The 72,089-nt window shown below is 40.9% G+C and overlaps 2 long non-coding RNA genes across 2 annotated transcripts; one reads left to right on the top strand and one right to left on the bottom strand.

Moving 5' to 3' along the window:
* Positions 1-22,231: 22,231 nt before the first annotated feature.
* On the bottom strand, positions 22,232-36,338 carry LOC145530920 (uncharacterized). The gene is made up of 4 exons (XR_014072102.1): positions 33,198-36,338; positions 30,530-30,602; positions 30,053-30,187; positions 22,232-23,755 (listed from the first exon to the last, which is right to left on the bottom strand). It is a non-coding gene; the product is annotated as an uncharacterized LOC145530920 (long non-coding RNA).
* A 758-nt stretch (positions 36,339-37,096) lies between these two features.
* On the top strand, positions 37,097-49,830 carry LOC145530890 (uncharacterized). The gene is made up of 2 exons (XR_014072082.1): positions 37,097-37,378; positions 46,061-49,830. It is a non-coding gene; the product is annotated as an uncharacterized LOC145530890 (long non-coding RNA).
* The last annotated feature ends 22,259 nt before the right edge of the window (positions 49,831-72,089 follow it).

Raw genomic sequence — 72,089 nt, 5'->3', positions numbered from 1 at the left:
TTACTAAGATATGAAAGCTTCCCTAGGGACTCACGATTGGTTTGGTCTTTGTCTTTTCTAGGTCATTCTAGAGGTCCTAGCTGTCTAGAGGTGGTGGTGAGGGAGGGGATAAGGTTACCCTGGAGATGATATTGTTCCACTTTGACTGATGACTCGTAAAACCAGACAGAAACTCTGTGAATGTGGTAGATTCCAAAATATAGTTAATTCAGAGGAAACAATGTAAACATGCTTTTACATTGACTCATATTCACATATTTCATGTTAGGTCTTCAGAGTCCCCCAAAAGTTATAAATGCTAATACTTATCTAGTGCTTAATAAGTGCTAGAGTTCTGCTGTGCTTTAAATATTATCTCCATATAATTTTCACAAGAGCTCTGTTATATAACTACAACTAGTATGTCTAATTTTTTATGAGGAAGCTGAAGAACAGAGAAGTTGGGTAGCTTGCCTGTGATCACACAGCTAGTAAGTGGTAAACCCTGGGATAGAAACCAAGATATCCGGTGTTGTATTCATGCCCCCAACCATGGGGTCACACTGGTAGTAATTCATAAGCTAGTCCTGATCAGCCCGGTTATTAACACCTGCACCTCAACGGGTGTATGTATGTATGCACTTAATGGCTGGCTATTGGTTTTTCACATAATATACTACAAAGGATCTTAAAAAAATTTTGTCATTAAATTCATAACTGATTTTAGGTTAGGAAAGAAAATTTCTTTAGAACAAATGCAGATTAAAGCAAAAGAAATGTACATCTCCTGTGAGGACACTCTTTGTCTCGAAGGCCAAATTTCTCCTGGTGTTGGTTGTTATGAGGAAACACAAGTGGCTCTAGGGAGGGCCTGCTTGTTCTAAACAACCATTTGAGGAGAGATTATCCAAAAATCTTCTCTTTCTGTGAAGATGGTCCTGAACTGTGTCACATATATTTGACTGTGCCTATACTAATCGGCGTATTTGATTGGTATAATCCCTGGAGAGTTAACGTTTCCATGAAGAGCTTTAAAATGAGTAAATTGTGCCATCTCAAATGGAATTTTGATGGCTTGATTTCTACTGGGACTCTCATAAGAGAACAAGCAGACATTTCTCAGGAAATAAATGTACTGTTAATTCAATAGAGAACAGAAATTTATGTCTTTGGTTTGCTATAAAACAGTAAAACTATTTTTTCACATTTGCATAAGCAACACTATAATTAGTACAGTAAGTAGAAACCAAAGACAGGAAGCAAAGTCATGTTACAATTCTGTTTTTACAAGCAAAAGTTTGTATTATTTCTCTAAACAAACGGGCAGTGAGCTAACCTGAAAGTAAGTGTGAATAATATGCAACATTAACTTTGTACCTTTCTCTTAAGAATCTGAAATGAAGAACAGAAAATGTGTCCAAAGGTAGTATGCATTTATATCAACAATTTTCTGGGAGAAAGTGGTGCTTAGAACACTTGTGAGGAATTCTGTAGTCCTTTCACCATGAACACCCTGTGCCCCACTAGAACATGTTCTGCTCTGTCAGAGTGGTTAATACGGGCTGCGCAGGAGGGCACAGGCTAATCACTGCCTGAAAATGTTTACACAAGAAAAGATGCGCTCGAAGTGTAGCTACATTACTCTAGATGAAGCCATTACCATTCTCTCAAAGTTATCTCATGGTCTTTGAAGTATGTGCTGTTTTTCATTTCTGACCCCCACATTAGGATATCAAGAAGGTCACAGGGAACTAAATTACTTAATGATCCTTCATTAGTTGGTAAGCTGGCTGATTTTCTGCCTATGCTGTTTGTCACTTGTCAGATGCAGCATTTTCGCCCACTATTTCTTATTCCTAATTACGCATCAGAGGTTCTTGCGACATCTACCCAACTCAACACTTGTTTTATAACATTCCCTGCCTCTGTTTTATGTCATTCCATTCAAGATTTCCATGATCTTAAGCCTGGGCTACTTCAGTAACATGAAGGTCATCAGTGGACAGTGCTGGAGGAGAAAGGAAACCCTGACGGGTAGCAACCACTTAGGGAGATGGGCAGGGATACCAGAGAGCTGATGTCCTAGCACCCAGAACCGCACGACAGGGGGCGACACACAGGCATCCACACAGGCATCCACACTAACAGACAGCCCAACAGCTGGAAGCTGCCTCCCGGCCTGGAGCTTCAGGGAAGCACCTCCATCTCTGCAGAAGATGGGTTCACCTCTGACCCCTGAGGGTCAACAAAGCAATGGCTTGGGGAGGAATAGACTCTTCAGGGCCACAGCCACGGGGTCGGTCCAGGCTCAAGGCCGAGGAGTCCTTTCGTGGTTCAGGTCGGCTCAAGGACCACTGCACACAGGTTCCTGCTCACTTCTCCCTGAGGCTCTCTGCCTGGATCATCAGTCCATTTTTCTACTTTGCTGCATTTACAAGAAGTTGTGATTCTATTATTTTCATTTTCTCCCCACGGCCTGAACCCTCCATGAGGGGTGATTACTTCCGTCATGCCCACTGCTGTATCTTCAGCCTCAAGCACAGCACTCAGTAAACATCTGTCAAATTGTGCCCAGAAAAATAAAACAGGAAAGGTTACTGAACCTTGAACAAATCCCTCGTGATTCTCCTGACGTGCCCCCAAATCCCAAGCGACTGGAGTTGAAAGATGATGTATTCAAAGTTCTAACTCCCCTGGAAACCAAGGTCTTTTCGAGCTTAAAAAATACAGCACTCAAGGAAAATCAAAAGACGAAATCCGTAGGTTATTTGACAGCCTTCTGTCCTAGAGAAAGTAACTATTAATATACTCTATTGGAGAATCAAATCTTCACCTCTGAATGTGAGTTAGAAGGAAGAACCATGAGCCAGCTTATCCAACTCATGTAATAAGACTTTTTCTTAAAAAGTTGGGTTCAAAATGTCTGAAAGTGGGGCTTATACATACTATTTGGAAGTAACTGAAGTGCGCGCGCGCACACACACACACACACACACACACACACACACACACACATGTTCCACACAGAAATTACCAAAATGTTTATCAAGTGCCTATCATAGGACAGGCATCATAAAAATCCTTGTCCTTGGGGAGCTCAGATTTGGCATGGGAGAAAATAAACAAGATGAGTAAAACGTAGAGCATATGAAGGAGTGATAAATGGAGAATGATAAAATTAAAAAAAAAATGTCAATTTTAAATAGTGTGACTTGGGGGAGTCTTCACTGGGAAAGCTGGGTTTTAGGGGAGTCCTTCAAGTGGTGAGGAAGGGAGTGAGGCAAATACCCGGTTACTGTAGTTTTCCAGTAGTGGGAAGCACAGGTGCAAAGTCCCTGAGACAGAGGGCGTCTGGTGAGCGGGAGGGAGAGGGAGGAATCATGAGGAGGCAAGCAGACATGATGGGAGGCGCGTCTCATCTTCAGGGCTCCATGGGTCACGCGTACAGGTTCTTAACTGCCTGTCTGGAACTGAGGGGTCCCGTTGTGCTGCAGAACTCAGACTCCCACAGATGTGTGTGAAGTTCATGTTTATGAAGGAGGTGCTCTAGTTAGAGGACTGGTTTAGCAGTAGGTCAGGAAGACCATGTTCCGTGTCTTCTGTTATTCCACAATCCTCCGAGGGCTCTATATCGACATTTGCCAGTTCCTCACACCACAGAACTGCAGTGAGGAGATGAACCATCCTCACTAGTCTAAGGTCACACTTCAGTATACCTGGCTTGGAGCACTGGAGTTTTGAGGGGCCCAGAGCTATGGAAATGGGTCAGGACCCATCCTGCAGCTGTGACTCAGAGTGACACATGGTACAATGAATGTCTGAGCAGAAGGGACCAGAGCCAAGCGTGACCATGTCTGGCAGCCGTGACAAGGTGATGGATGAAGCAGTCCTGGGGGGCTTTGTTTCACACCCCAGTTCCATGGAGTCCACTGAATGTCCCATTTCTCTGTGTAACTCTCTGTGTTCTCTCTCACAGGGTGAGACTGCATTATGGATAATTTACTCAGTGACCGCTCTCTACATTTTTAAAGTTTGCACATTTAATTAGCTATTTTCCCTAAAATCTTTCTTGTGTTGTGTTCCCTCACAGTAGACCTATAAACTCTGTGGGTGAAGTATTTTATGTTTTGACTTTCTTCTTCCTCTGGTATTTCTTGAAAATTCCTTGTATTGTTTATATTGCACACGGCATGTTGATATTACATTATCTGTGGACTGTTAAATAAATATCTATTTTGAGCACAGATAACAGTTGTTGCCACAGCTGATCTAAAAGTGATGTCCCAAGCGATCAGAATGATATCTGTACTTGGCAAACTTCTAAACACTGATTTCATTTTAACATGTTCTTTCTACTGAGAGGCAGAATTCTGCTTCCTGTCTTTAGTGTCTTCATTAGAAATTAAATGGCTAGAGTCATGTTTTGTATTGTTTTCATCTTCCTTATTGCAGAGTTGATAATTTCAACATTTTCCCTAGATTGCCAACATGGGGGACCAGATCCCATTTCTTGCCCAGGAAAAAAAATGCCCCAACAAATTGCTTCAGGGGCCAAGCGAGGTACCCAGTGTGTGGTAAGAAGGCCCGCTGCCCATCTCACTCTGCTGTGCTGGGCTGCAGCCTGCCTGCAGGGCTCTCTGACAGGGCTGGTCATGTGTTCACTGGTGATCAGAAGTGATACTGATGGAACTGATGCCTCTTTTTATTACTTATTAACAAAAACAAATATATCCATTTCTGTGTGAATTCACTCTTAGACGGAAAAGAGGCTGGCCAGAAGGAGAGGGGAGGGGCCCTCCTTTTTCCAGCCCTGAATGGAGGCTGACAGGTGTGCCCCTGCTGTGTGGCCTGGGTGGCTCGTCTGTCTGCCCTCAACAGGAGGGTTCTGTACGAGCTGAAGGCCATCGTGAGGATGCTGGGCGACCGCCCACCATGGGTCCTGACTGCCTGCTCCACCTCACGGCAGGTGCCACTGGCATCCCAGCTGCTTCCCTCCTATCTCTCCTACAAGGATCTCACGTCCAAGGGAGAAGGCTCAAATCCTGCTGGTGTTCTAAGCCCAAGTATTCCATGTCTGCTACACTTGAAGTGCTTCAAAGGGGTTAATACTCAACAATGTGGCTAAGATTACTGTGTCTTCTTAAAATGCCAATATCTCACTTCATTCTGGGACCATCATTGAAGAATAACTTTGGAATCGATCCTAGATCTGCTCAGCTCAGTCTGGTCCTGTCCAACAACTCACTCTGAAAATACCCTTGGAGCCCCTTCACAGCCTTCACCAAGAGGTCACAATGATTTTATTTTAATTTTTTCCCCACTTTTCATTGTGAAATCCACCCCCACACACACACCAATAATCAGTATTTCAACCATGCTGGTAGTGTATTAACTAGATACATGACACAGTAGAATTATTTATCTTGAAAATATAAATATTCAAACAATAACAGAACAGAGGGCACACAGCCATGTTTCAGATTCCTCTAGATCTTTCTCAATCATTTACCTAAAATATATGATATTCAGATGTTTTGAAATAATGTATAAAGGTATTTTTAATGCCATATAGGCTTGTTTTTGTAATTAACAATTTTTCACTTTTAAGAATGAAAACCAGGACTTCCCAGGTCATCCAGTGGCTAAGACTTTGTGCTCCCAATGCAGGGGGCCCGGGCTCAATCCCTTGTTGGGGAACTAGATCCCACATGCCAAAACTAAAGATCCCAACTGCTGCAACTAAGATCTGACTCAGCCAAATAAAAAAAAAAAATTAAAAATTTTTTTTTCAAAAAGAATAAAGACCAACAACTAAACACTGTTCCTTCTGGACATCCAGCCTTGTTGTGAAGTCTGAGATGCACACCCCTCTCTTCTGCTGGAATGCACACCAGGTTAGGAAGCAGGAATCTCTCCTAAGAGCTCTGTGTTATTAAACAAACTCACCAGATTTTCTTAATCTCTACTTTCCCACATATAAAATAAAAAGTAAACGATATTACCTACAGTGCCTCTTTCAGCTGGAAGATTTTATATATTTTCCATCTATCTCTTTAAGGCCCTCTGTGCTGTTGTGACTCACATCCCAGCAAATAAAACACAAACTGCTGAGACTTTTTCAACAGTGTTAACCTCTGATATTGTGTTGAGGTGGCTGTGATAGCTTTGAGGGAGAAAAAAATGTAAAGACACAATTTGTACCTTCTAGGGATTGTTTTTGAGAAGTAACAAAAAAAAATGAAAGTCAAATGACAGCAAGTTGACGGTATAGTACTGAATGTCACGGGAGAGGTGAAGAGAAGAGGGGTTCTGGGTGAAGGCCCAGGTGGGACGGCACTGTGCCTGGAAGACCAGGGAGCTTCTGGAGGTGGGGGCACCCCAACTCAGCCCACCCCGTGCACCCAGAAGCTGGATGGCCATCTGCAAATGTTAATTGTGTGGCACAGAAACAGACCTATGGTGATGGGCCAAGAGCACAGAAACAACTCTGAGTCTGTAATGCAGAGAGTTTAGCAGGAAACTGGTTAAACAGGTGATGGAACAGGATGTGGAGGTAAGTGGGACCTCCTCACAAGGCAGAGGGAGGCTTCCACATCCGGGTTGGAAGCAGCTCCCAGAGGCTGTGGGCCGAAGACCCTGCAGAGGCCGAGCCCGTCCACCTCTGTCCACGCCTCCCTCTCCTGAGAGTCTGCTGTCGGGGGTTTGCAGGGGAGGAGACTTTGATGGACACAAAGGGAAACGGGGCAGGGTAGGCTCACAGAGGTGCTGGGCTCTATGCAACACCCAAGGGGGACATCATGCTTCCAGTTGCTTCACACAAACTGCAAGCGTTTATCTTGCCCCACAGTCTGTGACATACACTTTAAAATTCAGAAAATGAACGCATAGAGAGATTAAGTAACTCTAACAGGGTTGCAAAACTACTAACAAGAAGAACATAATTCGAGTTTTCTCTGATTCTGAGGCTTGGCTTTCCTACTGCAGGCACGAGAGACGCCAAAGGAGCAGGCTCTGGTATGATGCAGTGATCACTGCCAAATCGCGCTCTCCTGGATTGGAACATCTGGTGGAGCGTGGGACATTCTAGAACACAGGGGGCACTGTGGAAAAAACTCTGGGCTGAAATATAAAGTTCGAGTAGCTCCTAAAACCACTGTGGATGTTTCAGCTACACTTCTTCCAGGAGCCAGATTGCTGCTGTGTGAGGGACAGCTTCAGAGGGCATGGGAGGGTGTATTTAAAAGTTCAGATGGAATATTTCAGATGAAAAAAATAATGGGGAAATCAGGTTTTATCATGTGGTTGCTATGCAATGATCTTGTAGCAACTTCTATACATTGTTTGGAATTATCACCAAGTTTGCAATGAAAAAGATCAATCTCGGTTACCTTTTATAGAGCAGTCCTGCTTGGTGAGGTACCTGCTGTTTCTGAAGCAAGACTTAGCTGACCTCTGACCCATACTGTCAACCCATGTGGGTCGACTCCTCCCACACCTCTCTTATTCCCACTCTTCTGAGGATCCTGTCTACAGTGTATGTTGAAAGACATGCTTGTTACAGCACTTTTCTGGTGATTCTGTTGCACAGGCATATCAAGTACAAGAAACATTTTAAGTGTGTACGATGTGTGTTTGCCCCAGTGTTTCACACAAACTGCAAGAGTTTATCTTGCCCCACATTCTGTGACATACATTTTAAAGTTCAGAAAACGAAAGTGTAGCAAGATTAAGTAGCTCTAATAGGGTTGACAGGTCTCATGACGTCAGTCCCCAGGCTGGGTTCAGGGACCAAGGTCCTAACTGGAGGGGAGATTAGAGAAGGGCCATTTCGCTCAGCTCCCTGAGGGGTAGTGAATGCTGATGATGCACAGTTTGTCTTTAAAGCTGGTCCTAATTCAAAGCCCTCACTAGGGAGCACTAGACAAGAGCACTTGGTAGATATGAGCAGAAAAAACTAAGAATAAAAGAAGGGCAACGGGACACTCAGAAATAAGCAGACAGCTGCTCCCCAGCCCTGCTTCCCTCCCTAGGAGCCTTGCACAAACATGCCTTTGCTTACACACCCTTAAAGATTTTTGTAGAGATGTGAGCTTTGCAGTTAGATGCCATCTATTAGATCCCAAGGATGCTTTTTGTACATTTCTCCTCAACTGCTTTTCAGAATCAGTAATTACCATTTCAAAGACAGGGGTTAGATATTAGCCAGATGGAGGTGATTTATGTATACCACATATAGTATTACATTTATGGACTTATTTTTAGCTTCTTTAAAATGCTCTCATTAAAAATAAGATCATGACACGAATTGACTCATCACAAACACAGCACACACCTCTCACTGGGAGTCTGTTTATTCCTGTCGTCCTCTTCATATGGGGGACAAGCTATGACAGGCTTATTAGCTGAAGAGTGAGGCAGGGAAGTTTATTTATTAGGCTACAGAATGTTATCTGGTTATTAAAGAGCTCCCAAGTTCAAATGAGGGCCATAGATCTGTCAAAAGTTTTAAAATCTCTAACCGGAACCCACAGTTGAACTGATTTTTTCACTACTGACTATTTTACAAGAGAAATGAAATGATAAAAAAACAGCTTCATTTCACTTGGGTGTCCAAGATTATGAAATGTCAAGGGGTGCATCCTATTCAATTAGTGAAGAACTCCATACTTCAACATGTGCCACTATCAGGTGCCTATCTGGGGGCAGTCAAGGTCATGTATGATTGCCAGTCACCAAATACATTTTAAACTCTTTCCATGGGGGTCAGAACATTTAGAAATACTTTCATCAAGGACACACACATTTTTCCTAGAGCATGGAGAACTCCAGATTCTAATCTTAGCTGTGCAACCAATGGTCAACATGAACCCAGGACATGGCCCTTAAATATCTGTGCATGGTATCAGCAACTGCAAAATGAAAAGTGAACAGCAGAGTTTCTTTTTTTTTAAAGTCCAGCAGTCTCTCCTTGGGGGAAATGCATCCTGCCTTTGCTTTGGCACAGAGTTTAAGAAGGAGTGACCAGCGCCTGGGCACCCATCCGTCACCACCCCTGAGCTAGTATGAGGGTGGGCACTGGACCCAGGGCTCATCTAGGTTGATTTCTTTTAAGCTGGAGCTTTGAAAGATCTTTTTTTTTTTTTTTAATGCTTATGAGATCTTAAGATTAGGAGCCCAGAATTTTAAGGGCCAACTCCCCATCTCATATGAAGGCTTGGCTAAGAGGGAGAAGCTTGCCACCAAAAGAAGCAGAAACCATAGGCCTAGTCCCAGATTCCAGACCTCCTGAGGGAAAGCCCATCTTGACTTTCCCACATTTCGTCGTGGAAGACCTATTGCACTCCAGACAAAGTCAAGCTGGGTCTCTGACACTGCAGCTCAAAGGCTTGTAAGGGTACCAACCAGAATGGGATTTGAAATTTCTCCCACTTCTAGGATTCCATGAGTAAATGAAAGTTAAGGAAACATTTCTAGGTAAACCTCAGATAGTCAGAAAATTATATTAGCCAAAAGATTCAGTTTCATAAACATTTTAAGGATCTAGAACAGAATGCTGCTGCTGCTGCTAAGTCGCTTCAGTTGTATCCGACTCTGTGTGACCCCATAGACGGCAGCCCACCAGGCTCCCCCGTCCCTGGGATTCTCCAGGCAAGAGTACTGGAGTGGGTTGCCATTTCCTTCTCCAGTGCATGAACAGGAAAAGTGAAAGTGAAGTCGCTCAGTTGTGTCCGACTCTTAGCGACCCCATGGACTGTGGCCTACCAGCCTCCTCCATCCATGGGATTTTCCAGGCAAGAGTGCTGGAGTGGGGTGCCATAGCCTTCTCCGCTAGAAAAGAATAGTGCCCAACATACATAAGGACCTGTATAAAGAGCTGTTAACTGGCAGAGTGATTCTAAATAATTCAGATGTATTTATTGGTGGGAAAGCACATATAAGGATACTTGGTTGTCAGTCACAGTGACTGACTCCTTCAGGTCTAGGGTGGACACAGTGGTCATTTGGAGGAGTGTGGCCTGCATGATATTCACTGAGTGTAAAATGATAAATACTAAACCCTCTACATCCATGAGATGTTCAACACTTTATGTACAGGCAGCTTTCATGAAGACTAAATGTCTACCCAAATGGAGACTCAGGTTCAGCTGAGGGGGAGAAGTCCTGCTGAAGAGAACAACTCTGGTCTTCCACAGGAGGACAGAAATAAAACAAAGTGGGGGAGAGGTAGCAGGAAGGATCGGATCACCATCTAGCAGAAAAATCACCTTCTAGAGTAGTAACAGAAATGTAAGGCACTGTATAAGCAAATCTCTATAGAGACCCTGATAAGTGTGTACTTAATATAAACTTTCAGAAAATTTATAAACCAAGGTTGAGGGTAAGATCCTGGAAACCAAGTAAGTGACAGCCTAACGTAGATCCAACAGGACGACATAGTGTGGAACAGTAGAACGCTAGGACATCCCACAGATGGAAAGAAGAAATACACAAAGAACCCTAAGAATTTCCACCAGTCCATTAGTGAAGGAGAAATGAAACTAGAGTTCTATTTTACATCATTTATTCTCTGTTCCATGAAATGCACATGAGCTGGCTGGAGAACAAAGAGCATTTCACACTCAAGCATAAAACTTTCATCTCATGGCAAAGGCATAACCATTCTCCAATGATTCATGTTATGTATTGATTGGTCTGTGTGTAGAGAGAGTCTTGAAACTAGAATCCAGTTAATTTGACAGAGATTTCTGAGCTGCCTAAAGCCTGAGAGTTCCGGTCAATATTCTGATTCCAACAGGGAACAAAATCGAGAAGACTCCGACATTCACGCTGCTGCATTTATAATGTCTTATTTTTCATAAAAAATATCATGATCGTCATCACTGCCCCTGAGCTGAGCCCCAGCAGCTGCTTTGAGTCTCTATGCGAGAACACCAGCTCCAGCCCCTGGCTTCCGGCTTCCTGAGCTGGTCCTACTTACTCAGACTCTCCAACTTTGACACTTTTATTTGTAAGGTAAGAAATGCACTGCAGTTGTGTCAGAGTTATTGAAGGGAATAAACCACTTAATGATAATTCAGCTGAGAATGGGGCGCTGGGTGCCCGGTAAGTCCTCAGTAAAGCCAGCTGCTAGCCTCGTCTCCGTTGCTAGGGTCACCTGAACTGCCACCACCACCGAGAAGCAGAGCTTCTGTGTTTTCAGTGTGAAATGACAGACACTCAGAGGTCTCCCCCAAAGTGCTCATCTATGTGGCAGGATGTGAGGGGGTGGATGCTTTGAGAATGCAGATGGGAGACACTCCTAGGAGTGAGGGGCCTGGAAAACTCAATTGAACTTACATATGTGTGTATATAATAAACAGGTTACAAATAAATACATTATAATACAGTATATATACATATATATATTTCCTTGTTCGGGTGATCTGAAATACATTCTTCAAATTTAGGGAATAATAGTCTAACATTATGCTTTTCAGAATACCTGGAGTTAAATGCTTATGACAATTGTGACAATAGATGATAACAGCAACAACAGTAGCTAATATTTACTGAAGTCTCTGGTATGATTCAATACATCTCTATGTCTTCATCATCATTATGATCTCTCTCTTTGTACTGTCACCTAATATCTATCTATCTATCTTTAAATATTCAAACTATGCATGTAGCTTCTATTGATGCCCTGGATATTACATATATTTGAGGCACAGTGAGAAAGTGAATTCTCTGGGTGCACAGAGCACTAGTGGTGGGAGTCTTATTTGAATCCAGTCAATCTAACTGTAGAGACAGGATGTTTCATGTGAATGGAAAATGAAACAAAGCAAAATCTTGAAGTTAGTGAATTCTTTACCAGGATTATAAAGCAAGTATACTGTATATACATCAGTAACCGATAGTTATAAATGGTTGTTGTTGTTGAGTCACTAAGTCATGTCTCTTTGCAACCCTGTGGACAGCAGCATACCAGGCTTCCCTGTCCGTCACCATCTCCCAGAGCTTGCTTAAACTCATGTCCACTGAGTCGGTGATGCCATCCAACCATCTCATCTTCTGTTGCCCTTTCTCCTCCTGCCCTCAATCTTTCCCAGCATCAGTGTCTTTTCCAATGAGTTGGCTCTTCGCATCAGGTGGCCAAAGTATTGGAGCTTCAGCTTCAGCATCAGTCCTTCCAGTGAACATTCAGGGTTGTATTCTATACTAAATCATGATTGGTTGAACTACTAAATCAAGTGAAGAAATATACTTGGTTACCAGGTTCCTGGAGGCACTGTGACCTTCAACAATGTGGCTATCAGGGACTGGGAGCAGAAAGTGCAGTCCCAGTATCTCCAGAGGACAGAGTTGAGCTGGGAAGGAACTGGGAATCTGCTGGGAAAGTGGGGAGGAGTAAACTCACTGATGGAACCAGAGATGGAGAGGGGATGGCAGGAGGTGATCGTTCAAAATATGAATCCAAATTTCAGATCAGAAATCTACAGTAGGGTTTCTTTCTCTCTGTGTGTGTCTCTGTGTGTGTGTGTATATATATATATATATATACATATATATATGTATATATATATTTCTGAGATTATTTAAATCTTTCTTTCGCAGATATAATTTGAATAAACACATTGTCCACATCATATTAAAATAATCTAATTGTCACAGCTTTCACCTCTCCAAACAGCTTTGAAAACACACAAACTTGACAACTTATACAAAGCTTCTTGAGAAGACTTTAACAGACTTTTTATAAGCGAATGAACTAAATATGCTGGAGCTTTCAAAATCGCACTTCAGAAGCAATATGAAAATCTATAAACAAAAAAAACTGTATCACATTTCATACACTGACTAACAATTAGTGTGGGTCTGAATAGTTTAATCCACAGAAAAATTTACAAAGCTTTGTAGAATTACTTTAAAAAAGTGTCTTAACCCTATACTGAATGACCTTTGTGATTCATTTTGGGGGTCATTTCTTTTCTGGTGAATGCTTTGTGGATTATAAGTATAAAAAATGAGCAGAAAATTTTGTATTATTCATTTTGAAGGCTCTTTTTATTAAGAGAAGAAATGAAATTCAATGAAAATCACTTTGCTGATAATTACAGTGAAATATGAAGTGCTCTGAATATATTCTATTGCAGGCAATATAGAAGAAATGGCTCTATCTGATCGATGCTGATTTAATGGATTGGGTCCATGAAGCTTGGTCTTGGCTCATTTCTACATGCAGTCATCAGAGTGATAGTTGGTGAGCTTCCTTTCAAAGGGGGATTTGGTTCAAAAGATCAGGAGAATCACAGACAACCTTATTTTAATTCCCAGAGGCTTAACGCTTTTGAGTTGTTATTGGACAGAGTCAGTCAGCAGTGGTGGCTGACCTGTAATGAAGGTCTACCATCTTGGTAGCCATGGGGAGCAGAGGAATCAGGACTCTGTGTCAGCCTGAGGCCAGGGCTATAGCCACAGGTCATGGTTTTCAGAGAAGAAGCAAGTAGGGTAGAGTCACAGGTAGTTGCATTCAAATAGTCCTCATGAAATTAGTTCCAAATGTCAGTCCCTCATTTTTTCTAACCTGCCTACCACAATCCTGCTATTTCTTGTCTTTTTTAAAGAGACTAATGATGATGCCAAACTAGGTATAAGTAAACGAAAGCAGTAGGGGATAAGCAAAGATGTTTTAAAACACTTTGGGATGTAGTTCCCAGACACACGCTGAAGCTAAAATTAGGAACTGCCTCAGAGGGCTCCCACGGGCCGCAGCTTCCTGCGTCTGACCCAGCTGCTGACCACTGCCTCGGGGTGCGGCTCTCACCACGATGGGGTGAAGTGGAGACAAGACAAGGACTTCAAAGTACATAGTTGGATGCCAGGTACTGTGCTTTGGAATTCAACTAGTAGCTTTAATTAGGAATAATGGAATTGAGAATCTTTTGATAAGGTACGTTAAAACCAAGAATATACACTTTTAAAGCCAGCATAACTTTCAGGAGATTTACAGAGATATAGACCATATACAAGCCAATCTGTGAAACATTTTTAATCTAATTATTTAAAGGTGAGATATAAAATTCAGAATGATAATCTAAAGGCCCCAAAGGACTTTTTTTAAAAAAATGGATTTTATTGTTTTCATTAGATTCACTTTAAGATTTTTCAGTTGGGACACATTTTAGTAGTTAAAAAGCCGAACTTTCACACTGCTATATGAGAAACTATATATACCAGAAGTCAGTCCCAGAAACCTAAGTAACGGTAGTGCCTGGACTTAACATCCAGTGATCCCGAGTATAACTCTAGCTGTTTTTGGTTATGCCACTGAGATACGTGGGTTTCAATCTTGTTTCCTAGATCATCAACCAGTCATTTATTAGATGTGAATACTGCAAGTGACTTGCATTTTCTCATCTGTAGAGTGGGGATAATCATATTACCTATACTGCAGAGCTGTGCTGCAGATTATATGAGCAGGGTACACACAAGCCAGGCACACCTGTGAGCACTCACACAGCCACTGTTATGAGAAACAATGGCAGTGAGAAATCTCAGTGACGTAAGTGAAACACTAACATACAGAGTATGAGTGTGTGCTTCCACAAGGAAGTCAACTGAGCCTCACTTATGTCTACTGATAGACTATTAGGAGATGTCAAATCAGTCTGTGGAGGTGGGCTGTTGCTGAATTCCACTACATAGGAAATGCTTTCATCAGAGGGAAACATGGAGTTCATGAAATCCTAAAGGTAAGGTTATGGGACTCCAAGGTCAAAGATTTTTAAGGAAATTTATAAATCAAGAAAAACAGTAAGATAGAACCTCCTTGTTAGCTTGCAGGAACGAATTGCCTTATATATTCTCATAAGGGCAGTTTGGGTTTTGTGGCAATGCCTCAAACAAGTTGAACTTTATTGGATTTGTTTCATGTATTAGGGAGACTCTGTCACCCTAACCCTTTCTGATGTACTTTAATGAAAGAAAAAAATGTTAGAACTATCTGGGATGAAAAAGCTGTGTTGGATTTACAACAGGGAAAAACAACCTTTTCAGCTTACAATGCTTGACACAATTTAAAATACACAAATGCTGGAGCACTTCAGTTTGGTTTGGAAAACCTCAAAAGAAAACCAAGATCATCACTCCTGTCTGTGTACAAATAATATTAAAATTTATCAGATAGATGCTTCCTGAATTAACTTACTATTAGGACATGAAGAAACTCCCAAGAATGTGAATTTACTAATAACCATCTTGTACATTCAATATCTGGTCAAGATTTTAGAGGTTCAAGATTTTGGAGGTGACCACCACAAAATTCTCTTCACTTGGAAGCAATCAGTACTTAAAAACAACATCCTTTTTCTTATTTATACATGAAGCCACTTTTATGCAGTGCAAAATGTCAGTACCAGAGAAAGTGCTCAGAAAAATTAGGCAGCCATAGTCAAAATTTCTCAGTATGAATCCAGTCAAATTTGATGGTTTTATCTACCACAGCCTTAAATTCTTCCCCATCCTTTAAACTCCCTTGTGAAATTGAGAAAAAAAAATGGAAAAGAAAATACCATTAACTTTGTATAACAACTTGAACTGTGTTTTATTGTCATTACTGTGAACATGTTTCACCGGATTGCTGCTGGACTCCTCTGGCCTATTTCTACATAACTCATCATTGAGGCAGGCGTTGGGAGTTGATCAAGGTAGGAAATGATTAAGATCTGTTCTCTTCTTGCATTTTAACTGTAAAACAGGATTTCATGCATTTCAAATCCTATTAGTTTATTTGCTATAAGTGACCTTCCCAGTAACCTTGCTCAGGAGTGCAGGATGCTGGGCTGTGTTTATCATTAGCAGAGACCTATGCCAAATGCGACTTTTAAACCTATTTTCTGATTCAAATTTAGTAGATCTAATGAAAAAAAAAATACCTTAGGCTTTGCAGCTGCATCCATTTGTACATGCAAATTCGGTAATTGCTTATATAAATTGAGTAAACTGTACATGAAAACAAGCTTTTAAATGTTCAATTAATCAGTCTGCACAAATCTCCCAGTATTCTTGCTACCAGCAAACTCTTCCACAGATCCTTCCTAGAAGCTGAACGAAGATCTACTGTTCCACTGTAAATGCAGGAAGCCTTACTTTCTGTTCCTTGGGTCCAGTTCATTCATCCAACACTGCTTCTTACACACAGTGTCAGGCACAGAGATCCTCTGGTGAAGAAGAGGGATGACATCTCCATGCACCTCAATTTAGTATTTAGTGCTGAGTAGACACCGGGGATTTAAACTAAAGTTACTTATCCTCTGGTTTTGTTTCTTCAATCCTCTTTCTTCCATGTGGCCCTCAGCAGAATTATCATTCTACAAAAATCATGTAGAATTGGGATGCAGTTTCCAAGGATTCATATCTGTGCAAAGCAATTTTTTTTGAGAGTTCCCTTATGTATAAAGTGAGGGGTTCCACCAGTTCTCACTTTGGTTGCTCCGGGAGCCCACACATCGCCTTGTTCTGTCATCCTCTTCATCACATACAGGGTGGTGTCCAGACCACACGCGCTCAGGCTCGGGTATGCCCATCCATCCTTTGGGCAATCCTAAGACGCTCCAGGTGATGCTGGTGTTCTCTGTACCTGGGGTGCGCTCTGAGTGGCCAGGGTTTGGCTTACACTGTGCTCTACATTTTCCCATCTGGGTTTCTAATTACAGATTGGTTTGGGAGAAAAAAACCAGTATATTTTGAAAGAGGAAGGCATTTGTATTGAAGGCAAACACAGGCATGGGCAGTAGCCTACAGCCTGGTGCACATGCTTGAGAAAGGCCTTTCTGCGAGCTTCCTAGTGATTCTTAATTTGTGCTGGTCACACAGATGGAGGGAGGCTCAGAGGGTGAGAATTGGCCCAGGTCTTCATTATAGGAAATGGCAGGGGTGCTGGGTGCTGCTTATGGTGGTGGATGTCTTCTGAGAACTTTTCTACATCATTGCAGCAGAATCCTCTTCACTGTCCGTGTCTGACATAGGAAGATGAAGTCCTAAAGCTGTTAAGTAATTTCCCCAATTTCATACAACTAGTAAATGGTGGAGTTGCAATTCTGAGGCAGTCCTGTGCAACTCCAGAGCCTGCGCTATGCAAAATTCTCCCCATTGTCACTCAGCACTGTCTCCTTCCTTATCTTGATACAATTACTGGTTTGGAGGTAGAAGGTACATTATGCAGAGAAATGAAAGAACATTGATTTTTATCAGCTTGATATTATTTAAAAAAACGTCAACATTTGGCGTAATTCACGTTTCTTGAAATGATGACCTATTCAAGGATTGGGATTTTTACATTTCTCAGATTTAATGAAGATATAGTTCAATGGATACAGCATTCTATAAAAGTTCCTATTAATATGTATGTATAACAGAAAAATGCTCAGAATGTGCATTTGGTTATGTGCTTCTCAAAAATCCTTTCTAAAGTAAAAAAATTATCCGATCACAGCATTCAGGACAAAAATTTCTGAGAATGATTTTTGTTATCTACTTCCTTTGGGAGTTGAAGAAACTATTTTCTTAAAAAGTAAAAAATGTAGGAGTGTGAAAATAAAATGGAATTCTCAGTTCTGGACATTTTCTTCCTCCTCATCACGTAACCTTTCTGAAGCAGATGAGAGCTTTGTCTCTGGAGTTCTCCTTCCGAAAACACAAGGGGGTGGAATCATGTTTATCACTTGCTCTAAGTAATAGTGTGCAATGACTCCAATAATAAATCCTGATTTTTCTGGAAGCATTGTTTAGGAATAGACCAATTCTTTTCCTCTACCTTTCCCAGACAACAGAGAAAGATATTTCTTTAGTTCTCAGCATCACACATTAATAAGGACGTGGACAAAGTGGGGTTTTTCTAGCAGTGGCCGGAATGGTGAATGTTTTGTGAGTGAGAGTTGAAAGAACAGGGACAACTGAGCTTGTTGTGGAAGGAGACGTGGAGAATTGGTGGAGGTACAGCAGGGTTTCACGCATACGAAGGGCTGACCTCTGGAAGAGGAGGGCAATTCATTCCATCTGACCTCCGCTGTCAACTAAAACCACCACGTGATGGTCAGAGCTGGCAGATCCTGGCTCCCTGTGAAGACGCTGCTCCTCAGAAGTGTCTGAGGGTGAAAGCCTGCCATGGACTGGTGTGAACTCAAGGAATTGCACAGACTTAGAGAGTGCTTTGGGGAGTTTAAACATCAGGCACTGGACAAGGGCCTCCACCAAGCCCCTTGCCAATACACAGGCTGGGGCACTGTGGTTTGAAGCTACTTACCTACAGGTAGGCACTGGTAGGAGACTAACTGCTTTAGGCATATAAGCTCTGGGCAAATCTGTGATCAGGCTTCTGTGTTAAAAATTTCCTTCTTCTCAGAAGCTCCCTTCTGTCCCCTTGGCAAGTTCCTCTCTTCTGATGGCAAACTCTGTCCTGGAGCTCAAGTTATTCCACTGACCTCCACTCCAGACCAACAAACCCGCCTCTTCTTAAGTCCAGTGGACCAGGCAAAGCAGGTCCCAGGAGTGACTGGAAGAAGCCTTGCCAGCATGTCAGGGTACATCCATCTTCTCCAGCAGTGTTAAACGTGTGGGTGTCATAGGAGCTTGGGTCATAGCGACAAGCCTGCTGGGGTCTTTCTTCAGGACCACACCACTCTCGCCTCACAGCAGTGGTCCTGTCTACACTGACTGCAGTCCTGGACATGAGCACGTGGGAACAGTAACAGAGTCAAGAGGAATGTCGATGTGTTTAAAGGGAAAACAAACCACATCTCAAATCCCACTGCCTGCAATGACCCATTCCGCCGCCTAGATCCAGAATCTTGTTACTGTTCCCATGTGCTCATGCTCAGGGCTGCGGTCAGTGCAGACAGAGGACCACTGTTGCGAGGCGAGAGTAGTATGGTCCTGAAGAAAGAAAATAAATCTCATCTCAAATCCAGCTTCTGAGAGAAATAAAGGCAGTTTTGTAACTTTTACAGGTAGTATAAATGTAAGTACATTCACTAACATTCAAACAGACTAAATAACAGCCATTGATAAGCTGTCTGAATCCCAAATGGTTTTTCAGAATTCAGATTTGATGATATAGTGATTATTTTCTGAATTCCTTCTGGTCTATCATTGCAAATTTGATTTTTAACTGATTAAATGGTTTCTTAGTTATCAATTTCTCGAATAATTATAGTGCAGAAACAATTTTTCCATTACATATTTGTGATACATGACCTGGCTTGGGTGAAATGCAGTAAGATTTGTTAAGAAGGATCAAGTTGAAGAACATTTTATCTTAATGTGTACTCTGATATAATTCTTAAGGTATACAAAGTTGTCAGTTTTATATTCAAATCAGAAGCCACTTTAAAATTGCATTAGATGTATGTGTTTGTATTTGTATATTTTATTATGTATTTGAAAACTGTACTAAAATTATGAAGCATTATTTTAAACACTTAAACATGTATATCTAAGGTATAAACATTAAATATGTAGGCTGTATAACAAGTCTATTACCACATAAAGAGAGATGTTATATAAAAATAGATGATTTTTAAGAAGAATTAATGTGATTAGTGTTCATGGAACTAATCACAAAGGCTCAAGATAAATCTGATAGAACTGAAAAGGAAAATAGGCAAATTCAAAATCATTTCCGGAGGGTTGAACACCTTGTTCTCAGTAACTGATAGAATAAATAGACACACAAAACCTGAGAGCATGGAAGCCCTGAACAGTACCAACCTGCTGACTTCACCTAGTCAACATTCTGTAGGACACGCCACCCAACAGCGGAGGAACCATGTGATCTGAGGTGCACACTATGCATTTGAGGACAAACTGTCCTCTTGGCCATGAAACAGATATCAACACATGTAAAGGCACTGAAATTATACTAAGTATGTTCTCTGAACACAACAGAATTAAACTAAAAATGGCAGGAACACAGAGGTATCTTGTCAATATCCAAAAACTTGGAAATTAAACAATATTCTTTTATATAATCTAAAAGCCAAAGAAGAAATCTCAGGAAGTTATAGGATATCTTAATTGAATACAAATGAAGCAGAATTTATGAAACTGGGCGAGATGCACCTAAAATTGTGCCTGGAGGGGGCTTTAATTCATGAAATGCTTACATTAGAAAATGAAGCATAGTCTCAAATTAGTGGTGTAAGTTTCCAAATTTTGATATTAGAAAAAAGAAAAGCTAATTCCGTACCCCCAAAAATGGAAATTATAAAGAACAAAAATCAGTGAATAGAAAACAGAAACTTAGAGAAAATCAGTTAAACCAAAACTGACCTTTTGAGAAGATTAAGAAGATTATTAAAAGTCTAGCTAGAGTGATCAAGAAAAAAAAGATACAAATTTCCAATATTATGAGTGAAAGTGTGAGCTCACCGTAGACCTTAATAGCACTTAAAAGATAAAATAATATTAAAAAATTGTAAGGCAATATATTTGATAGATTAAATAGAAAGCATGCAGTCTCACCCAAGAAGAGATGACCACAGTCACCATGATTCCACTAAAGAAATAAAATTCCAATTCTAGATGTCTTTCCTGGTAAAATCTACCAAACAATTTTGGAAGAAATAATAGCCGTTCAACACAAAGTCTTTCAGAAAATAAAAGAGAACATTGTTTGACTTGTACAATGAGACTAAAACTACTCTGAAAGCAAAGTTCAGCTCAGTTCAGTTGCTCAGCTGTGTCTGACTCTTTGCAACCCCATGGACTGTAGCACGCTAGGCTTCCCTGTCCATCACCAACTCCTGGAGCTTACTAAAACTCAGGTCCATCAAGTCAGTGATGCCATCCAACCATCTAGTACTCTGTCATCCCTTTCTCCTGCCACTTTCAATCTTTCCCAGCATCAGGGTCTTTTCAAATGAGTCAGTTCTTTGAATCAGGTGGCCAAAGTATTGGAGTTTCAGCTTCAGCATCAGTGCTTCCAATGAATATTTAGGATTGATTTCCTTTAGGATAGACTGGTTGGATCTCCTTGCAGTCCAAGGGACTCTCAAGAGTCTTCTCCAATACCACAGTTCAAAAGCATCATTTCTTTGGTGCTCAGCTCTCTTTATGGTCCAACTCTCAGATCCATACATGACTACTGGAAAAACGATAGCTTTGACTATACAGACCATTGTGGGCAAAGTAATGTCTCTGCTTTTCAATATGCTATCTAAGTTTGGCATAGCTTTTCTTCCAAGGAGCAAGCATCTTTTACTTTCATGGCTTCAGTCACCATCTGCAGTAATTTTGGAGCCCAAGAAAATAAAGTCTGTCACTGTTTCCATTGTTTCCCCATCAATTTGCCATGAACTGATGGGACCAGATGCCATGATCTTAGTTTTTTTGAATGCTGAGTTTTAAGCCGGCTTTTTCACTCTCCTCTTTTACTTTCATCAAGGGGTTCTTTACTTCCTCTTCACTTTCTGCCATAATGTTGATGTCATCTGCATATCTGAGGTTACTGGTATTTCTCCCAGCAATCTTGATTCCAGCTTGTGCTTCATCATCCAGTCCAGCATTTCACATGATGTACTCTGCATACAAGTTAAATAAGCAAGGTGACAATATACAGCCTTGATGTACTCCTTTCCCTATTTGGAACCAGCCTATTGTTCCATGTCTGGTTCTAACTGTTGCTTCTTGACCTGCATACAGATTTCTCAGAAGAGAGGTAAGGTGGTCTGGTATTCCCATCTCTTTAAGAGTTTTCCACAGTCGTGATGATCCACACAGTCAAAGGCTTTAGCATAGTCAATGAAGTAGAAGTAGATGTTTTTCTGGAGTTCTTTTGCTTTTTCTATGATTCAATGGATGTTGGCAATTTGATCTCTGGTTCTTCTGCCTTTTCTAAATCCAACTTGAACATCTAGAAGTTCTTGGTTCATGTACTAAAGCCTAGCTTGAATTTTTTTTTTTATGGTTTTGCTTTTTTACTCTGAAAACAAAACCATAAAAAATTTACAAGAAAAAATATTACAAAACAGTATTCCTTGTAGACAAACAGAGCAATCACCAAATTTTTAAAAAACCAAATCCCACTTTTCATGTATGCATCTAACAAGCATATAAAAAAGAAATTGAAATCTCTCACTATAATATGTACGTGGATTGCAAAGTGAAGAAGGTGCGTGTGGTGGGAATGAGTGAGGTGGGTCAGTGGCAGCAAGCCTGCCCAGAATCACTGCCATGTCCACTTTGATGACTGAAAGAATGAAGATACAAAACATGGCTCTGTGCTTCTGTAATTCCATAAACATTAGTCATTTTCATATGCACTTAAATGAAGACCCTAAAATATTTTAGCACTTTTTTTTTTTCAGTTTTGAATCTTATTCTGAAAGTTTTTTAATCTGCCAAGGATTTTATGCAGGAGTAACAGGATCAGGCATCTTTATATCCATCTTTACATTCCCTTAAAAAAAAACAAAAACATTTAACATTAATGATAACATTTTGTTTTTTAAGATAAAAATCCCATTTTATCCCCCCCCAAAAGGGATAACCACTTTTTTTTTTTAATTATGAAAGTATGGTAACACATTTAGTGCTGTCACATTTTAGCAAAAGAAGCCCAGAATATCATCTCAGCTTAACCAGTGTTTTTATTCTGTAGGTCCCCCACCCCTGAACAGTTAACTGAATAAAAAGACACTGAACCTGGATTCAGGCCTGCAAGAGGTTCCAGGGTTACAGTCTTATGGTAAAAGCAGGAAAACCTACCTTGAAACCTCTTCCTCGCAAGAGGCTCCAGGGTTGTAGTCTCACAGTAATAGCAGGAAAACTTACCTTGAGGCCTCTTCCTTTTCCAAATGTAGAAAGAGAACGCTTTCTTTGGCTTTTACTGGCTCTGTCTCCAGGGACAAAGGAACAGATGGACTGAACTCTTTCTGCCCAGTGGGGTTTTAAGCACTTTTGATAATGGACTAAAAAAGAGTGACTTTTCCCATATATTTCAGTAAGGGTGAATGATTTTCACCCTTTTCCTAGTTTTATTCAGAGTCCTTTTGCATAAAACGCTTTTCATGAGCCAGTATCTTTTGTCAGAATTTGTTTTCTTTGTCTATGGAATCCCCGAGTTCTTGGAATATTTATTAACACTTCTCACTTTCATCTTCAATGATGTAACATGACCAATCCTGACGACCTCCACTCACTCTCACAGTCTGAAGAATCCCACCCATGAGAGAACCCTCTAAAGTCTGTTGCACTTAATATGTCCTATGGAAATTTAATATTCTCACAACTGCTTTCGCCCTCCCCGCAGACCTCAACTATTTAGGAATAACCTCATATCTCCCTAAATAAAACCCAACTTCTCCAATAGGCCAAAGCAGGAGCAGGGGCCCAGGTTGTCTGGGAGACCAGTGCTGAGCACACACACGCGACGCCTGGGGCTGCCTCCTGGTCCAGGATACGCTTCCTCACACTGGGGCACAGTCAGAGAACTGCGGTGTCTCCCCTTACCTTAGACCAACACACACACATTCCACACTGACAAAGCATCTATCTGCTCACACGTCTGCAGGACAATGAACTTGAAGACCCCGAGGCCCCTTACCAGTGTAAGGCCACTGGAGCATGGGTCTTGGGAGCCGTCTCCTCAAGGCAGACTTCAGTCCTCCCAAAGTGAGGCACATCAGTTGTCTGGCTTCTTCAACCTTCCGGAAAGCTGCTGACTTCCTGTGGGCTTAACCTTACTCCCCAGGAACACATCAAGGAAACCCATCCTGGTGTGATACTGCCTTTAAACCTAGAAGAAGCAGGTTTGATTTTCAGCTTTTCACTTAACTGATCACGCTCAGTCTGCTCTTCTATAACACAGAGTATAACAATAATCACCATACTGGGCTACTGGGAAGATCTGAGAAACCATCTTTCAAGTTCCTAGCACAGTGGCTTATGCATAGAAGATGCTTAATAAACAGCAGCTACTGCTGTTTTTATCAACTTTATGTGGATCTTTTAAAATATTTATGTGATATTTATCGTATCTTAAATATAACAATAAGAAAAAGGCAGTTTGGTTTTTTAAATGGGTTAACTATACTAGACAATCTATTATTACTTTTGCTTGGAGTGGGGCAGAAGGACCCATGCAGCCTTTATTCAGGTACCAAAGATCTTGGTCACTTCAGTACCCTGACTCTTGTCCACAAGGCATAGAGTCTTAAGTGGAGACTCATCTGTGTCCACACGCACCTGTTGGCCTCATCAAGGGCCCTCTTGTCCACTGGGAGAGACTAGAAAGGGGCTGGGCAGCAAAAAGCAGGTGGGCAACTGCTTGGCCTCACACTCAGACCTGAATTTCAAACCTTTATCAGCTGCCAACTGTCTTCTCCTATAAAGGACATCATGTTATAGCCTCATGACAGACCGGAGACCAGGAGTCTCCCATGGGAGGTGTGAGTTTAGACAACACTGTGTTGAAAGAACAGAGCTTGACTCCTGTCTCAGCCCACCCAGGATGCTCCAGTAGGACACCACAGGCTGGTATCTGACAGCCAGGAGGGACCCCTCACTGTTCCAGAGGCTGGGTGTCCCAGATCAAGGCACCTGCAGATTCTGTGTAATGAACATTCATGACCAAGGACCTTGTTGGGGAAATTAGGGTAACTACAAATTGTTGTTGTTCAGTCTCTCAGTCGTGTCCAACTTTTTGTGACCCCATGAACTGCAGCACGCCAGGGTTCCCTGTCTTTCACTATCTCCCGGTGTTTGCTCAAACTCATGTCCACTGAGTTGGTGATGCCATCCAACCATCTTATCCTCTGTCACCCCCTTCTCCTGCCCTCCATCTTTCTCAGCATTAGGGTCTTTTCCAATAAGTTGGCTCTTCACATCAGGTGGGCAAAGTACTGGAGCTTTAGCTTCAGCATCAGTCCTTCCAATGAATATTCAGGGTTGATTTCCTCCAGGATTGACTGGCTTGATCTCCTCGAAGTCCAAGTTACTCTCAAGAGTCTTCTCCAATACCACAGTTCAAAAGCATCAATTCTTTGACACTCAGCCTTCTTTATGGTGCAACTCTCACATCTGTACATGATTACCAGAAAAACCATAGCTCTGAATAGATGGATCTTTGTTGGCAAAGTGATGTCTCTACTTTTCAATATGCTGCCTAGGTTTGTCATAGCTTTTCTTCCAAGGAGCAGGGGTCTTTTAATTTTAAAAACAGATGATACTTGAATTGGATCATGAAGGATCAGCAGGAATTTGACAAGCAGAAAATGCTGATCTCTGAGAGAGGTGCATGTGCCAGAACGAAGAGTGTCGGCCTCTGGGAGCCATAGACCTAACAAGACACAGTGGGGCGCTGGTCAGTTCCCTTCCTCAGGACCCAAGGACAGGGGTCAATGTGGAAGGGGCCCGTGAGTCACGTGGGGCAGAGTGACCCTCCAGGAACAGACAAGAAAGCAGATCCAAGCTGAAGGTCGAGAAGCATTTTTGTGTGACCTGGTTCTGAGACACCAGCTTGGCTCTCACAGGAGATCAGCTGCATGTGGGATTTCCTCTGAGAGTCTCCTAATTGCTTTGCGGGTCTAAACATCCCCCATGGTGCTGTCGGGATCACTGTGGACAGCCAACTCCATTCTGCTAAACAAAACCAGCGATTTGGAAAAATTACAGCCCTGGATGCTCTTGCTGGCACCACAAGGACACCCTCCCTGCTAATGGCTAAAAAAGAGAAAAAATTGGCTGGCGCAACAGAGCAGGGAGGCCTCCTTGTCAGTGCAGAATGTGGTGCTCTACTGGAAAGAAAGTGAGACAGAACACCATGAACTTGGACGAGCTAACCAGATGGTGGCATCTTAGAAGGCAGTGGCTCTTTCTTTTTGAACATAATTGGGACCTTCTGTCCTGCAGTGGCAATGAACCACATGTAAATGCTGATTAGCAGTGTGTCTAGGATGGCCATGCCCTCTGAAGACCGTCAGACTGGGGGCTCCTCCTCCTAGGGACTCTCAGAAACACAGGCCTGCGAGTACCTGAGTTGTTGGATCTGAAGCGGGATGCTGAGCGTCACTCGGAGTTTTGTCTCCCTGCCTGAAACTGGCCTGAGATTTCAGTTTCTGAAAATTTCAGTTTCACATCTTGACTCAAAAGTTCTTCCACTTGATCCTTTCTTAACATTCTAAACACATATCGTAGCTCATGCTTCTTCTCCCACACACACACTCACTCCCGTGAATCTTACTCACACATGTGGGTACAGACAGGCGCTCAGGCTTCCCACCTGAGGCAGGAGCGAGCAGAAGAATAATCTGACAGACGCTGCGTTTCTTTCATAACAAGTGTAATAATGATAACAGCAGAGTAAGCGGCATCCCCTTGTCCTCTGATTCCCTAAGGGGTGTGGCTGTGAGCAGGTCTCAGTATTAACTCAGCTTCTCAAACCAGTGCACAGGCGGGCATCTGATGGCTGGGAGTTCACTAAGACCAAGTAGAGACTCACCAGATGGAGTTATGGCCCCCATGGTAGGTCAAGTCTGCCCCATGGCCACAGGGATGAGCTGGTGTTTCCTCTATGCTATCGTCTTTCACATAGTCAGAATCACGACTTATGTTTCACATCTTTTAAGTTTCACATGATTTTCTCCCAAAATTGTTCAAGCAGGACTTCTCTGGTCTCACATTCAGACACAGATGACCCGTCTTATTCTGGAGCATCCCACATTTCTACTGCTCCTCTTTTCAAATGACTGACTCACAAACAAACAGCATGTTTATTACAGGTTAGGATTTTGCTGTATTTTGTGTACCGTCTTCCTGATTTCATGGACTTTCAATGCTCTGGATGGGTCTCTGTGACAAGGCTCCGCACACCTAGGGGGCAGCACATTGCACACTCTCCCCACGGAAGAGACCATGCCCCACATGGGCAAAGCCAGACCACTCCTGGGCCCCTCTCAGTGCATCTGCTCCTCTACTGTTTTGTTCCAAAGGTGTGCGGAGCTCCTTTGTTGGACCCTGGACTTCACAAAAGCCCTCTAGTCCACAGACAATTGTCTAAATTGAGGGTCAGAAAGTAAAAACTCTTAATTTGCCATGATAATGATGTCACTCCTAACTGCACATCTTGATCTGAGGCTTTGGAACAATCCCAGCTATGAACCTTGGTAGCAGAATGATGTCAGTACACTGTGGGTGAAATGTCCAAATAAATGGGAAATCAGCATGAAAGCATGGTAAACCACAGAAATTTTAGGACAAAGGACTTTGGGCTTATGCTCCCTGACAATCCTCACGTAACCACAAACCTTTCTCCCTCCCAGCCTGCTCTTCAGTCATTCCTATTACAATCTTCTGTTGATTTCGATGAGGTGTCTGTTCCATTAGAGACTCCTTTAACCAGCTCATCACCCCTCTCCTGCCCTCATGTTCCTCTTATGGAAACACCCACATTTAGTGCTTTTGGATTGCTGTTGTCATTTCCTTTGAGATCATTTCTGGAAGTCCAGGTGGGTGGAGAGATTCACTCATATTTTGTACTCAAATGTCTTCACTACACCTTAAACTATCATCTATCAAGGACATCAGTTAAACTCTTGCTTAATTAGTAGCCTCTGAAGTTGTCCTTGTAACCACATGGTTTTCCTCTTCTCTGCTTTTATCACGAAGGTGGCCATGAGTTTTCATACCTGTGTGGGGAGGAGCTGCTCTAATAAACTGTTCTATAGACAGTCTATGGAGGGTTCATGTGATGGTGGCTTCCCCCCGAGAGTACTTCAACTCAGCCACGCCTCAAGTCTGTCACATTACGACCTCCTCTTCACAGAAGCACTGCTTGTGCTAACATTTTTCTGTTGCTGCTCTCATGCCCCAAATTAACATATATTGGCTCTTGATTACTATGCATCAGGCCTGATGACCATGCAGAATATCATCCTACTCATCTTACGGATGAGAAAACTAAAGCTGTGAGGTTTAAGTAATTGCCAAGGGCATCTAACTCTTAAGTCTGAGGGAGCACCCAATGGGAGCCAAGTCTGATTCCAGAACGCAGAACGGCTCTGCTGCTCTGCGTTTCTGATGGAAGTATCCCCTGTGTTCTTGGCAAAAGCTAGGTATCTGAACAAAGTGGGGCAAACAAATCAAACGACACTGCATGGATCCTGAGTGTCTGGCTCACAGGAAATGAGTGTGTCTGGACACAAACAATGCTCACCGCTGGGCCAGAGTTCTTTGTGGCCAGCCTCACAAAGAACCTGATCTCCACTGTGGCATGTTTACTAATAAAACTGGAAGCTACAGTGTCTGTAGGGGAAAATGTATACAATTGCAGCTAACAACTAAGGATTCATCTGATTCATAAAATTAGCACCTGCAGTCTCAGCTCCCTTGGCCAGTCTTACATAAATGTTCTCAAAACAACAAAACTCACAGAGCACCACAACACTCTAGCGAGTTAAAGCCTCACTTCTGTGGCCCTCCAGGTCCTCCACAGATTACTGCCTGGTCCCTGAGGGCACAGACACAAGCAGAGAATCAAACAGGCAGTCAAGGTCCCTCCTTGTGTGTCCTGGCTGGGGTCTCGAGAGGCTCAGCAGATTTCGTGAGCCAGGAAGTCGCCAGAGGAGGACCCTGAGCCGGCCTCTCTGGGCCTCTCCTTCTTAGGGGTGGAGTGAAGACCTGAAGTGATGCTCTCTCAAGCTCATGCCAGACTCTACACACATGGAAGTTTTGTCTCTTCCTCAGATTAAATTTCAGCTCAAGAATGTCATGATAGGAACAGAATATATCCACTACTGGTCCATTCTATGTGCCAGTTCCACTGTTATCACATTAAAATTCTGACATGATCCGCATTCTCAAAAGATTCTTTTCTGAAAGTTGCCATGTGCACTTAACCTGACCAGGCAACATCTCTATTCCATCATGTAATCTGTGGGGTCTGGCCCACTCCCGCTCTTGTCCTAGCCCATCTCATCGGAATAGCCTCGTTTTGTAACCCTCTGCTCCCAGTCTGTTTATAGGGTTGTATGTGCTGAATCCCAATGAATAAATACAAATACTGTTAAGGTAACTGTTTCTCTTAACTGTGTCTAACATTTATCTTTATCCACATTCCTCCCTATGACTGAATCTTTCTTTCCTCATAAAATGCCTGATGCAGAGAGCTTCTGGGAGTACACTAGCATGACATGGAAGGAAAACTTTTCAGAAACTTTCTTTCTAGGAACGCTTTTTATATGTGACAGATGAAACTATTTCAACTGCCTGTAAATATAGAAGAGTAAAATTGTTTTGGAAAATCAATAGATTTGTTTAAAAATTGTAAGATATTTGCTAACTAAACAAAAAAAGGTGAAAGAGATGTGAAAGAGATGCAAACAGCTGAATATTCACAACTCAGAAATGACAACTGTTAATATATTTCCCTCAAAGTTTTCATAACAAAATATATGGATGATATTAGCTTCTTCAGTGTAGTCACAGGATACTCTCAAAAATAAAGGGAATTCCCTATACTCCATGTGGAAGCTATGGATATCCTTTGTCTCTCTGTCTCATTTCTACCTGTCATCTATCTACCTGCCTATCATCTCCATCTATTTATCATCTATCTATATAATCTGTTTACCTATATTATATTATGATATAATCTATATAATCTCTGTATATTAATGGACCTTAGCATATATTTATTGATTGTATTGACATGACTTGGATAGATAATAAAACTAATTTGGTCACTGAGATCTTCTACATCAAAACACATCAGATGTTTAAAATTTTCACCACCACCCAGCAAAATGTGTAATTAAATCATGTGCAGGAGGCATGTAATGAAATAGCTATCAAGAGACGTACTTGGCTTGTTCAGCTCGGTGGTTAAACCTCTTATGAAGACGAGTATTAAAATGCCTAAAATCCCAGGTCCCTGTATGTCATTGATAAAAACTGACTAATGGTACTAGTCTCTTCCTCACGTGGCTCTTTTCAGACCATGTTCTGAGGAGCCACAGGCCTGTTCTCAGCTAGCCCCACCTGAGGGCTGGGCCTTTCATGTCAGATTCTGAGGCAGGTGCTCAGAGTGCAGTCCTACCTCTGGGGTCCTCAGGCACATGGTGTCCTTGTTTCAGAAACTTCGCTGAGGAGAGGTATGACGCCCCTTCCATCTCTCCGTTCTGTGCCTTCACAGGCTCAGGCAGTTGAGAGCATCTTGGCGAATGTTTGTTGACTGATGAAGAGGGGATGACACATAAATGGAGTTAACGTGGAGCAAAAGACTTGTGATGCCAGAGTCATTGTATTAGACTTCTGAATCGGAAAGGTCTCAGAAACTACACTTCCAGATCAACTACGGACGAGAAAGTCTCCACAGAATTTTATTCTGAAAGAAAGAAGCCTTTGGGCTCCTTTGCTGCTCATCCCCTTCTTATGTCAAATGCTATGACTTTTGTTCAAGTAGCCTTCCAGCACCCACTGCACACCTTTGCTCCCAGAAGAGGTTTACTCCCCTCAAGGAGCTGTGTCTCCTTCAGCTCCCACACTTCAAAGAATGCTTCCGACTTTCACTAACCTTGTTGAGGAGCTAGCAAGATCCTGGGGTGTCAGTATGGATCTTGCTTTCCTCTTCAGCTCAAGTTCCATTTCTGTAATATCAAATTAAGAGTAAAGTGAGTGTAATATTCTACAGTATCACACACATCTTTCTCTGCATGCCTAATGGTCACTTTTGCATCTTTTCAAACACTGACTCCTGTGTTTCAGAACGCTAGGTATTCTTGGGCTTACAATATATTTATTGTTTATATTTCAAATGTTTCTACTGCTTCATGTTTTGTATTGCTGAACAAAAATGCATTTTTTTCTTTGCTCTTGGTTTTGACTTTACTTTCATACCATTGCTTCCTAAGTGCCCCATACAGCAGTTGCAGGAGAAACGCAGAAAGTCATCACACAATAAAACAAAAAAAAATTAGGAAGCCTTTCCCATTTGTTCTATAGGTGATGCAGTTGGCATAGGAATCTTCTGATTTACACTGTAATATAAAAATCCACTAGCTTCTTTTGTGTTATAATTTAAAAATTAAATTAGGAGACCAATCCTAAACATAGCAAGGATCCTATATAAAGTGTCATTTGTTCCATGTGACTAGTCATTTTCTTCTGACCTAATACCTTTAATCCTTACATATAGTGTCCACATCATTTTAATTGTTGATTACTTCAGAGGATTATTTTATGGGGTATCAGATTATCTGATTAGCTCCCTGTAAACTGGCCAATGCTGTTACCAGATTTCACGGCATCATGATTCAGTTACATTCAAACCAGAATTTACTGAATGTGAATGATCCAGATCTAATTTTATTTCTGGACTTCCCTGGGTAGCTCAAACAGTAAAGAATCTACCTTCAGTGTGCGAGATCTGAGTTTGATCCCTGGGTGGGAAGATCCCCTGGAAAAGGAAATGGCAATCCACTCCAGTATTCTTGCCTGGAGAATCCTGTGGACAGAGGAGCCTGATGGGCTATAGTCCATGGGGTCACAAAGAGTCGAGCATGACTGAGTGACTAACAATTTCATTTCTGAATTTGGATTTCTTAAAATTAAGACTCAAAGACTAATTCACTTCAGATGTATAATCATAACAATAAATTTCAACAGTTTCTGAAGCTAAATCTGTGGAATTGTGCCTTATCCCAAATAATTAAATTCACATTTAGCTTTATTCACTGTTCACTGCCTAAGGAAGAAACATTTGCTAACACAACTTTAGTGAAAATAATAAATATTTATGTTACATGGAAATTTCACTTCATCCCAATCACTAAGCACTGCATAAAAGCTTTGCAAATTGAATAAGCAGAAGATTATTGGTAACTGGACATGATTGATTGATCATTTCTTGGTACTAAATGGTAAAGACAATAGGCCTTTAATGTGGTTTGGTCTGAGGGAAGATTACTCTGCAGGAAGGAGCATTAACTGTGTGTCTGGATGCCCATGTCTTCCCTACCTCTGGACCAGGTGGATGGGCAAGGAGAAAGCCTGCACAAGCTCTGAAAGCTTCTGGGAACAGGTGACACCTGCTTCCACGTGTTGCTCATAGGCTGAAGCCATGTGTCAGGGCACACTCGAGCTTAATGGGGCGGGGACTTTATATAACCCTCTTACAGGTAAGGGAGGACAATTTCACATACAGTTGCAAGGGCAATGTGGGTTTGGGCCCAAGGTGATTTTCTGGTTGTGCAAATTGGAATTGGTTTTGGCTGTAAGTTTCTGGGGTCTCATTTTCTTCCCTTGACCCCCGGGGTGATCATGCCCATCTTGAAGGATGGCTGGGGCTCACTGTGACAGCAGAATGTTCCTGGATGGGGTTCCAGGAGGCCATCACCCACCTGCCCTGCTCGAGTGGCTGCATGGTGTTAAATTGTGTGAGTTTGAAGATTTTTATGTGGACTCCCCCATTCAATGCCAACATCAACAGGAGCTGTCACGGCCTCCATTTCACACATAAAGAGAGTCAAACAAGAAGCTGCATAACTTGACCGTGGTCATATTAGAATCAGTGGTGAAGCTGGGGCCAGGCCCCAGTCTTCTCCACCCCAGGAGGAGGCCCAGCTGCACGGCAGCAGGAATGCAGCTGTCACCAGGGCTCTGGAGGCACCACCCATGCTCATCCTGCCTGAGAGGAAGCTGTCCACTTTCTCCCCCTGGAGTTCAGTGGACCGCAGCTAACAGCACTCATTCTGCCAAACACAATGACCTTTCCCGACAGACAGACCTTGCCTTGGTCTACGTTGATGAAGGGGAGCTCACTTTGAGGAGCCAAAAGGAGCCAAGTGTTGGAAGATGAGGACAATGTTACAATAAGATACAGGAGTTACTGAAGTATGAATAGTGAACACAGGCAGGAGCGAGGATTTGTATGATGAATCACAGACATTTACAGTCCCTTAATAGACCAGGCACTGCAGACGGCATATTTCCATCATTTCATGTGATTCTCAGAGTGTGTCTAAAACTTGCCCAAGCCTGTCCAGCAAGCTAGCTGGTCTTAAACCCAAATTGTCTACTCTAAACCTGACATTCTTTCAATTTCATCCAGATAACCAGAGTAATGGCAATAAATAATATGGAACTTCCTAAAACACAGTCATACACACTTCCTTGAGGGTAAACACAATGTAGGAATGAGCTTCTACTTTGTTTTTGCTTTGTCCTTTTTCTGCTTTGCATACCTTTAGGTCTCCCTCTGCTCACGCGACCCAGGCTGCTTATTGAAGAGTGCTTCGTGTTTTGGGCCATTTCTGCATCCATGAAGTGGTACAAATTGTTTCCCTTCTTACTAGGACTCTGCTATATGATAGATAAATTTGTTTAATACAATAGTCCACACCAAAGGATTTGTTCATCTTCTGAACCATCTCTTCTTTCCAAATGTCCAGTTTGGAATTCCTCAACATTGGACACTAGGAAATGTGACTTTCTCTCTCTCTGTCTGTCTCTATATATGCTAATATTAATTTAACATTAAATATTTTTATAACATTTGCATATTTATATATGTATGTACATTACATGCCTATAACTTCAGACAAACTTTTAAACTCCTTTTACCTTCTTTATTCAGTATCTACATCAGGTGAATAGAGATTTTTGCACAGATGAATGTTCCCGTTTCAGTTTAATGGTTGCTCCTAATAGTGAGATGAGCTTGATCAAATATATAAAGATATCAAGCCCAGACATGGAGAGAAATTAAGCGTTTTTGCTGTGTGAAATCCCACAGGATATGGAAGGGTGGCCAAGTGTTATTATATAATAACCTTCTCTATTTCTGAAAGTTCTCTATTAAAGAACAAGTGGTTAGAATTGACTTCACCAAAAAATAATTTATTGTAATCAATACAGTTCTTCATTTGATTAGAAAACCCCCACGTGTAATAAATGCATATAAATCCACACCACATAATGTACATAAATACCACACCACATACTAACAATGTGGTGATGTTTGCATTTATCTCAAGGTCACACCAATTAAACAATTTACATTTTATTTTTCTCTCATACACTAAAAATCTTTCTTTACATTTGGTTAGCTCAAACTTCTTCTTCTAGATCTTTACCAAATATGAAAGTAAGACCCCAAACCTTTAAGAAACATTTCCACAAAATTCCTTTTCATAATTTTTGAATGTATTAAATTATTAGGAACCATTGATATATGTTATCAGGAAATGTTTGTGGCATCTGACATTTAAGACATATTCTAAATTAGAAAATAAGCATAGACACAGATGTTTACCTTTCATATCAAAAGTCAGTTTTGGTAAATGAACATGAACTCTTTCCAAAGAAATTTGTTTGAATGTAAACCAAGGTGCACCTGACCCCCAAACACTGCTTCTGTCACCTTCATTTCTGTCATTCACCAACAGTCCTTCAGAATCCATCCCCATACACATCCTGCTGTTGACCTCTGCTGTCAGCCTGTTCCACCAGGGAACATGTCACAACTTATACCTCCAGGAATTTAACTAAAGGTACAGCTGAATCCTTGGCAGAGTGAGGTTCCTAGTGGTGCGTTCATTTTCAATCAGATGGCAGTTTTCTTAACATTTATCCTACCTCACTCTGCATCTTCTCTATTCTCTCTGAGTATTCCCCTAAGCGCTCAATTTTCCCGAGATCTCTCTAGAGGCCTTGGTGGTAGGATACAGACAAAGCCCTTTATAGAATCAGATGAGACATATAAGCTATTCAGATCCCTGGGCTCTACCACAAACCTGCTGAATCCTCATTTCAGGGAGTGGCCAGAGTTTTTCTGCTGTGGCTGAAATGCAGTCTTTTCATAAGCCATACAAATGGCATCATGGAAGGATGTGTCAGTAGAATGATCCCAGTGATGTCACTGATTTCTGCAACCTAATTATACACTGTCTTACATGGCTGAAGGATCCCAGCAGATGTGGTTCAGGTCAAAGACCTTAAAACGGGACATTACCCTGTATTATTTTCAGTGTGCCCATCTAATCACATGAGCCTGTAAGAGGAGAGAATGTTCTCTGGTTGGAGACAAGAGAGGCTGGCAGAAGTGAAGTCTGAGAAGCTTCAAGTGTGAAACAAGCCTGACCTCCATGGCTGGATGGAGCAACATGGAAACCTGAGAAGACATTTGGGGGCCTCCAGGAACAAAGACCAGCCCTGGCTGAGAGCCAGCAAGGAAATCAGGAATCTCAGTCCCACAACCACAAAGAACCGAATCCTGCCAACACTGGATGAACTTGGAAGCTGATATTCCCTAAAGCCTCTAGCAAGGAATGCTGGATATCACTCCCAGAATGCAGCTCATGCCCAGAGGAGGTATCAGAAATGTCTTCCTATTGGGAATCAAGTCCTGCATCTGTGTGCCTCACCATGGTAGACTTTCCTTCTAAATACCACAGAGAGCTTCCCCACCTGTAGTCTGTATGACAGTCTGATCTGGACACCAGGTCTTGCTGGGTTTGGCCAAAGTTGGATTTGTTGATCCTCAACAATTCTCCCCTGGCTTCTCTTTGCACCGTCACTGGCTGATATCACGGAGGCTGCAGATGCCATTTCTAGCAGTGTGGCACAAGGTGCCAGAGCTCAGGTATACTGAGGCACACACAGAGCCATCACCAAGAACTCCTGCTTCTGCCCTTAGACATGGAATTTCAACATCAGACCAGCTGGATCCCACTCATGCTGTCTCCATGCTGGATGCTGATATGGAGGGTACCATCTTTCTTCTGTGGATGGTGGTGGCTGCCTGCGCTGGCCTGCCTCCTCCACCTCCTCCTTGCTTGCCTTCTGCTTCACATCAGGCCATGGATAACTCAGGGTTTTCCCAACGAGGCCCAGTTAGGTTTTGATGTTTTAAGGGAAAACACAATATTTTGGACTAGGACATTTGGGGATATTTTGTATCAAAGAGCAGACACACTGACCAGACCATGTGTGCATATGTATTCCTGGGCATGGAGCCAGGACTCTGCAGCTATGACAAGTGTCTCCAGGTGATTCAGAGCAGCTGGTGTAAATGCTGAGAACCACACTCTAGGTATTTCCCTGTGCCTTCTGAACCCTTGTCATCATCGTCTCCTCCAGTAGACTGGAAGCTCCATGTTAATCTGATGGACCTAATTCATGCTCAGGTACAAATGGCTGATGACTTGTTGAAACCTGTTACTCTTTTAACCTCAGAAGTGAGTATACTGGCATTTTCAGCAGTAAAGAAAGTGACAAAGCCTTTGTGGCTCCTGACAACCACTGTGCACAGCCTTCTCCAGGACTCAGCCCATGACATTTGAACTGTCAGCCATGCCTGCAGCTCTCCAAGCTGGGAGGACCCATGGCTCAGAAGCTTGTCACTGAGGAAGGCTAAACAAGATACAGTTATGTACACAGTAGCTTGCATATGGGGACCAAGTCCCTAAAATTGGACTTTTTCTCTTTCTTAATGACAAACAATAAAATGGACAGTTAAAAATCAGTTGGAAGTTTGACCTGCATGTAAATGAAACATACCCATGTCCCATCCCTTGGGAACCGTTCCCTCGGGTTAGGGTGGAAATTGCTTTGCCATACATTGTGGGCAATCTCCCATGAGGAAATCTCATCCAATTCTCCACAGGGACAATGGGTGTCACTGGTTTGTACTTTGCTGTAGGACTGATCTCAGTTTGTTGTTCCCCTTCTGCCTTGATACTGTTCCTGTTCATGATTTACCGTTTGGACGTCAAATGCACTTCTGAGTCTGCACGTGATAAAACCCAGTGGATAATGATGGAGACAAAGTGCTAAAGGCAGCTGTACTTCCCACCTCTGATGACGTAGTGAGGACCTGGAAAGCTGTCCCTGAAACCTGGTGTCTGTCACCTGGTTCACAGTCAGTCTGTTCAAGGATTTGGAAGGGAAGGGGGAAGTGGGTAAAGAATAAACAGACAGACAACCTCAGAGACAGAGCAACTCGAAGAGAGAATGTTCTCCTCGAGGTTTCAAATGCTGCAACTACTGGCCCCTCACCCCATGTTCACTGGCAAATTGTGATGTGTATTATTGAGTCATTGTGACAAAAGGGAGTCTTACATACATTTAAAAGCACAGGAACTGGGGCGTTTGGTTTTGACCTCCCTCCCAGAAAGACACCAAGAGCTGTGACATGCTTAGCAGGTATCTGGGTATGTGGGGCATGGATGGAGACAGTGCCACCCACTCCAGCAGGCACATGGCCAAAATTAGCCAACACTGTAGGTGCTGTATTTCAGCCTGGATGGGCAAAGTGCTGTCAGTTCGGTTTAGTTGTTCAGTCATGGTGACTCTTTGCGACCCCATGGACTGTAGGTGTCCGGATAAAGGAGAGGATCTCTGCCCCCTTGGAGTTCAGATCCAGGTAAGAAAACAGAACCACGTGATGGAACACTCAGGAAAGGGCCATAAAATAAGACAAGTATGGAGGTAATCACAGGGTTAGGGTTAGGGCTAGAGTGAGATGAGTGGGGGCTGCAGTAGTCAGAGTTCTGGGCGTGTTGGTGATGAACCCCATATGCTTCTTGAGAGAAAGGACTGGGTTCACAGGAGCTGAGGCACCATCTGCGTGCCTCAGGAGATGGCAGAGCTGGACTCCCGGGGCCTGTGAAACAGCAGTTCTCTCCAAGGGTGTTTCCAGGTGGTCACCCTGTGAGGAGCACTTGTCAGAGTACGCCTTTAGGAACAGCACTGCACTCCAGTCTCAGACACAGTGAGAAATGGTGACCACAAAAGAAGGCACCCTGAGGGTGGAGGATTTTACTTCAAACTGTTGTAGGTAAGAGAAAATTTTTTTTCTCCAAAATACATTTCCTTAAAAAATATAGGCACAGATGAGTAGATTTTAGGAGGGACTTCAATGGTTTTTATTTGTATTTATAGATGAGTGATCTGTCTTTTAGCTGAGCTGTAAAATGAAGTCTGTATTTAGTATTCTTAGGAAAACAATTAAACATTAGCGTGTTTAAAAAGGACACAGCTGATTGTGAGTAAAACAAACAAACTGAAACACATTACTCAGAACAAAGTCACTCCTCAGAAGGTAATGTTCTTCCTTTCTTCTTCAGTGTGGGGTCCAATGGCCACTGGCTGTACTAGGACAGCGATTTTCCTTCCTGGAAGAAGTGGCATTTTAGTGATTGATAAGGTGCATTATTTTAAGTACATAATAAGCTGTGGCCATTCCAGCTGAGTGGAGCTATCTAAGTAGAAGGTCATCATCATGGCCATTAGGAAGGAAACAGTTTCTAAAGATGATCCCCTTTAACTCCGGCTAAAACTGCACTCCAGTCCATTAAAGAGGTGACCTGGCCCTGCCGCAGCCTCAAGAGCCCATGCGGTGTGTTGGGGAGGCCACTGCGTGGGTATGAGTGTGACGCGCTCCCTTCCCGAGCGGCTGTTTCCTGTTGCTGCGTCCAAGGGATGTGGGTGGAGGAGGTGGCCTGACGGATGGAGTGATCTGTCAGGTGCTTTAGTGGCCATGTCCAACCAACTGATATCTCCTAAGGGACATGTCTGGTGAACTTTTCCCCAGGCAACAATGATGAGCTGTTTTTTTTTTCCTGGCTTCACTATGGGGGTCCAATCTCTCGAGGCCAGATTTATGACTAAGTAATGCAAGAAGACTGACCACAGGTCAGGTGTGAGGGGTGTCCACGAAGTTTTCACCGTCCAGGTGACCCTCCTGGCCTGCCTTCTATGAAGCCCTCTGCATCACCAGGATGTTTTTACCATGTTAAGAAACAAACATTGTAGCCAGTCCCCAGGGTCCTGGGTGGGCGATGGGAGAAGAGGCTTCATCCTCAGGGAGGGAGAAAATAAGGGTGAGTAAGAGTGAGTCTTCCACTCTTCTCTTTGGTTTGACTAAAAACTTCAGAACTTGAACTTCATGGTGAGGATGAGCTAATAGAGAATACACAACTAACTACTCACTGAACCCAACACAAAAATGATCCAAACTGAGACGAGTTTCAGGGGTGTGCTGTCAGAGACCCAGACCACCTGCTCAGGTGCTGCAGGAGGCAGGAGGCTCTCTATGAGGCAGTGGACGGGAGGGGCTTGGTTGTTGGGGGGACATCTCTTTGCAGAGACCCCAGGAGCTCCAGGAAGCCAATGCCAGCTCTACGTAACACACACCTGCAATCAGACTCTCCTGAAGAGTCAGAGTTCCAATACAATGAGGGGATCCCTGGATGGGGTGCTTAGCAAAAATTATCAATGAAAATTTACTTGAAGAAGTTTTACACTTTATTTTCTGTCACATTTAATGTAATCACACAACATTCTCCCATCTTATGTCACTATATTAGTGCATTTTTAGTGTTACAAGTGTAAAAAACATAAAGCTTCACTGTATTTTTATGGTTTTAGCTGTTCAGTTTTAAAGTGTTACATACCACACTGCCACCAGATCAGCCACAAAATTATCTTGCTACAATTGCAAATAAGAGAATGGTATGACAGGGAAGCCCGCCCTGCTGCAGTCCAAGGGGTCGCAGAGTCGGACACGACTGAGTGACCGAACAACATTGAAGGGGCAAGTAACTTCTTTGAGGACACGGCCCTCCCCACTGTCAATAAGTATGGATTTTCAGAGCACTTAATGTCAGCAGTGACCAGATGTGTACTCAGAGTCAGACATCATTTTTGCCCATCAAGCCTGAGTTGGAGTGAGAGCTGTTGTGAAAACAGGAAAAAAAATAAAGAAGATGAATCCTTGAAATATGGACACAGGGAACATAGTCCACAGCAGATTCAAATCAATAGCTGTTCTAGGGGACTCTTTTTCCACTGGGGTTTGCCTGAAATATGCCCCTGACCTTTTTGTGTCCCAAAGACAACTATTATTTTTGAGCTAACATGTACTATTTATTATTATAATTTTCACAGCCATTAGAAATAAATCATTTTAATATCAAGTCAATATTTTCACCTGATTCATAATATCTCTAAAAAATATATCAAGAATGTGTACTTCTCAAGAAATAAATATTAAATATACTAGCTCTGTTACCAGGCAATGAATTCTTAACTACTTCATTGAAACAGAGTTTAGCATATCAACTTTCATTATCTTACAGAAGTTGACTTTGGTGAAAAACACAGTTCAGTTCAGTTCAGTTCAGTTCAGTTCAGTATCTCAGTTGTGTCTGACTCTTTGTAACCCCATGAATCGCGGCACGCCAGGCCTCCCTGTCCATCACCAGCTCCCTGAGTCCACCCAAATCCATGTCCATGGAGTCGGTGATGCCATCCAGCCATCTCATCCTCTGTCATCCCCTTCTTCTCCTGCCCTCAATCTTTCCCAGCATCAGGGCCTTTTCCTATGAGTCAGCTCTTCGCATCAGGTGGCCAAAGTATTGGAGTTTCAGCTTCAACATCAATCCTTCCAATGAACACTCAGGGCTGATCTTTAGGATGGACGGGTTGGATCTCCTTGCAGTGCAAGGGACTCTCAAGAGCCTTCTCCAGCACCACAGTTCAAAAGCATCAATTCTTTGGCACTTAGCTTTCTTTATAGTCCAACTCTCACATCCATACATGACCACTGGAAAAACCATAGCCTTGACTAGATGGACCTTTGTTGGCAAAGTAATGTCTCTGCTTTTTAATATGCTGTCTAGGTTGGTCATAACTTTCCTTCCAAGGAGTAAGCGTCTTTTAATTTCAAAACACATGCCTCCTACAAATTCCTGGAATTTGGTAAAGATTGGAATCTATGTTTTGATTTTCAACTGAGGTATAAATGTTGCTGTGAGTTTTATGGCATTTCAAACTACTCTACTATTTGGACACACCATTCTTAGATAATGCACCCATGCCCTAGGCCATGGTTATCTTCCACAGATAGCATAGTTGAGATTTCCTCAGGCTTACAGTAGGAGAAACAAGTTGCTTAGATTTCCTATTCTCCCAGGACACCTGGACTATGTCAACTGTTGAAGATTTCTGCCCGCCTGTGCTCTTGTGAGTAGAAGACGAGAAACAGGAAGGAAGAGCAGAGAAAAGCTTAGTGTTAAGAAAGATGCGGAATGATAGGATATGGTGACAATTCAAAGGTGTTTCTTTAAGGAAGTAAAAAAACATATCTGCACAGGTGAACAACAAGTGCCGATTTTCAGATGCAAAATGAATGAGACACGGGTATGAAATGTACAGTGTGGAGAATAGTCAATAACCATATTATAACTAGACTTATGGTGATAACTTTAAAATATACAGAAATATTGAATCTTTATTTTGTGTAATAGGAGGTAACATAGTGTTGTAGATCAATTATGCTTCAAAGACAAACTCAGAAAAAGAGATCAGATTTGTGGTTACCAGAATAAGGGGTCAGGGAAGGAAAAATTGGATTAAGGCAATCGAAAGGAACAAACTCCCAATTATAAGATAAATACGTACTAGAAATGTAAAATACAACAATAATAAAATTAACGCTGGTATGTTATTACAATGAGGCTTTCCTGGGGGCTCAAACGGTAAAGAATCTGCCTGCAATGTGGGCAACCCATGTTCAATCCCTGGGTCGGGAAGATCCCCTGGAGAAAGGAATGGCAACACACCCCAGTATTCTTGCCTGGGAAATCCCATGGATAGAGGAGCCTGGCAGGCTACAGAACATGTGGTCGCACAGAGTCAGACACGACTGAGTGACTAACACTTTCACTTTTCATATTATTACACTGAGTAAATCCTCAGAATTCTCATCACAAGGAAATTTTTTAAAAAAAATTTCTTTAATTTTGCATATATTTGCCTTATAATTGGATGTTCACTAAATTTATTGTAATAATCACTTCATGCTCCATATGTAAGTCAAATCACTATACTGTACACCTTAAGCATATACAGGGCTGTATGTCAATTATATCTCAATAAATCTGGGGAAAAAAGAAAAACCCCGTAACCACAGAGCAGTGTACTGACATAAGAGTCAGATGCATCTAGTAACCTGCCTTTCCAGATGGACACACCTAGTGTCATTTTTTTTCATGGTGTGTCCTTTGAATGCTCTCACTCTGTGGTTATTACTATCATTTTGGAAACATGGCAATATATACTGCCAATGGCTCTAGCTGGAGATGTCCCCCAGATGTGTAATTTTAAAGGCTTGTGCCTTTCTGTGACTGGTGTGGGCATGGGTTCTCAGCTGTCAGTGTCTGGCAGGGCACTCACAGTGGCAGGTGTGTCTGACACTTTTCACATGACTATGAGGGCTACACTGCAGGCGACAGATGTGCTGTTTACACTTTTGCTTTTGTTGCTCTATTTGTAACCACAATTCAGAAACATCACACTTGCTGGGAGAAAACAGGTCTGTCTTTTGAAGGATTCCTCTACTTAAAAGGTGTACAAGGGAGATTCTGATGTCCAGTTGTGATGCAGTAGCTGGCACAGGGCTAACTCCTTCCACTCTTGACAGCCTTGACACTGGACAAGATACACGAGGCACGGTTGTCAGGCTCTGGTAAAGGCAGTCAAGGCACCATCCATTGGAGGGTATTTGCTTTAGAAATGGGAAGCTCGTGGAGTGAGTGCCACGACCACACTTGTTCTCCATCTGTGGGCAATTTCCTACCACAGGATAAAACTAAGGCATCCAAGCAGAGTGCTGTGATACCACTGAGCTGAGAGCTCAGAGTTGGGGGTGGAGCAAGAGTAGGGGCTTGAGTCTCCAGGCTTTGCCATGGAGAACAGGAGCTCACAGAGCAGGGCTTTTATGCTCAGGGTGAGGGGCAGCAAATCATGTCAGGCAAAAAGAGTGCTCTGAGGTTAAGAACTGAGATTCTGAAGGTCACATTAGGTAGGGTCTGTCGGAGTTTTGCCAGCCAAAGTGGGAGAAAATGCAACTCCTCATAAAAGATCTAGATGTGGATAAGAAATACAAGAAATGCATAACATACCCATCGTGGGCTGCACTACAACCGCCCCTGGCCACTGTTAGGCAGCATCTTGTGGGGAGAGGACCAAAGAAAGCCTACGTGTAACTGAATAAAATCATAGCACAGGAGAGTGCTCGATACTTTGCTAAAGCAGTACAGAGAAAAATTTACAGCAATGGTGCTCACGTCAGACAAGAAGAAGGCTTTGACGTCAGTGAGAAAAGTGTATACTTTAATAAACTAGACCAAGAAGAGCAAAATAAATGTGAGGTAAGTATGCTGAAGGAAATTATAAAGATAAAAGCAGAAATCAACTCAATTAAAATAAGGAAAATAGTCACAGTATAATAAAAGAATATAAAATCTGGTTCTCTAAGATGATTAGTGAAGTGAATAAATCTGAATCTATACTGATCAATACACTAAGAAAGGAAGAGCAAGCAGATTACTAATACCGGGAATGAGATGGGGGCATCGGATCCCATGGCCAATAAAAGAATGACAGTTCAGTTCAGTTCAGTCACTCAGTCGTGTCCGACTCTTTGCGACCCCATAAACTGCAGCACGCCAGGCCTCTCTGTCCATCACCAACTCCCGGAGTCTACCCAAACCCATGTCCATCGAGTCGGTGATGCCATCCAACCATCTCATCCTCTGTCGTCCCCTTCTCCTCCCGCCCCCAATCCTACCCAGCATTAGGGTCTTTTCCAATGAGTCAACCCTTCACATGAGGTGGCCAAAGTATTGGAGTTTCAGCTTCAATATCAGACCTTCCAATGAACACCCAGGTTGATCTCTCTTAGGATGGATTGATTGGATCTCCTTGCAGTCCAAGGGACTCTCAAGAGTCTTCTCCAACACCACAGTTCAAAAGCATCAATTCTTCGGCGCTCAGCTTTCTTCACCGTCCAACTCTCACATCCATACATGACCACTGGAAAAACCATAGCCTTGACTAGATGGACTTTTGTTGGCAAAGTAATGTCTCTGCTTTTAAATATGCTATCTAGGTTGGCCATAACCTTCCTTCCAAGGAGCAAGCGTCTTTTAATTTCATGGCTGCAGTCACCATCAACAGTGATTCTGGAGCCCCAAAAAAGAATGACAAGGGGAAGAATAATTCTGTATTAATAGATGACAATTCCTTGGAAGATACAAATCACCAAAGCTCACTTAAGAAAAATACGACTAACCCTGTAACTAGGAAAAAAATTTAACAGTTTCAGTGGTGAATTCTATTAAGCATACAAGAAAGAATAATCACAATTCTATACCAACCTTTCAGTTTATGTCTGCATTTACCCAGCATTAAACTAGAAAAAGATATTATAAAAAAATCAAACACAAAATCAATATCCTTCATACCTACAGACTCAGTCATTTTTAATAGATTATTTTTAGAATGTGTTTGGGTTTGTAGCAAAATTGAGGGGAGGGTATATGATTTCCCATATATCCTTTGCCCACACACTGATTATTCGGTATGTACAGTGCATCTAAATCAAAATGTAAGTATTCATTTGTATTTGTAGAAACTTACAAGCTGATTCTAAAATTTAAATGGAAATTCAAAGCACCCAGAATAATTAAGGTTAAATAAAAATAATAGAATGGGAGAATATTTACAATAAAGATAGGAAATTAAACCAATAGAATAATATGGAGTCCAAAAACTCTGCTAATTTGGTCATCTGATTTACAACAAAGGCTCCAAAACAATTCAACAGCTAATGGTAGTCTATACAAATTTTTTTCACTTTTTTTTTCATCTTTTCACTAAAAAAGAGGCCACTGATATAGAAAAAAAATTAACTTTGACCCCTACCACATAGAGAACAAGTAATGTGGACTGAAATGTACACCATGGACTATAAACCACCTGGAAGAAAGCACTAGAAATTTTAGTTTGGCAGATTTTTTAAATAAACAAGGCAAACAATAGAAGTGTTGGACATGGACAAGCAGAAAAGTTTTGCTTCATCATAATTAAACTTTGCTGTTCATCAACAAACACTGTAAGAAATGGAATCTCAATCCATGTATATTTGCAATATACATGTCTGTCAAAGCTCTTTTAATTGTAATATATTGTTTAAAGAAATACTACAAATCAGAAACAAAGAAAACCAATGTATAAAAACTGCAGAAGAGACTTGAATAGATACATCACAAATATAGATATAAAAATAAGTGATAAACAGAAAGTTTTCAGCATCATTAATCATCAGAAAATTGCAACTTAAAACCATGAACTACACATACACTGGAGAGGTAAAGTTAAAAAGACTGAAATTACATGAGGATTTTTTTCATGTTTTCAGAGGTCTTCTAAAGCATCAGTGCACATATCTATAATATTTGGAGAAACATGGGAAACACTTGTCTGTCCTGATATACGACACTGTCATAATATGGTAATACCATCTGCCCCATACTCTTTCCTTGAAATTTTATGTTTTATTTAGTTCCTTTACCTGAATGCTTAACAAGTGCTCTCCTCTAGATGTATTTAGAGATTACAGATGGACATGCAATCCACACCAAGATTCCAGTGCAATCTGTGCTGTCTTGTGCCCTCCACACGCAGCTGCCAGAGAGAAGAGCTGCCTGCACTTAGATTTATGCTCCCTCCTCTGCAAGAGACCACGTGGGCACCACTGCACCCGCCTTAGACTAACTGTACAATTAGCACTGTGATAGAAAGTCCCTGAGTGAACACAAGCTCCCTTGTGACAAGATTAACTCCAGGGACTCTAGGCAACAGGAACAAGTCACAAAGTGCAAACTAATTAAGTTTGGAGGACAGGAATGAGGACAAGGGAGGTCAAGCAGCTGGCATGGTGGCCGCAGAGCCCAGAGCAACAGAAATGAAAGTTCAGCTAAAGCAGTAGAAATAGAAACGTTTTCAAATTGAATTTTGTGATTTTTCTCTCTGGTTCTCTTGTCATTTTCTCTGGACTATATATATATATGGAGTGGTAGGAGTACAGGAAAGAAAGAAAATGTTATAATTATGCAAACACAAAAAATACAGTAAGTGAGAATAGCAATATTTTGAAACTTATAGTAGAGCATATTGTTCAGTGGGCAGACAGTTGAAGGGAGCCTGCAAAAGGGGAAAGTTCATGTTCTCACTAAATCTTTTTTTCTTTTTCTTCCAGTTATTGAAAGCACAGAGGATATGGGCCCAAGGGTAAAGAAACTGCTTTTCTGGCAAAGTTGCCATCCACCCCCTGAATATACAAAACATGGGAAGCTTAAAAATATAAACACAAACAACAAAAATGAAATAAAAGTAGCAGATAAAAATAATGATGCCATACCTACAGTTTATGGAACTAAGAAAAGAAAAAGACTTTTCTGGAATCACAAAATGGAACATCAACATTCTTCCATTTAATCCTATCACATGCAATCTGAAAAAAAATGCTTCTCAACATTCTTATGACTTTTTACTGATGTAAATCATTGCTAAATGGCAAAATCACAATACAGTACAGTCCCTCACTGGATGTGTTCTAGAAATTTAAAAATCTATGCTGGCATTTCAGTAGAAATCTGTACAATGGTCCATGTTGCTGTTGTTTAGTTGCTAAATCGTGTACAACTCTTTTGCAACCCCGTGGACTACAGCCTGCTAAGCTCCTCTACCTGTGGAATTTTCCAGCAAGAATACTGGAGTGGGTTGCCATACTCTCCTCCAGGGGATCTTCCAGACCCAGGGATTTAAACTGCATCTCTTGCGTCTCCTGCATTGGCAGGTGGATCATTTTACTCAACCACCTGGGAAGCCCACAATGGTCCATATTGACAATAAATGTTAATGATTTTTACAGACTAGTTAGAAAATGCAGTAGGACACATGGAATATAATGCTTCATCCCTGTGTGAGTGTAACTGTAGAGAAAATGAGGAAGATAAATGATTGCCCCTCCCCATTATGTAGTTCAGGACACACTGAGCCAAGGAAATGGGACAGCAGTTTGTGGAAAAGGCTCCCAGTAATCCAGTATCTTTGAACTATGCTGTAAAATATATGTGACAAAGCATACCAGTTAAAGTTCCCTGGACAACTGACATCCAGAGTAAACCTGCACTTAATAATCTTGTGAAATAGCTGGAGGCAGCAGTTAGAAAGCTCACAGCACACATGTGCAATGTAACCTTGCAGATTCACAACAAGCATTATCATATTATACAATATTGGAAACTCTGGGATGAGAAAAAAACAACTCTCATACTTTGTTAAACCCACAGGATCCCATCTCAAATGTCATTTTTAAATGGAAAAACTTTTTAAGGTGTGCTGATTCATGGTGTACGTATTTATAGATGTAGCTCTTCAAGTGATGTGAGTACTGGCAACAAGTAATTTTATTCTTCAAATATTTGCGAATATGAGCTAAGCAGCATTAAGTGAATGGGAACCTGTGGAAGTGTCCAGTGAATTCAGCAAGGACATTTTGTTTAGATTCCTCACAGGGACTCTCCTCCACTCTGACTTTCCCATCCTAAAGAGTAGCTTAAATGGTCAGTAGAGCACCCCCATCTGTGACAGAGCAGGTACTGGTGCCTGGTGACTGGTGACTGGCGTGTGAGTGACTTCTGTCCACTCCAGAGGGCAGAGAAGATGAACAGATGGGTGCCATCTTGGGCAGGGCTCTATCTGTGATTTTTAGATTTATCTGTAATCTTCAGAATGTTGTCAGTGCATTAGAGGATTGCCAGTGAGTCTCAGCTTAAGTGTCAAACATTCTTTACTAACCTTGGCCTGGAAATAAAAGCAGAGCTTTGCTGGATTAAGTTGTTAACGATTCACTGATCTGAAGAGATTATTATGACAGTCAAACCAAATTTCCTGTTTGGAAACTAATAAATGGCACCGAACTACTTTTCTGATGTAGCAGGAAAAAATCCTGAATCCTACTGTCACAAGCTCTAAAGTGTTTTCAAGTATTAGTGTTTTGTTGTGCCTATACTTTGATTTCTCTTTGCTTTGGTTTTCTCTATTCTTAACAGTCCCATTTACATAGCTCAATATGCCCACTGAACCTATAAAAAACACCTCATTGTATCTCTGATTTCAGTTGATACATTATGCATATATCCTAATATCTTAAGCCTGCCATCCTTTTATATCTACATTAAAATGTGGAGGCAAAGTTTGATTTTGTACTGTGTCAGTCTACTTATTTTCCATGCTGGTGCTGAGCACCATCCAAAGCAGCTTGCTCCTGGCATCATCAGTGCAGCCTGCAAGAAGATAGTCCTGGGGGCAGATCACTAGAGGTGCTTTAATCCTTCAGACAAGTTTTCAATACTGTTTACACCAGGGACTTTCTTGTACAAATCCTCTTTACACAGACAAGAATAACATGGCAAGGAACTATTTGTCTCTGATCTCTGCAAAGAAGGAGAGCAAATGGGAACCCGTAGGGGGTTTTCCATCTTTTAAACATACCAAGAGGAGATTAATCAAAGATCTCTCTGCTGTCTGATGTACAATCAGTTACTTAGCTGCAGTGCCACTGATCAAGTTATGGCGGAATCACAGGATCACAGCACCCACCGTGGTGCACGGCTGGATCAGAAACCTAGCAGGTATGTGCTCACAAAGAAGCTGCTGGATGGTTAGCTCACTATTCCCTAAACAGTCTCAAACACAGTGCCTTAAGATCTTTGTCCTCAGTCCATAGCTGGCCTTCTCTCCGTGGATATTCTCTGTCTTATCATTATGGATTTGCCCATGATTTAAGCAATGTTTCTGTTGTACGTCATACACACACAGGGTACTTTCATGGATGTGAGCTCAGTGCCCATATGTCACACATGAAAATAAGGGGTATGTGTTGAGATGGATGGTATGCAATGTTGAATGTGATGGCATTTTACTGAATGCACTATTGGTAACAACACTTTGTGTTACTGGCATCTATAGTGCATGGGCAATAGGGTGAAAATCCCATGCCCCTTAAAATAAATCTAGAACATCTGTACTATGTTTAACAACCTCTTGGAAGTCAATTCAGTCACCTGAGTTTCCCAAGCACCTCTTCAATCAGAAAACACTTTTTGGGGATAGAGGTATTTTCTGTCCTGGAAGCAAACACATGACTGTAGATGACCTAAGAATCCCTGCCTCCCAATCCTCGTCATGTTCTCCTGACGCGTGTCAGTCGAATAATCAAGGATTCCTCTCTATCTACGTTCAGCACTCCTCAGTCTCTCACTCAAAACTCATCTTCCACACACCTCAGTGGATAAGTCAAGGCCATTCTCACCAGATCCTCTACTCCATAGTTTATGATTCACATTGAATACACAAGATAGCTTGTTTTCAACAGATTTCCAAGTGGGGCCAATAGACTTCCATCCACAAGCATAACATCCCATAAACCTTTCAACAGTAGCTTGAAGGCAGACGAATAAGCCTGCCATACAATCCACACAAAAAAGCGAAGACAGAAAGGTACAGCATTAAAGACTGAAAACACACACACACAGACAAGGACTAATTGGAAAATGATGAGCAATAGTTCACTCAAATCTGTGCATCTGCGATTTCCTCTAAATGGCTCTTTTCCTAGGCAACAATTTGTGCATAATGAATTCATTTTTAGCATCACATAACTTTATTTTGGGGGTGTGCACACTTTGAGAAACTACATAAGGCAGTGAGATCATGAAGAAAAAAAAATTTTTACTCTGAAGGTGTCAATTTGAATGTAATTACAGCACATATGCGTGAAGCAGCAAACAAATCAAGACAGAACTTAAAACCCTCCTAAGCTTTTGATAGAAAAATTACATAATGAAGAATAATACTCTGATTGGACCATTGTCTTTCTTTTAGAATATGGGAGAAACAGAAGGCAGTGTCTGTATGGAAACTGACATATTATGAATAAAATAAAAGGAGTTTTTGGGCAAAGTCTCTCTTCCTTGCGTCAGACTGTGCAGGTAGCATACTGACCAGTGAAGATGTTTTCAATTAAAAAAAAAAGAGAGACATCAAAACCAAAAAACCACAATACCCATAAAACACTGGGTCTTGCTGCATCTGTCTTATGACATGAGTAGCTTGATAGACGACTGGAAATCAAACGATCCCTGAAATGCTCTTTATAAGTCCCCTCTTCATCTACCTGATAAGAATAGGGATTTCCAGGTGTTAAGGAACTGACCTTAATTAAGTCACAGATTGTTAGAGGAAAAGTCAGAGATTAGAGCCCTGGGCTAGGATCTCTGCGCAGCATCTCATTGTTATTAACTTGGGTGTTTGTTTACTTTTCTGATATTTATTCTGTAGAACAGGTAATACACAAATGCATACAAAAAATGTGAAGTTCATTTGTCCCCATCTATCCAATGTTCCTCCTCAGAAGTAACAAGCTTTACTTATTTCATATTTATTTTTATTTACAAGCGTACATACCCATAGACACACATTCATCTATTCCTACTGTTTTGCTTAAAATACATATACAGCTGTCTCTTTCCCTTAAATGCTCCCTACTGGGTTCTCAATTTTATTGATGTACATAATTTATTTAACAAGTCTTCCATTAATGGGTATTTATGTCTCATCCAATTTGTGTTTGTATAAACCACGCTGCAACAATCTGTACATGCCTCATTTCCCACAGGTGAAAGAATATCAGCAAAATAACAGCTAAGGAGAAAAATTCTGCTAGATCAAAGTAATTTCCGTACTTATGTTTGTGTATATGTGAACACACACTGGGTATTGTAAAAATTACCTTCCTCTGAGTTCTGCCGATTTATCCTTCATGAACAATAAATGAGACAGTCTGTTTTCCTATTTTCTGGTGGGAAGTCTATCTACCTATCTATCTATCTATCATCTTTACCACTTAACTAGGTGAAAAATTGTCAATTGTTTTTAAATTTTCATTTCTTTTATTAAAAGGGAGTTTGAGCATCTTTTCCTATGTTTAAGAAACAATGTTTCCTTTTCTGATAAATGTGTATTTAACACACACAGTACATATATGTACATATGTACACACAGTTATATACATTATATACACAATATATATACTATATATTATAGGTTTTATATATATTATAGGTATTATATATATTATAGGTATTATAATATTATAGGTATTATATATAACTATTATACATGTACTATAAATACTATATATTATAGATATATTATAAGTATTATAATGTTATAGGTATTATATAAATTGCATACTTAAAACGCACAGTACACACACAAAGATTGATCCAGGAATCACAGTGGCTATTATATATATTATAGGTATTATACATAACTATTATATATGCACTATATATACTATAAGCATTATAATGTTATAGGTATTACATATACTAAAGGTATTATATAAACTATATACTTAACAGGCACAGTACACACACAATGACTGATCCTGGAATCACAGGGGCCCTCCAGGAAACCCAAGCAAACCCGAGGGCCCTGGGTGCCCACGGCCCGGCCCGCAGGGCAGCAGAGCCACCTCAGGCCACGGTCACCATTGGTGGACCGGCTCCCTTCCCACCTGCGCTGCCCGGTCACCCGCACACGCTCCTGGTAGAGACCGGGAAGCCGCTGGGGCCCCCGAAGGGTCGCCTCTGCCTCCGCAGTGCTCACCCCTCGGCCCTCCGTTGGATGCCGTCCTGTGGAAACTAGGGGCCTGGTCTGGGGCCGGACACACTCACCTGACTAAAGCCCTTGTCTAACGCCCCCACGTTGCAATGCAGGCTCAGCCATAAACTGGGGTCCCGATGTAAACCCAGGGCTCACAGGTAACCCCCAAGTCGTAAACCTGGGGTCCTGACGACAGCTGAGCCCCGGAGGCTGCACTCTGCAGCACCAAAGGTGAACGCCCAGCGCCTCGCATGCCTCAGGCCTGACACCTGCCCTCAGGCGACTGCACCTGACCGAACGCCCTGACCAAACGCCGGCGGGCAGGTGCCTCTGTGACAGGAGGCCACGTGAGGTAAATGTGCGCATCTCCCGTGGTGGGGTGACAGCGCGGGTCTCCTTTTCCCCGGGCAGAGAGGGTGCTGGCTGAGATGGCCGCCCCAGCCCCAGGGCACTGGAGTCTGAAAGTCCTCGCCTGCGCCGGGGCTGCTCCCGGGCCGGGTCACTGGCCACCTCCCTGTGACCATTCGTAGGGTTTCTGGGTTTTGATTCCGAAGACTGCGGCTGTGATGTAGCTTTCCTCCTGTTTTCTGAGCTTTGAAACATACCTAGGAGGACGTGCCTTAATCCGAGTTTATGTCAGATTTTCTGCTGGTTCTTTAGTGACTTTGTTTATTTACCATAAACTTTGAAGATAATGGTGACCGCCTTCAAAAGGTCCCACGCAGGCACCGAGGCACTCAGTGTCCCTGACCCTGCAGCAGGCCACTGCCGACCCATGCCTTTGCTGGAGACTCCTAGACACTCCTGGGCAACTGTGGGTCAGTCTCTTGTAGGGTCGCTGTTCCTTTCTTGTGGGTCATGAGGCACACAAGGTTTTGTTTGTGCCCTGTAAGAGTCTGTTTCCCCAGTCCTGCGTAAGTTCTGGCGGCTCTACGGTGGGGTTAACGGCAACCTCCTCCAAGAGGGCTCATGCCATACCCAGGTCTGTTGCACCCAGAGCCCCTGCAGCAGGCCACTGCTGACCCGTACCTCCACAGGAGACACTCAAAGGTAGGTCTGGCTCAGTCTCTGTGGGGTTTCTGGGTCCTGGTGCCCACAAGGTTTTGTTTGAGCCCGTTGAGCATCTCTGGCAGGTATGGGGTTTGATTCTGTATGCAGTTTCATTCTCCTACCATCTTGCTGGGGCTTCTCCTTTGCCCTTGTGTGTGGGGTGTCTCCTCACAGCTGCTCCAGTGGGAGAGGGAGTTGGTGATGAACAGGGAGGCCTGGCGTGCTGCAGTCCATGGGGTGGCAAAGAGTTGGACTCGACCGAGTGACTGAACTGAGCTGAACCATCAACTTTGTTTCTCAACTCAGAAGCTTTTTGACCTAAGATGTGAATTATCCTAATTCATTCCTTATTTCCCTCCCAAGTTTCTTGCAAAATTTCAATATATTTAGGTGACTGATCTGTTTTAACATAATTTTTGTATATGGTAGAGGTAGGGGGCTCACTGTCATTCTTTTCAATGTGGACGTCCAATTATCTGAGCACTATTTATTAAAGAGATTATTCGTCTGAGTTGATGGTTATTGCCTTGCTTGCCAAAAATCAATTGGCCATGGGTCTATGGGTTTATTTTTAAATTCTCAAATCTATTTCATTGGACTACAATGTCTATTCTTATGGCAATACCATACCAATTTTTTTTTATTACTGTAGCTAGTCTTTGGCCACCTCATGTGAAGAGGTGACTCACTGGAAAAGACCCTAATGCTGGGAAGGATTGGGGGCAGGAGGAGAAGGGGATGACAGAGGATGAGATGTTTGGATGGCATCACCGACTCGATGGACATGGGTCTGGGTAAACTCCAGGAGTTGGTGATGGACAGGGAGGCCTGGCGTGCTGCGACTCATGGGGTCGCAAAGAGTTGGACACGACTGAGCGACTGAACTGAACTGAACTGAACTGAGTCTTTGATTGATTTCCAGAGTCCTGAAAGTGTTGACTATGAGAATTTTTGCCATTTTTTGTTGGTTTTAAGGAGATGCAAATTTTCAGAGCTTGTTATAAGCCCATCTTGGATGAACATAGTGTTATTTTTTTGCCTGTATATGAAAATTGTTGGATATCCATTGTGTATTTCAAATTTATCATTATAAAGGCATTCACCTGTCTCTCTCATTTTGTTTTTCTGTCCTGAAATAAAAGCTTGATATTCAAGTTGTAACTCTGACCTTTTTTGAGGGGTTTATTTTGGTTGCAGTTGATATCTTTAACATCATTTTATTTTAATTTTGAATTTGGAAATTAAACACAATTGGAGGCATTCCATTCTATTTGTAAAAAAGTTTATTTTGCTGTGTAATATACATAGAAATGCAAATATCCTAGAAGTGTGCCTTTCAAAGATCTTTCACAGTCTTGACACACTGGAAAAGAACATTACCCAAGTCTCAAAATTCTGCCCACATTTCCCTTCAGTTGTTTGCATACTTTAAAAGTAAACTTTATCTTGACTTCTAATAGTAAGGGTAGTTTTGCCTGTTTTTTTCTTTTATGTACTGGATCAGTTCAGTTCAGTTCAGTCGCTCAGTTGTATCTGACTCTTTGCCACCCCATGGACTGCAGCACGCCAGGCCTCCCTGTCCATCACCAACTCCTGGAGTTTACTCAAACTCAACATCCATCAGGTTAGTGATGCCATCCAGCCATCTCACCCTCTGTCGTCTTCCTCTTCCTGCCTTAAATCTTTCACAGTATCAGGGTCTTTTCAAATGAGTCAGTTCTTCGCATCAGGTGGCCAAAGTATTGGAGATTCAGCTTCAGCCTCAGTCCTTCCAATGAATATTCAGGACTGATTTCCTTTAGGATGGACTGGTTGGATCTCCTTGCAGTCCAAGGGACTCTCAAGAGTCTTCTCCAACACCACAGTTCAAAAGCATCAATTCTTCCACACTCAGTTTTCGTTATAGACTAACTCTCACATCCATACATGACTACTGGAAAAACCATAGCTTTGACTAGATGGACCTTTGTTGGCAAAGTAATGTCTCTGCTTTTTAATATGCTGTCTAGGTTGGTCATAACTTTTCTTCCAAGGAGCAAGGTCTTTCAATTTCATGGCTGCAGTCACCATCTGCAGTGATTTTGGAGCCCCCACAAATAAAGTCTCTCACTGTTTCCACTGTTTCCCCATCTATTTGCCATGAAGTGATGGGATCAGATACCATGATCTTAATTTTCTGAATGTTGAGTTTTAGGCCAGCTTTTTCACTCTCCTCTTTCACTTTCAAGAGGCTCTTTAGTTCTTCACTTTCTGCCATAAGGGTGGTGTCATCTGCGTATCTGAGGTTATTGATATTTCTCCCGGCAATCTGGATTCCAGCTTGTGCTTCATCCAGCCCAGCATTTCTCATGATGTACTCCACATATAAGTTAAATAAACAGAGTGACAGTATACAGCCTTGACGTACTCCTTTCCTGATTTGGAACCAATCTGTTGTTCCATGTCCAGTTCTAACTGTTGCTTCTTGACCTGCATACATATTTCTCAGGAGGCAGGTCCGGTGGTCTGGGATTCCCATCTCTTGAAGAATTTTCCACAGTTTTTGGTGGTTCACATAGTCAAAGGCTTTTGCATATTCAATAAAGCAGAAGTAGATGTTTTCCTGGATGCACTGGATATAAATTATATAATTACCCTTTCTTTTGTGTCACTTATTTTGTTAAACTTTATGTTTGGGTGTTTATTTCATTATTGTGTATTGCTTTAGAACATTAATTCCTGTTATGAATATTATTTTGTTAAGTAAATAGACCATCATTATTCAGTCTTCTGCTGAACAGCCCTTGAGTAGTTCCATTTTACAGATGTGAGGAATAGTGCTGCTAGGAACATGCTGGCCTATCTCGTGGTACATATATGTTTGGGTACATGTTTATTAAGTGTAATCTAAAAGTGAGATTGCTGTGCACAACTATGGGTATGTTCAGTTTTAGTAGGCGTGGACAAAGCATTTTCCAGCAATGTTCCCAGTTCATTCATATGCTCTGTAATACTCTGCATTTTAATCTTTTTGTAAATTTTGGCCACTCTAGTGAGTGTTATGTTTTATTGTATTTTTTATTTTCATTCCTTTGACTGGTAATCAGGTTGAGTGCATTTCATGTGCTTATTTGTCATTTGCATATATTTTTTCAATTGCCTTTACAAGTCTTTTTTCCAAAAGTGAATTTTCTGTTTCCTATAGTGATTTGTAAGAATTCTTTACATATTGTGGATACAAGAGTCTTTTGCTGGTTGTATACATACATTACAAATGTCTTCTCATACTTTGGGTTTTTATTCTGCTTTAATAAACAGAAGGGCTTCGCTGATGGCTCAGCTGGTAAAGAATCCTCCTGCAATGCAGGAGACCCCAGTTTGATTCCTGGATCGGGAAGATCCCCTAGAGAAGGGAAAGGCTACCCACTCCAGTATTCTGGCCTAGAGAATTCCATGGATTCTATTAGTCTATGGGGTTGCAAAGAGGCAAGCATGACTGAGTGACTTGCACTTAATAAACAGAAGTTCTTAACTTTGAAATAGTCACCTTATCATTTTTCTTTGTTAGTCTTATTTTTCCATCTTAGGAGCTATTTGCCAAAACAACAGTCACTAATGTACTATTCCCCACTTTTGTTAAAGCATGATTTTTTCCCCACCCAAATCTGCAATTCCTTGATTTTTGTTTATAAGGTAAGATAAGAATTGAATTTTGTTTATAGTTTGAGATAAGGATTTAACTTTTTTTTTTGTCTCTAGGGGATCTCATTGTGGTGGAAAATTCTGATATGCCCTCTGAGATTCCAGCCTTTTGTGCCTAGCATGGTCTCTTCCCCTAGAACAGGTGGTTGATTAGGCTATGTTAGAGAACAAAGGTAAAGTGATTTTTCAGATATCATTAAGCTGACTTTGATTTAATTAGAAGAGAGACTATTTTAACTGGCTCTGATCTAATCAGATGAGCTCTTCAGAGGGCCTTTGCCCTTTTTGAAGGAAGAGTTCCAAAGTGTGAGAGAAATTTTCCTGTTGACTTTGAAGGAGTGTACTTCTATTTTGGAGAGGGGCCCACATGTGAGGGGAAAGCAGTCTCTATCAACTGAGGGATTGAGCCCAACAACCAAAAGGAAGTGTATTCCAACAACCATGACCCAGAGCCTTAAATGAGTCTCCTGCCCTGACCATCAGCTTCTGTGCAGCCTCCTATGTGAGGCCCTGAACAAAGGCCCCAGCTCACCTGTATCAGTACCCACAGAAGAGGTGAGTATTAATTTGGATTATTTTAAGCCAGTACATGTGTAATAATTTTTTTTTATGGTGCCATAGAAGACTAATGCACTAGTTGATACAAAACTACATATTGAAAAATGCAGTACTTTCCCCATTGCATTGTAGGGCCACATTGGCCATTAACCACATATAGCTGTATCTGTTTCAGGATTCACTATTGACTTTCATTGGCTATTTGGTTAATGCTTGTGTTGATGCCACATTATCTTTTTATAATAAACCTTGGTATCTGGTCATGTTAAGTCATCAGATTTGTTAATCTGCTTTCAAATATCCTTGGAAGTTCTTGGTCCTTTGTGTTTCTGAATGGATTCTAGAATAAGAGAGGAAATTTCTGAAAAATAAATGCAGGAATATTAATTAGGCTTGCATTAAATCTATAAAAACAATTCTGTACTTTACTCAAGTTTCTTATTTATGTAGTAAAAATTGATTCACACCATGAGTAAGACTGCAGTAAATATATTTCTATTCCCTTTGTATGCCTCTCTTAATTTACTACCTAATTTTAGTATATGAAACTTTTTTTAATCTTTAACTTTATGCTTATATTTATCATCTTTATTATTCACACCATTCATCTCTTTTCTGCAAAAGATGAAATTGGTATGTTTATACTATCTTCCATTTTCTTATGTCTTTCCTCACAACTTTTGCTAAATTCAGTTCAGTTGCTCAGTCATGTCCGACTCTTTGCGACCCCATGAATCGCAGCACATCAGGCCTTCCTGTCCATCACCAACTCCCGGAGTCTACCCAAATTCATGTCCATCGAGTCTGTGATGCTATCCAGCCATCTTATCCTCCATCGTCCCCTTCTCCTCCTGCCCCCAATCCTTCCCAGCATTAGGGTCTTTTCCAATGAGTCAACTCTTCACATGAGGTGGCCAAAGTATTGGAGTTTCAGCTTCAACATCAGTCCTTCCAATGAACACCCAGGATTGATCTCCCCTAGGATGGACTGGTTGGATCTCCTTGCAGCCAAGGGACTCTCAAGGGTCTTCTCCAACACCACAGTTCAAAAGCATCAATTCTTTGGCGCTCAGCTTTCTTCACCATCCAACTCTCACATCCATACATGACTACTGGAAAAACCATAGCCTTGACGAGATGGACCTTTGTTGGCAAAGTAATGTCTCTGCTTTTAAATATGCTACCTAGGTTGGTCATAACTTTCCTTCTAAGGAGTAAGTGTCTTTTAATTTCATGGCTGCAATCACCATCAGCGGTGATTTTGGAGCCCCCAAAAATAAAGTCTGACACTGTTTGTACTGTTTCCCCATCTATTTGCCATGAAGTGATGGGACTGGATGCCATGATCTTAGTTTTCTGAATGTTGAGCTTTAAGCCAACTTTTTCACTCTCCTCTTTCACTTTCATCAAGAGGCTCTTTAGTTCTTCTTCACTTTCTGCCATAAGGGTGGTTTCATCTGCATATCTGAGGTTATTGATATTTCTCCTGGCAATCTTGACTCCAGCTTGTGTTTCTTCCAGCCCAGCGTTTCTCATGATGTACTCCGTATATAAGTTAAATAAAGCAGGGTGACAATATACAGCCTTGACAGACTCCTTTTCCTATTTGGAACCAGTCTGTTGTTCCATGTCCAGTTCTAACTGTTGCTTCCTGACCTGCATACAGGTTTCTCAAGAGGCAGGTCAGGTGGTATGGTATTCCCACCTCTTTCAGAATTTTCCACAGTTTATTGTGATCCACACAGTCAAAGGCTTTGGCATAGTCAATAAAGCAGAAATAGATGTTTTTCTGGAACTTTCTTGTTTTTTCCATGATCCCGTGGATGTTGGCAATTTGATTTCTGGTTCCTCTGCCTTTTCTAAAACCAGCTTGAACATCTGGAAGTTCACGGTTCACGTATTGCTGAAGCCTGGCTTGGAGAATTTTGAGCATTACTTTACTAGCGTGTGAGATGAGTGCAATTGTGCGGTAGTTTGAGCATTCTTTGGCATTGCCTTTCTTTGGGATTGGAATGAAAACTGACCTTTTCCAGTCCTGTGGCCACTGCTGAGTTTTCCAAATTTGCTGGCATATTGAGTGCAGCACTTTCATAGCATCATCTCTGAGGATTTGAAATAGCTCAACTGGAATTCCATCACCTCCACTAGCTTTGTTCGTAGTGATGCTTTGTAAGGCCCACTTGACTTCACATTCCAGGATGTCTGGCTCCAGGTGCATAGCTGCATTATTATGACCTTTGACACAAACATTCTGTTTTTTACCCATAAATAACGTATTTGTTTCAGTTTACACTAAAGTAAAGTAAATTCCATGACATTGCCAACTTTTAATAGTAATTTTTCTAGTCATTTTTTGATTAGTTGAATTTTGTCCTTGTTTTAATGGAAGGATTTATAAGTTATTAGATTTAATTTTTTTCATTTTATGACTATTTAGTTAAAGTGACAGTTTGGCTGTTTATAAAATTCTTGATTTACACTTTCCCTCCATACTTTGTGTTAGAGCTCTCTGTTTCCTAGAATTTTATTTTGCCATGGAGAAATTTGAGATCAGATCGATTTTTACTTCTTTTGGTCACCACCTTCAGATTACTTTTCTTTGTTGTCTTTGCTGAGCTTTGCAGCTATACTCAGATATTGTGGATGGTGATGGCAGTTGTGTTTAAGTTTTATTCAATGAAGATTTTGCATTTCTGATTTTCTTTGTTACTTTGCACTAATACCTGAGTCAAGAAATTGAAATTACTACTGCACTCCCTCACTTGTAAGCCAAAATGTGTCTCTGCTACACTGTTTCCCTGGTTTGATCTCATGGGTTAGAAATGTGTCTTTATAGATATTTATCACCTTTCTTCTAGTAGGTTTATAATGTTACATTTGAATCAGCAAAATAGATGGTTAAGTCAGAGAATGTTATTTTCACTACTTACTAAGCATCTTGTTTAGATGTGACAATTTCCCTTGGTTCATATTAAAGCAACAGCAGCAGCTGACAAGTATTAAGTAGCCACTATGTACAGAACAGTGTACTAACCACTTCACATGGATCATCATATCTAATTCACACAATAGCACTATGCTTCTGTAACTATTAAGGTCTAGTGAAGTAAAGTAACTTGAGAGAAGTTGCTCAGCTAGCAAGTAATGGATCAGTGATGGAACCCTGTGTTTCCTGACTTAGAGTTTACACAGCCTTGACACAGGTGTGGCTTAGCTGGCACACAATTTCTTTTTCATATCAAAATTCAGTATTGTTTTCTGAGACACTCCAAGTCACATTGAGTGCTCATGTATCGTTGAAGGCTTGTATGATCTTTTTAGAGGGGTCCAATACTTGCTGTACAGTTTCAGGGCTGAGGATATCCTTCCCTTTATTTCTCATCTGTTCCAACTCCCTCTTTTGTAGAAATGGAGATAACAGTGAAAACTGGAAGAGTCTGAAAAACTGGAATCTGAGGATTCAGAGGTCTTATTTAAAGTGGTATGGAGCTCTATGATTGGGAGAAGTTGTTTAACACATCTGAAAATTATTTTCTTCGTAAATGGCATGGGGAATCCTATGGTATTTTTTTTTATTTTTTTTGCTCCAATCTATCTAGGTGTCTTGTCACTTTCAACCTACTCTACACACATCACTAAAAGTGACATTATCAAGGTTAATCTTTCCTGGAGAACTGTGTAATTTATCTCAAATATTTCTTTCAAATGGTTAAGAAAACAGACTTTATAGTATGATAGACTTGGATTCTATTTTCTTTTCTGGCATTGTACCTCAGAGTAATTAGTACATTTTTCATAGAGTTATTGTGATGATTATATAAAACAGTCTCTGTGAAATAGGATTACTATTATTATTTCTATTACTCCTTGGTTATATAAACGGATGATACAATTATATGATAAAGCAGTGTTAGGTCATGTGATAATTCTTATGAATGATGAATTTCCTTTTACATGTGGAATTACCAAATCATAATAGTAGTCTCCATTCCTTGGGCATGTGGTAAAAACTTTAGGATGCAGAAGAAGGGGTTGTTATTATTTAGTTGCTAAGTTGTGTCTGACTCTTTTGCAACCCCATGGACTGTAGCCCACAAGGCTTCTCCGTCCATGGGATTTCCCAGACAAGAATACTAGATGGGTTGCCATTTTCTCCTCCAGAGGATCATCCCAACTCAGGGATCAAACTCGTGTCTCCTGCATTTCAGGCAGATTCTTTACCACTGAGCCACTGGGAAGCCATGCAGAGGAAGGAGACTAATATGAAAATCCAATATTTGAATGTTGTTATCAATTACAACCAAAAAATTCTTAGCTTCATCATTTGTCTAATTGACTTAATTTAGAAAGGTCAAATTGACTGAAATATACCCCAACTACTGCTGACTGATAAAATCACTGAAGGAATGATGAAAATTCGTTTCAAGTAAAAAAAAGCAAACCAAAAAACAAACAAAAAATTTATTTAATCAAGGTTTTGGCTAATGATACCAGAGACTATTCTAGTAAATTTCCTATGTACAAAGAGTTGATTTCAAAATGAATGTTTTCTCCCGATACCTTGCTGAGAATTGAGTCTCATGAGAATTGTTGCTTCAGATGTAATCAATAGTTTGTTGAACATTGTGCCCTAAACTTCTTTGAGGACTCTACACATGGACATCACAGATGGTCAATACCGAAATCAGGTTGATTATATTCTTTGCAGCCAAAGATGGAGAAGCTATATACAGTCAGCAAAAACAAGACCGGGAGCTGACTGTGGCTCAGATCATGAACTCCTTATTGCCAAATTCAGACTTAAATTGAAGAAAGCAGGGAAAACCACTAAACCATTCAGGTATGACTTAAATCAAATCCCTTATGATTATACAGTGGAAGTGATAAATAGATTCAAGGGATTAGATCTGATAGACAGAGTGCCTGAAGAACAATGGATGGAGGTTCGTGACATTGTACAGGAGACAGGGATCAAGACCACCTTCAAGAAAAAGAAATGCCAAAAAGCAAAATGGTTGTCTAAGGAGGCCTTACAAACAGCTATGAAAAGAAGAGAAGCAAAAGGCAACGGAGAAAAGGAAAGATATACCCATTTGAATGCAGAGTTCCAAAGAATAGCTGCTGCTGCTGCTGCTAAGTCGCGTCAGTCGTGTCCGACTCTGTGCGACCCCATAGACGGCAGCCCACCAGGCTCCCCCGTCCCTGGGGTTCTCCAGGCAAGAGTACTGGAGTGGGTTGCCATTTCCTTCTCCAGGGCATGAAAGTGAAAAGTGAAAGTGGAGTCGCTCAGTCGTGTCCGACTCAGTGACCCTATGGACTGCAGCCCGCCAGGCTCCTCCGTTCATGGGATTTTCCAGGCAAGAGTACTGGAGTGGGGTGCCATTGCCTTCTCCCCAAAGAATAGCAAGGAGAGTTAAAAAAGCCTTCCTTAGTGATCAGTGCAAAGAAATAGAGGAAAATGAATAGGAAAGACTAGAGATCTCTTCAAGAAAATTAGAGATACCAAGGGAACATTTCATGCGAAGATTGGCCCAATAAAGGGCAGAAATGGTATGGACCTAACAGAAGTAGAAGATATTAAGAGGTAACAAGAACACACAGAAGAACTGTACAAAAAAGATCTTCATGACCCAGAAAATCATGATGGTGTGATCACTCACCTAGAGCCAGACATCCTGGAATGCGAAGTCAAGTGGGCCTTAGAAAGCATCACTACAAACAAAGCTAGTGGAGGTGATGGAATTCCAGTTGAGCTATTTCAAATCCTGAAAGATGATGCTGTGAAAGTGCTGTACTCAATATGCCAGCAAATTTGGAAAACTCAACAGTGGTCACAGGAGTGGAAAATGTCAGTTTTCATTCCAATCCCAAAGAAAGGCAATGCCAAAGAATGCTCAAACTACTGCACAATTGCACTCATCTCACAGACTAGCAAAGTAATGCTCAAAATTCTCCAAGCCAGGCTTCAGCAGTACATGAACCATGAACTTCCAGATGTTCAAGCTGGCTTTAGAAAAAGCAGAGACCAAATTGCCAACATCCGCTGGATCTTCGAAAAAGCAAGAGAGTTCCAGAAAAACATCTACTTCTGCTTTATTGACTATGCCAAAGCCTTTGACTGTGTGGATCACCACAAACTGTGGAAAATTCTTCAAGAGATGGGAATACCAGACCACCTGACCTGCTTCCTGAGAAGTCTGTAGACAGGTCAGGAAGCAACAGTTAGAACTGGACGTGGAACAACAAAATGGTTCCAAATCGGGAAAGGAGGCTATATCTTGTCACCCTGCTTATTTAACTTACATGCAGACTACATCATGAGAAATGCTGGACTGGATGAAGCACAAGCTGGAATCAAGATTGCTGGGAGAAATATCAATACCCTCAGATATGCAGATGACACCACCCTTATGGCAGAAAGTGAAGAAGAACTAAAGAGCCTCTTGAAAGTGAAAGAGGAGAGTGAAAAAGCTGGCTTAAAATTCAACATTCAAAAAACTAAGATCATGGCATCCAGTCCCATCACTTCATGGCAAATAGATGAGATAACAGTGGAAACAGTGAGAGATTTTATTTTTGGGGGCTCAAAAATCACTGCAGATGGTGATTGCAGCCATGAAACTAAAAGACGCTTGCTCCTTGGAAGGAAAGTTGTGACCAACCTAGATAGCACATTAAAAAGAAGAGACATTACTTTGCCGACAAAGGTCCATCTAGTGAAAGCTATGATTTTTCCAGTAGTCATGTATGGATGTGAGAGTTGGACTATAAAGAAATCTGAGTGTGGAAGAATTGATGCTTTTGAACTTTGGTGTTGGAGAAGACTCTTGAGAGTCCCTTGGACTGCAAGGAGATCCAACCAGTCCATCCTAAAGGAAATCAGTCCTGAATATTCATTGGAAGGACTGAGGCTGAAGCTGAATCTCTAATACTTTGGCCACCTGATATGAAGAACTGACTCATTTAAAAAGACCCTGATGCTGGGAAAAATTGAAGGCAGGAGGAGAAGGGGACAACAGAGGATGAGATGGTTGGATGGTATCACCGACTCAATGCACATGATTTTGAGTAAACTCCAGGAGTTGGTGAGGGACAGGGAGGCCTGGTGTGCTGCAGTCCATGGGGTCACAAAGAGTCAGACATTACTGAGTGTTTGAACTGAACTGAACTGAAACTCCTTTGAAATTACATTCATCTCATGGAGCAGTGCAGTTGTCTGCATAGAAACATTTATATTTATAGTGGAACTGGTGCATGATTTCCTTTTATGATCAAATATAGTTATTTGAACTGCATTCTTCAGAAATGGGAGTGTTTAAAATAATGTATGTTCCCACTGGTGACAATGTGTTCTGTCTCAATGAGTAGTCATTTGTAGTATTGTATACCCCACCCCTCAGACTCACGGTGCTGGTTTTGAATTGAGAACTGGAAACGGCAGAAGTTGTTTGCTATGGTTCCACCTGAGGGACACTCCAAGAGTCCAACACCATCCAATCATTCTTGGCAGGATAAACAAGAGACTGAGACTAGCCGTACACAACTTTTGGCCCTTTCCAGTTTCCATGTGCTCTGGAAAATACAGCTATGAAATTTCATTCCTAGAGCATGTTGTCTTATCAGCAGAAACAGTTCTCCAGTGCTTCCTGCTCAAAATCTTATTGTTTACACATGATCAAAATGACTCGTTGTTATGATCAACCTGAACATATCTTTCATCACAACTATTCAGTAGATGTTCAAAGGAAAGAGACTTCCAAACAAATCAAAACAACTAAAAATTAATGATGAACAAGGAGAGCTATAAAAAGGGCTAGAGGATTGAAGATAGGAGCAGTTTAATATAATGGAAAATTTTGTGTTCATGAACCCTCTGGACTACTCTGAGATGTTTTACCATGAAAGAGAACGTTACTTAAATAATATTAGCCAAAGACTTAAATGTGTAAAGGAGAGATTTAGGCTCCATTAATACATAAGGTGGCAGGAACGCTTTGACTGGCTTCATGTTAATTCTCTCCAGTATTCTTCAGCCACAAACGGTACACTTGAGAGTTATGAAACCCTGATAGTGGAACTCCTATGGATTCTATGAAATGCTGTTAGTCTGTAAAGTGTTCTAGGATCCTCCTGTGAGGCACACCTAGGTGGTGACTATCATAGCAGTCGTTATATGTATATATAACATCTCCTGTGGTTCTTTGTCTGGAGAATCCTGACTAGTACAGTTGGGGAGAGTTGGAAGATAAATTGACAAAAATATCATACTTTTCAGGAAACCATGAAAGCTCACTTGATGTGTGTGAGTGTGGTTTTTTAAAGTGAATCATCCTAGCCTATTGCCTAAGCTTAGAATATGATTTTGAAACTGTTTAAAAATTTTTTTCTAAATATTCTGGCAAAAGGAAGCAGGAACAAAAGAATAAGTATGAAAAGAAATGTTAATCATAGTCCATTAAGTCTAGTGTAAAATTGGAAACATTTTTACAATCATTTGAAGACCCAGGGAAATGATAAAAGGCAGACCATCAGTTGAGAATTGTTTGCTTATGAGACACTGCTGCGGTGCTGGGAAAAGATGCTCAGCTTGACTATTCTGTCTGGGACTGCTTGTGCTTCCACCCAACCTTGGACAGAATTAAAAACAGCTTCTTTGTGGTTGGCAGTGAAAACCAAGCAGCTTTGCCAGCAAGAGGTAACAGACTCTATTTGGGTGAGAAGCAAAACCCCAGAGTATTTATTTGTCCAAGGTGGAGGACTTGACACAGGATGAGAGAGATTCCCCACAGCTTTACCAGCTGTTGTTGACAGCCTCAGTTCAAGCATGCAGCAAAGGCCCACATCTTTCCTGGATGGATTCTAAGGTCTAGAGTAGGAGCTCACAGCAGATCCTCCAGAAACATAACTGGGAGGTGTTGGCAGTATGAGAACCTTTAAGTGAGTCCTTCAGTTGACACATAGCTCAAGAATCTAGGAGAAAAAAGGAATGGAAAAGCCAAGACATCACATCATATACCAGGAGCTGTACTTGTGGGTCAGACATTTTAGTTTAAGTCAAGGCATATTCCTAAAGTAAGGAAGCAACAACCCTCAGAAAAATAAAACAGAATACCACTTTATCTGATACATTACTTATATTGTCGGGTTCTCAACCCAGATTCTTAGATATGCAAAGAAACAGAAATGTGTGATTATAGTTAAGAAAATATCAGCCACTCGGAGCTAAAACCAAGTGGACATAGATGTTGGGTTTAGCAGACAAAAACTTGAAAGCAGATGCTATAAAAATGCTCAAGTAACTGAATGAAAATATGTTCACAGTATTCAAGCAATGTGTGCTGACAGGTAATCAACAATTAGGAACAATAAAAGAGAAATGGAGTCTATAAAAAAGAAAATGTTAATTGGGAGCTAAAAATTATAGTGACTTAAATGGAAAATTAATTAATTGATGTCAACAATAGATTTGAGTTAACAGAAGAGTCAGTGAATTTGAGGATATGTAAATAGAAACTGTATAACTCAAGTAATAATGTGAAAGATATTGAAATATTGATGGGAAATGTCAAGCATTTAAAAATATGTATAAATGAAAAACTAGAGAAGAGAAAAAGGGAGCAGAAAAAGTATATGAAGGAATAATGATCAAACCAAATTTGATTTAAAATATTACTTTATATCTTGAAGAAACTCAATGAACCTCAAGTAGTATAAGCACAAAGGGAACCACACTTGGATTCATCATGGTCAAGTGGCTGAAAGACAAAGTTAAAGACAAAATCTTAAGACCAGAGGGAGACAAAGGGAACTTTGTATTTTAGGGAGAGCAAGAAGATTAGCATTGATTTTTCATCATCAAAATATAGGCCAGCAGGTAGCAGAGGTACTTATTCAAAACCCTGAAAATATTCAACCAAGATGTTTGTATTTTGTGAAACTACCATCAAACATGAAGAGGAAATTAGGACATTTTAACACAAATTAAAACTAAAAGAATCCATTTCTAGCCATCCTGTATTATAGGAAAAAAATAAAAAGGAATAAATCAGGACTAGTGGAATGGTCACAGTAGACATTAGTGACTGGTGGCATTTGAAAAACAGATGGAAATGAGTAAAGATTTGAGCCATAGAAATATCCAGAGTTGAGGGGAGAGGGTGGGCTCAATATTTGAAAATCAGTCTACATTACCAGAGTATGTAACAGTAACAGAGTAAAGAAAAAAAACACATATGATGATCTCAATGCAGAAAAACCATTTGACAAAGTCCAACACATTTTCATGACAAAAACACTCAACAAACTAGAAATGGAAGAAAAAAAAATATATATGTATATTTTCTAAGATTAATCTATTTAATCTATAATACATAATCATTAAAATTCTCCCATATATATATTTGGCATCATCCTTTGTCTTATGGGATCTTAGTTCCCAGTCCAGGGATTGAACCCATGCCTCCTGCAATGGAAGCTCAGAGTCTTAACCACTGGACCACTGGGGAAGTCCCTGTTGTTATTATCTTTGTTACATCTTTGAGATTAATAATGATGTACACTGTCATTTCTGATATTGATTGTTTCTGTTTTCTGTCTTTTGTCTTGATCAGTGTTCCCATGAGTTTATCAGTCTTATTAATTTTTTTCAAAGAGCTATTCTAGATTTTACTGACCTATTTACAGCATGTTTGTAGGATATTTCATGTTTCTATCCTTATCTTTTATATTCTTTTCATTTTTTTCCCTGAAAATGAACTACAGAAACACTTATCTCAAGTTTAAAAAGAACAATAAATTTCATATTAAAAGCTTAATATTAATTTTTTAAATTAGTTTATTTATCTATTTTTTAACTTTAGAATATTGTATTTGTTTTGCCATACATTGACATGAATCCACCATGGGTGTACATGTTTTCCCCTTCCAGAACCCCCCTCCCACCTCCCTCCCCATCCCATCCCTCTGGGTCATCCCGGTGCACCAGCCCAGAGCACCCTGTATCATGTGTTGAACCTGGACTGACAATTCGTTTCACATATGATAATTTACATGCTTCAATGCCATTACAGTGTGGAGATTCCTCAAAAAACTGGAAATAGAACTGCCATATGACCCAGCAATCCCACTGCTGGGCATACGCACTGAGGAAACCAGAATTGAAAGAGACACATGTACCCCAATGTTCATTGAAGCACTGTTTATAATAGCCAGGACATGGAAGCAGCCTAGATGCCCATCAGCAGACGAATGGATAAGGAAGCTGTGGTACATATACACAATGGAATATTACTTGGCCATTAAAAAGAATTCATTTGAATCAGTTCTATTGAGATGGATGAAACTGGAGCCCATTATAATATTAAAATTTTGGGAAAGCAGTTTTATAGTTTACAATACTTTCTAATAGTCTTCATATTTATTCTTTACCCTATGGGTAATTTAGAAGCAGTATCCTTAATTTCTCAATTTATGGTGATGTTGTAGAAGTACTGTGTGATCTACAGAGTGGTCAGAAAAATATATTCTGTAGGATTTTAAATCTTTGAAGTGTATTGAAGATTGTCTGACATTACTGGAAGCACAAATTACTAGTAATACCTTTGCAGATGTTTTATTCATTAAAGAATATAAGCAGTAAATAAATATGAATAAACATATTTAAAAAATATCTCTGGTATTTAAGTGTTTATGGATATTATAGAAATAGGAAATAAGTAAACTATGCATTAAATAATAGCTGAAAATTATGAGTGGTAAAGTAAAATATTGTTTATAATTTGGCTAAATGTTTTGAGTACGTAGGATAAGTGCATAGTATTTTATAAATGGCTGAAATCTAATTTTTTTCCATTGTTAAAGTATACATATTCAAACTAGGCTGAACTCTTTGGAAATTGTTGTGTAGGCACAGGCCACGTCTTTTAAATAGATTCACTATGTTATGCTTTTAAAAAGTGTGGAGAATAGCTCATAGAGTTAGTAGAACATACTCATTTGTTGTGATTTGATTTTATTATGTTAAAGTAAACATCGATCCCTTCTTTTCTGATAAATAGCCTAGAGAATTGTGGTAGGCAGCAGGTTATTCTTGACCCATTCTAAGAATCAAGAGGGCAGGAATGAGAATGTGATAGTGAGAGGCAATTTGGGAGATAGTGATCACGAAAGCTTACATTTCAGGATTCTAAGGAAAGAGGAGAAGGAAGGTAGCTAGAAGGAAACAGACAGCAAGAGGTGACATTTTGTGTTTACTCAGCCCTCTATATTTTACAGGTGGACTGGCTGAAAATAAATCATTAAACAGTGGTGGGGCTGTTTTCCTTATTTCTATATATTATGAAAAATGCTTGACTCTTTCTTACACCTAGTTTATTTTATGCTTTATAAGCAGTGTGATACAAAAAGCCCAATTATTGGAAGAAAAGATTAGTTGAACAATACAAAAGAAGTAAACCAATGCAAAAACAGAATAGTCATTCAGTCTAATTTAGTTTATTGAGTTTAAAATGGTATGTAGATAGGAAGTAGAATACTGACCATTTAAGACTGTCTCACCGCAGTATCTAGATACAGTCTTTTTATTAAGGGTACTTGCTTTGTTCTTAGTCATAATCACATACCTTCACTGGGCCTGGATGACAGAAAATATAGTAATTCTTAAGAGGACTGTGAGAAGATGCTGAATGTGGTGGAAAGTGCAGTGGGCATGAGAATAACTCTCAGATAATGGAGGTAGAAGAGAATGACATAGGTTTTTTGTTTGTTTGGGTTCATTTTTTGACATTTTATATAAGGATTTTACACATAATGAACATGTTTATGCAGGAACATGAATATTTGGGGAAAAAAAGGAAAATGAGATTCCATTCAGTTAGCTCAGACATACTCCATACATTGTGTCTTCTTAGGGTTCCTTGGACTCTTATTCCATGAATATATATTCACTATTTTGTCATAACTCCCAAAACAGATGACATTTTACCATGCATTTGTCAGAAAACTTCACTGAAATGCAGGGAAAAAATGATTGCATTGCACAGAACATGGTGATCCTCACTTTAATTCTCTTGAAACATCTCTGATGGTCTCTGAAGTTACTCTTCAGTTGCCAAAGGCCTTACTTCTTTTTCTTTATTTCACATGGCACTTAAATTACTCAATGTTGTTAAGGGTAAGTTAGCTCTGGTCATTTAGGAGGAAAAATCCAGTAGTTAGCAGAATATATAAACATTCCCATGTTAGAAAGCTTCATAAGACTCTGTATTTTGTTGTGTCATGGCCCTGGGAGTCCTCATCCAAAATTCTAAGGATATTACTAGATATTTACTCATGATAACTAGAAACTTCTAGAGAGTGGGGAGTGAGTTCTGTTTGCAATAAAAGATTTTTCCATAGCCTTGGGTCTTTTATAACTTTCGCTGATTTCACTTGGTTTTTTGACTTACCCAAGCTTGAACTGCAGGATAAAATCAATTTTTTCCATAGAGGAGCAAACAATCACAATCAGGAACAGAATATAAATCAGTTTCTGTTAGAAAGGGTGGGTCAGGGTAATATGCCTCTAGTCATTCTTTCCCTGACTTTAGCTTTTTTGTGTTTTTAAGGTCTGAAAATCATCACATTTCAAATTCATCATAGTAAAGCAAAAAAAAAAAAAAATCAACCAAACACAACTTATCTTCCATGAGATTGGCACAAACAGCATTTGAGTAACTAGATGTAGGTACAAAATAACAATAATTTTAATTTTTTTCATTGACAGCTCTTTTGTTGATAAACTTCAGAAAGGATAGCATTGGTTTAGCTAAAGTCAGTGGGGTAGAAAAGTGATATGATAATGATAAAGTACTCCTATCTATTCATTAATTTCTGACTTAAATATCACCTCCTTTAGAAAGTGCTATTATTTTCATCAAAATTTGTTTTCCTCCATCAAAACCATACTTTCGATAGTATGGTATTTAGCATATAATTTGACAGCTAGTAATACTCAATTTGACAGTGATACCAATACTTTGGCCACCTGATGAGAGGAGCTGACTCACTGTAAAGACCCTGATGCCAGGAAAGATTGAGGGCAAAAAGAGAAGCAGGCAGCGGAGGATGAGATGGTTAGATAGCATCACTGACTCAGTGGACACGAATTTGAGCAAACTCCAGAAGATAGTGAAGGACAGAAGATCCTGGCATGCTGTAGTCTGTGGGGTTGCAAAGAGTTTGGCATGACTTAGAGACTGAACAACAGCAACAAATACTCAATTTATACTCTAATTCTGTGTTGCTTGGAATTTTTCTGACTGCTTAACATGTCTTTTTTTCCCTCAAAGTGTATAACTTGAGAGCAGGTGAACAGTTCAGTTAGTCTCTTTACTTCCTTACAGAGCCTACCATGTTAAGTTGATCGTTTTGTGTGTTTGAAATCAATAGACATGCCTCATCTCATGTCCCTGGAATTATCCAGCCTTTCCACTCTCTCACACAGTACTTTAGGATGGTATATATGCATTTTTTGTATGCATTTATCTCAATCAATATTGTAAAGTTTCTGATGTAGCTCTCTTTCTATAAACATATCATATTCTCATTAAGACAAGAATTGGAGATACATGAACATATTACATACATCATGGTAAGAGATTTCCTAGATGTGTTCAGAAAATGGGAGGAAATTAATAATTGATAAAAAGCAGGCTCTAAAACCCTCTCCCTAAAACTTCCTTTCCTTCAGTATTTCATTTCCATATTTGTCCTTGCCCTACTTAGAGATCCCAGACACTATCACATGTCCCAGTATAATTTTGTTTCATGTTTCTGAATTTTTGGAAAAAGTAAGGTTGATTTCTCTATATGAAAGGGCACTGGTCAGGAAAATCAGGCTATGAAAAACTCAAAAGGCTGAATGATACTGTGTGCTTCACGTATATACCTTTATTTTATTTAAATTCTTGACTTGTCAATTTTTATGGAAACCTGTAAGAACAGCAGAGCAGTCAAGAGTTAAATTATATGGAAATTCACTTAAGATGATTTCCTAGTTTTAAGCTCTTGCACCTCTTTCCGGATGGGCATGAGAAAGAGGGTGTGGAAATTAGCTTTAGGACGGCATGGGATTGAGAAAGATCAGCTTAGTGGGCAAAGCTCTGGAAAGCAGACGTCTGTCTGCCGAAATGTGCACGCTAAGGGATGTGGCTTTTCCTAATCCTTTATCCTGGGTGTGCAATAATGCAATATCCACCAGGAAATTAAAGCTTTAAAATGACAGT

Source organism: Giraffa tippelskirchi, chromosome 13 (genome assembly GCF_054371585.1).
Source record: "Giraffa tippelskirchi isolate mGirTip1 chromosome 13, T2T-mGirTip1v1.2.pri, whole genome shotgun sequence".
NCBI lineage: Eukaryota > Metazoa > Chordata > Mammalia > Artiodactyla > Giraffidae > Giraffa > Giraffa tippelskirchi.
The sequence above is the reverse complement of the archived record's forward strand: the minus strand, read 5'-3'. Positions and strand labels throughout refer to the sequence as shown.